Genomic DNA, 71,717 nt, shown 5'->3' on the forward strand with positions numbered 1-71,717 from the left:
GCCAAGTATGCAGACGAGCCCCTATAGTGACTCAGAAAGTTCCCATCACAATTTAAACCATGTGTTAATGTGCCGAATTTGAATATAAAAGCCAGCTCAGCTGCTTCTCTTTCCAGAACGGTGCGATAATTCTTCTTCGGTAACACGTATACCTTGAGGTCATTGACAGAATGCCCCATTCCATTAAAATGTTGACTAACTGGTTTGTGGATCTGGAGTGTCTTGATGTCTGTTTTGGCCCATTAACCCTTTGTCTAAGGGAGTTAGAAGTCTGTTCAATATACAAAGCATCTGGGCATTGTTGGCACTTGATGGCGTATATGATGTTAATAGAGGAGCATGAGAAAGTGCCCGTGATTCTGTGAGTAACCTGGTTAGGTCCAGTGATGGTATTTCCAGAGAAGGTATGTGGACAAAGCTGGCAGCGGGCTTTGTTGCAGGGAAAGGTTCCAGGACTGGTTTTCCTGGGATATAGACTGTGGCTGTTAGTGAGGATCCTCATGAGGTTCAGAGGTTGTCTGTAGGAGAGAACAGGCATGTCACCCAGGGCCTTCTGGAGTGTAGCATCCTGATTAAGGATAGGTTGTAGGTCTTTAATAATTTTTTGCAGTGGTCTGAGTTGGGGGCAGTAGGTGATGACCAATGGTGTTCTGTTCTTGGCTCTTTTGGGACGATTTTGGAGTAGCTGATCTCTGGGTATTCATCTGGCCCTGTCAATTTGTTTTTTTACTTCTCCTGGTGGGTAATTCAGGTTTATGAATACTTGGTAAAGTTCTTGTAGTTTTTGGTCTCTGTCAGTTGGATCAGAACAAATGTGATTGTACCTAAGAGCTTGACTGTGAACAATGGATCTAGTCACATGTGCAGGATGGAAACTAGAAGGGTGTAGATAAGTTTCGCGATCAGTAGGTTTTCGGTACAGTGTCGTACTGATCAGGCCATCCTTGATTAGTACTGTAGTGTCCAGGAAATGTATCTCTTGCATGTTGTAATTGAGGCATAAGTCGATGGTGGGGTGTAGATTGTTAAAATCTCTGTGGAATTCTTCTAGAGCCTCTGTACCATGGGTCCAAATCATAAAGATGTCATTAATGTATCTTAAGTAGAGGAGTGGTAATAGGGGACGAGAGCTGAGGAATCGTTGTTCCAGGTCAGCCATAAATATATTAGCATATTGCGGGGCTATGTGGGTGCCCATAGCAGTTCCACTAATCTGGAGGTATAAATTGTCCCCAAATCAGAAATGACTGTGTGTGAGAACAAAGTTACAGAGGTCAGATGCCAGATTGGCTGTGGTGGCATCAGGGATGGTATTCATGATTGCTTGTAATCCGTCTTTATGTGGAATATTAGTGTACAGAGCCTCTACATCCATTGTGGCAAGGATGGCATTACAGGAACTTTTCCGATGTTTTGTAATTTCCTCAGGAAGTCGGTGGTATCTCGGATATAGCTGGGAGCGTTGGTGGCATAGGATTTGAGGAGGGAGTCCACGTAACTGGATAGTCTGGTGGTAAGGGTGCCAATACCTGAAATGATAGGGTGTCCAGGGTTTCCAGGTTTGTGGATTTTGGGAAGTAAATAGAATAATCCAGGCTGCGGCTCAGATGGTGCGTCTGAGTGAATGAGGTCCCGAGTAGCAGCAGGGAGTTCCTTCAGTAGTTGTTGTAATTTTCTTTGGAGTTCCAAAGTGGGATCACCGGAGAGAGGTATTAAAGACCTACAACTTATTCTTAATCAGGATGCTACACTCCAGAAGGCCCAGGGTGACATGCCTGTTCTCTCCTACAGACAACCTCCCAACCTCATGAGGATCCTCACTGACAGCCACAGTCTATACCCCAGGAACACTAGTCCTGGAACCTTTCCCTGCAACAAAGCCCGCTGCCAGCTTTGTCCACATATCTTCTCTGGAAATACCATCACTGGACCTAACCAGGTTACTCACAGAATCACGGGCACTTTCTCATGCTCCTCTACTAACATCATATACACCATCATGTGCCAACAATGCCCAGATACTTTGTATATTGGTCAAACTTCTAACTCCCTTAGACAAAGGGTCAGCACAAAACAGACATCAAAACACTCCAGATCCACAAACCAATTAGTCAACATTTTAATGGAATGGGGCATTCTGTCAATGACCTCAAGGTATACGTGTTACTGAAGAAGAATTATCGCACCGTTCTGGAAAGAGAAGCAGCTGAGCTGGCTTTTATATTCAAATTCGGCACATTAACACATGGTTTAAATCGTGTTGAGAACTTTCTGAGTCACTATAGGGGCTCGTCTGCATTCTTGGCTCAATCTAATTCTTGACCCTCCCCCCCACCCCTCCACAGTCTGATTTGCTCACCTTGATTATCTTTTTCTGATTTGTCCTCCTTGCTTACTGTTTTTGGTTTTCTGTGTCTTAAATATTGAGTCTGTTCTGGTCTGGCTATGGTCTGAAGAAGTGGGTCTGTCCCACGAAAGGTCACCTAATAAACTATTTTGCTAGTCCTTCATGTTTACTGTGACCACATCTCCCTGTCCCAAATACGGGCCCATCCTGTCAAAAACGGGACAGATGGTCACCCCATTTCAAGTTACTAGCGTGTCGTAGCTGGGAAGCATGGTTTGAGTTTCAGGTTAAGGCAAAGAACCGAGACATCATCGTGATCCAGGCTTGGTTCTGTACGAAGGGCAGGAGGAACTCACTACTACTTATGTATTGCTGGCATTCGAGTCCAAGTTGTAGGACCTGCTCCCATAGTGGTTGCATGGAGGTGTTGTAAAACCCGAGAGAGGGTATTCAGACTTGTGGAACTCCACCAGGGAGGGGTCTTGAGATGGAGGTGCAGTTTCACATCACTGCTAATTGTGTGTGACCTTCTAAGAAGGATTCAAACCACTTTAATGAATCCCACCACATTCTCACTGCCTTTATTGTGAGACAGCAGTATCTCATTGCCAAAAGGGTTAAGAAGTGCAATGACGTCTAGAAGGCTGAGGGTGGCTGTCTGCGCTCTGTCCTTTGACAGGAGAATACCATCAATACTTGCCTACAAAGCAGGTAAACTGGGTAGCAGTTGATAGAAAGGAGAGGTTATGAAGTACAGAAAAAGGATAAGGGAAGCAAAGCACCAAGAAACAAATCCACGGTTAGCAGGGATTAGGAAAATAAGAAGATTTTTCAGTATATTAGAAAGAAAGGAAATACACAGAGTGGTACAAATATTTAATAGGTGGAGATGGTAACATTATTATTAGGGATGCAAAAAAGACAAACATATCTAATAAGCCTCTCTGTGCTGTATTTGGAAAGAAGCAGGATGATGCATTCATATCTCATGAACTTTTCAGGCCACTGGTAACTATAAAGGATGGTAAACAGCACTTGTAGGGAATCCATATTTTAAAATCTTCATTCCCAGATATCTCATAGTGAAGGAGTCCTCAAAGGGTTGTCTGAGGAGACCTGTGCTGCCTAGATCTCAGCATGGACATGTCCATGGAGAGCCTTCCAACAGCAGGCAGGAATGGGGATTTGAATGATTCAGGAAGTTTCTTAAGCATCTAACTCCCACTGATTTTGGCCTCTGGTGGTCTGGCTGATTGCCTGGAGACAGAAGACTATTTGCACATGAGATTCTCAGCTGTGATCCCTCCTGCTGGGATCAGGAGTTGGGCAGTGCTTTATTTTCAGAGACCCAAGGGAGATGTGCCAGACCCAAACCCCAGATCTCTGTTCTATCTGATTCAGAGCTGGAGCTGTTCCACTTCATAGAAATTCCCTGGAACAGGGATTTGAATCTAGGTCTCCCACATTCCAGGTCAATATATGCCATGGTGTTGTTACTCATTTCCCTTTAAGGGGTGAGGGTGGGGGGCATTACATCCCCAGGACTGCATCCCCGGGGCGGTCTCCAGGCTTGGGGCTGCATTGCCCTGTTGCCATGGTCAGTGATACAACCCTTGACATCAGAGCAGTGTAGCCTAGTGGCCACAGACAATGAGACAGCAGCGTGCTCTAAGGTCCAGAGTCAAATAAATGGCCCCTGATGCCCAGAGTCAAACTAGTAGTCAGCTGGGCCATGAACATCAGGCGTCTGGTAGGTTGGATATTGGGAACTGCATCTTCCCGCAACATAATGTCCCAACCAAGGGTCCTGTCAGTAGCACTTTCCACCAAGAAGGCACCACTCTGTACAGAGTCCTACCTCTGTACTCCATTTGGAGGATGAAACATTTTGCAAAGTCCAACTGGTGTAAGCCTATCTACCACATCAATCACTCTTACAGGGCTTGGAAAGCTGCCTGGAAGTCTTCTGATGAGTGGACTTTTTATGGGTCAATGTTTCTTTTCATGTTTGTCAGTGCTGAGGTGAGTGTGGCAAAGTTAGGTACAAAATACAGGTAGCATCTAACCGGCCCTAAGAATTGCTTCATCCGCCTTTTCATCATAGAAATGGAGTTGTTCATACGAATCATAGTATTGGAAGAGCCTCCAAGAGGTCATCTAATCAATCCCCTGCACTCACGGCAGGATCAAGTCCATCTGGACAATCCCTAATGAGTGCTTTTCTATTCTGTTGTTAAAAATCTCAAGTGATGGAGATTCCACAACCTCCCTAGGCAATTTATTCCAGTGCTTAACCACCCTAACAGGTAGGAATTTTACTACTATCCCACCTACAACTCTTGTTCTGCAATGTAAACCCACAACTTCTTTTATCCTCTGTGGTTCAAGGAGAATATTTTTTCTCCCTCCTTCTTCTAATAAGCTTTTAGGTACTTGATAAGTCATGTCCTCTCTCAGTCTTCTCTTTTCCAGAATAAACAAAACTTTCTTTTGTCTTGCATCATCAGTCATGTTTTCTAAGCAGATATTCTTTTGTACTGATCTTCGCTCAACTTTTTCCAGTTTGTTCACATCTTTCCTGAAATGGGGCACCCAGAATTGGACCCAGTACTCCCTGTTCACAGTAGCTACTTGTTAATTGGTGGGAACCTACCCTGCCCACTATGGTGGATTCCAGCCCAGGGACCCCATAAATAGCTGTTGTCTGCTCCTTGGGCTACTTTCCCATGGCCCCACACTGTCCTTGCCTTTACAAGTGGGCTTTGTTTCAATAAAGTCCTTCCAGCACCCAGTGCAGGCTTCTACAACTGTTCCCATCAGTCAAGCCTGGGTCTTCAGCAGCCAACCCTTTGCCTCATTCCTGCCTGCGATAAGCTCCCAACAGTGAGCTGTCCATGGTAGTGGTGCTTTCTCAGCCAGGCGTCTGACAAAGTGGGTCTTTGCCCAGAAAAGCTTATGCTCCAAAATATCTGGTAATCTGTAAGGTGCCACAGGATTTTTTTTTTTTCTGTTTCATCTGGACAGGCACCCGGACTTCACTCCTCAAGATCCAAAGAGAAATTGGCTGGCTCTGGTCCAGCAATTTTGGCTCTGGGTTTCCAGGTTCTTTCTCAGGATATTTTTTGTTCTACTACCTGACTCTGGGAGGAGAGGTTTGCTTGCTCAAGCCCTGGGAGCAGTTTTCACTCAGGTCCCTCATCCTTTACAATAATTTCCCCTTTGTGTGAATTCTGTTTCCAGTTTCTGTCTGATTCTGTAGCTCCCAGCGAGAGCCTTTCGCTCAGCCTCGCTGGACCTTGCTTTTAACTGTGGATGTCCCCAGTTCAAAGGCTTGCTGCACTTGCAGTTCCAATCCTGGCTGAACCATGGGTCTGAGAAAACATGTGAAAAAAAAACCAGGTGAAGCGGAAAAGGAAACACAGGGTTGGGGAGCTAAGACCACAGCCCAGAAAACTTTGGTTTGGCTTTAGAAATGGGCAGATGTTTATGTGGGAGATTAGTTTTTCCAATGGAGGAGATTGCAAGAGTGGAGACTGGAGAAGAACATGGGGAAATAGGCACACCAGAAGGACTCAGGAACCTCTCAAGGACCCTCCCATTTCTATGATTTGATTCAAGCCCATTTTAACATATTTTATGCTTTCGGAAAATCCCTGCTTGTCAGTGGCTTTTTATAGTAGGGGTTGTGAGTTTGATCCTTATTCGAGCCTCAAATGTATTTCATGATTACAGCTTTCAAGTACCTAGGATCAGGTTAGGTAAACATCTTTCAGGGATGATTTGGACAGTTCTTGGTCATGCCGTGAGGGTAGGGGACTGGACTTGATCACCCCGTGAGGTTCTTTCCAGTTCTGTGATTGGATGTGTGCATAGCAGCGCAAACAGATGTGGCTTCCCTGGTTATGGTTTAATAGTTTTGGGTCAGATCCTTATCTGGCAGTGCAAATGGACCAGAGCCTTAGCTGGTGTAAGTCAGTTTTGCACCACTGATGTCAATGGGCCAGATCTTCAACTCGGGTAAATCTGGGCAGTTCCAATGAGGTCCATGAAGCCGTGCTGATCACAACTAGCTATGGACCTGGTGCTTGGTTTGCAGCACATATAGGGTTAATGAACACACACAATGCTTTGTTCCCCGAAGATCAGCAACACCTGGGGAGTTTTGAGAGTACGAATATAAGCAGTGCCACCGGAAGAGCTGTCAGGCACGGCATGCTATGTGTGAAAGCCCTGCAGCATATCACACCTGTCTGGTAAAGAGCTGCCTTGTTTCCACCTCTCTGCTCAGGCCTGAATTTGGTGAGTGTGTTGATTCCTTCAGAGCAATACATGGCGTCGGACCTTGATCTGGGTTACATGGGCATACGTCTGGCATTGTTTTCCCGGGTTGACTCCAGATTAGTACTAGCGTGACGGGGGGGAGTGGCTTCTCCAGAGTAATCCAGTCTTGCAGAATTCTGAGAGAGAGGCCAATGCTATTGATTCATCAGCCTCCAGGTGTAGCCTGAGGATTCATTAATGCAGTAATATATCAAAGGGGAGTTCACACACTCAGAGGCTGGAAAGGAAATGTTCCCTATATCGGTAGCATGATAATACTCTACACAAGCCTTCTCCTCAGAGTTTTACCCTGAGTGGATTCCCCCATTAGTGTCCCATTCCTCTGCAAGCACACACAGAGTCCACAACATGCCATGTGTACACATCTGCCAGGTCAGGAGTATATTCTGCTTTCATCGAAAAATGAAAGTATGCCATGATCACTCACACCTAGTCTCATATGCACTTAGAATGGTCTAATATCCAACAGGGTGAGATCTGTGTTTATTACTGAGGATAAGCTGGTCTGACTTCCTGCCAATGCCAACCATAGAATTTCACACCGTTACTCCTACAAGGTTCGGACAGGGGAGTTTATAGCTGTGGATGCCAACACACTGGACTGAATGTACAACAGAGTATGATTTAATTCTTAGGGTAAAGGCTAAAAAGGCCTTTTAAGTCCTCCCCTCTGTCCTCCTCTCTAGCACAAATCATTCCTGTTCTGCAAATGCCTATTTATGGATCCCAATAGCTCATAATACGTACTTGGCTAAAAACACCTTCCAGAAGGTGTGCCGGTTTGGTCTAGAAAATTTGCCACTTCACTTTGCCGTTTGTTCCAATGATGAATCTCCATTTCATTTCAAAAATTGGGAATCGTTCCTGATTTCAGCTTGTCTGACTTCAGCTTCCAGCTTTGGGTTCTTGTTCTGTATTTCTCTGCCAGGTTAAAAGTCCTGTAGCACCCGTCTTTTTCTCCCCATAAAGGTCATTACACATTGTAATCTTGTCACCTGTCCTTCTCCTTTTCCTTAAGCTGAACAGACTTAGCTCTTTAAGTTGCCCACAAAGCATCTTCTCTCTCCCTCAAACCATTTGTTTTCAGCACCCTCTCTAATTTCCCAACATCCTTTTTAAAATGAGGACCCCAGAGCTGGATGCAGCCCCAGAGGGTCAGTCCCACTGACCCTACATAGGGGTTAAATTCCCTCCCTGACCCTGTTGGTGCATGTGATCATCACATCAGCACTTTGCCTCATAGCTTCCCTCCGGTAGCTTGTGTTGAGATGCTTGTCCACTATGTCCCCGTAATCCCTTTCAGAGTCACAGCTTCCCAGGGTACAGCCCTGCACCCTGCCCTTACTCAGCAGGGCTGCCACACCCTGGTACGAGTTGCACCTCTCTAGTCCCACACCCTTGGGAGCCGACTAGAGCCAAATGAGAGAATTTGGCAGACCACAGGAGGTCACCAAAATCTGGCAGCATTACCAGCACTTCCACTGCTTACTGGGCTCTAACGACACATTTAGGGTTAAATTAGAGCTAAATAACAGCACAGAACACTGAGAGTCAGGAGTGGTGGCTGTGAACAATTTTTGTAGGACCACCGGATACTTGGCCACATCTCTGACAAGCGGTCACCTGGTTAAGGAAAGTCATGCTGGACTATGGATGTTGCTGGATGAGGGAGTGCCAGATGAGAGAGGTTCAACCTGTACTAAATGTCTATTTTTGCTTGTGGCTAATGACAGGAGCAGGAGACAGGAGATTTGTTAATTGACACTCATAGCTGTCACATATTAGTACTCCTGGATGATGTCTTGTTCCTGACAAGCCACGAAGGAGACTGCTCGCCTGTGACTGGGCTGGTTTTAGCTGCATCAGAAGAAGTAGCAAGTGATGCGCAGAATGCAAAACCTCATACGACTAATCCCCGTCACAGATTGTGAGGGTCTCAGAGCTAGTCTGAGCTTGACAAGACACTGTTCCAAGAGGGAAGTTCAGGGGAAGGAAAAGTTACTCTACTGTCATGCCATGGACTGGACTAGATGTCCCCTCCTCATCCATATTACTCTCTGTAGGTAGATTTTTGTTTGTTACAAGATTTTTTTTTTTGCACTCCTGTAATAGAGAACCCCAAATTCATACCCTGCAGCAACTGCTTTGGAATCAGTGGAATTAAACCTGGGAAGATTTATCCTGTGTTGTGAACAGGTTCTGTAGCTCAGAGTTATGGCTTTACTACCAGCTTTGCTTCTCGTTTTAGGAAACGACATCTACATCCCGAACCCGTCACCATGGCCACCTTCAATCACACCTCAGCCAGTCCTGATGTCTTCCTCCTGACGGGCATCCCAGGACTGGAAGAAGCACACAGCTGGCTCTCCATCCCTTTGTGCGCCATTTATATTGCAGCAATCCTAGGGAACTGCACCATCCTGTTCATTATACGGACAGAGCCGAGTCTCCACCAGCCCATGTACTATTTCCTGAGCATGCTGGCTCTCACTGACTTGGGCCTGTCAGCTTCCACGCTGCCCACAATGCTCAGTATCTTCCTCTTCAGTTCCAGAGAGGTGAATGTGGATGCTTGCTTCGCCCAGCTGTACTTCATCCACACATTCTCCGTCATGGAGTCAGCTGTGCTGCTGGTCATGGCCTTTGACCGACTTATGGCCATCCACCAGCCACTGCGCTATGCCTCTATCTTAACCAATGCCACTGTTGCCAGGATAGGGCTGTCATTGGTAGGGAGGAGCGTGTTCATGGTGATGCCGACATCCGTTCTCCTCCGGCGGCTGCGGTACTGTCTTCCCAACATCCTCTCCCACTCCTTCTGCCTGCACCAGGATGTCATGAAGCTGGCCTGCTCTGACAGGAGAATCAACAGCATCTATGGTTTGTTTGTGGTCATCACCACAATGGGCCTAGATGCTCTGCTCATCGTCCTGTCCTACATCATGATCATAGTGACTGTGTTGAGCATCGCCTCTAAAGAGGAGCGCCTCAAAGCTCTGAACACCTGTGTCTCCCACATCTGTGCTGTCCTGACCTTCTACATCCCGATGATTGGCATCTCTATGCTCCACCGTTTTCAGGAACATGCCTCTCCCCTCATCCCAGTCCTCATGGCTGATGTCTATGTGCTGGTCCCACCAGTGATGAACCCCATCGTGTACAGCGTGAAGACGCAGCAGATCCGCAGGAGGATCGTCCGGAGATTCCAGGGGAAGATGATCCCACATAAAAGCAGGTTGAGGGGTCTTGTTCCCATGGGCCCTGCACCTGTCTCATCATTCATACCTGCCTAAAATACAATGCATCCCTTTGGCTTTGGTAGTGTTTGCACCCACTTTGAGCAGACTTAAAAGATGACATGAGGAGCAAAGTGTGGCAGAGTCAGGCCCATCATCCAGTGAGATTATCTATCTTATCCAAATAAGGAAACAAAGTGAGACTTTCTCATATGCTCACCACTGGGTGGTTGCTGCTGGTGGTAGGTGGAACGCAGCTGCTATGCTTTTCACACCATCCAGCACTGTCGACTACTGTTATCTCTGGAGTACTTGCTATGATGCTGGCCTGCCACTTCCTCTTACCTCAAACACTTGTGCAGAATTTCTGAGTGTGGGTAACCAGCTGAAAAAGGCATCTCACCAAGGATGCCTGCATGTGACCCATTAGCTTGAGCACTGGACAAGACCTGAATTCTAAGCCCTACTCTGTCACTGGCCTGTTGCATGACCTTGGCTGAGTCTTCACACCCCTGTGCCTCAGTTTATCCCTCAGTAAAATGGAGGGACTGATGTCATTTGTAAATTATTTTGAGACACACTGATTATACACTCAGAATCATAGAACACTAGAACTGGAAGGGACCTCAAGAAGTCATCAAGTCCAGTTAACGGCCCTCTTGCTAGGACCAAACACCATCTAGATCATCCTCGATAGGTGTCTATCTAACCCGCTCTCAAATATCTCCAGAAATGAAGATTCCACAGCCTCCTTACGTAACTTATTCCAGTGTTTAACCACCCTGACAGTTAGGAAGCTTTTCCTAATGTCTAATCTCAACCTCCCTTGCTACAGTTTAACCCCACTGCTCCTTCTCCTATCCTCAGAGGCCAAGGAGAACAAATTTTCTCTCTCCTCTTGAAAACCACTAATGCCCCCTCTCTGTCTTCTGTTTTCTAAACTAAACAAGCCCAAGTCTTTCAGTCTGCCCTCAGAGCTCATGTTCTCTAGAACTTTAATCATTCTTGTTGCTTTTCCCTGTACCTTCTACAATTTCTCTACATCCTTCTTAAAATGTGATGCACAGAACTGGACACAATACTCCAACGGAGGCCTAATGAGTGCTGAGTAGAGTGGAAGAATGACTTCTCGTGTCTTGCTTACAATACTCCTGTTAACACATCCCAGAAACATGTTTTTTTTTTTTTGTAACAACATCACATGAGCTAAACATGTTGACTCATGTTTAGCTTGTCCACTATGACCCCAAAATCCCTTTCCACAGTACTCCTTCCTAGAGTGTCGCTTCCCATTCTATATGTATGAAGCTGATTGTTTCTCCTTCTGTGGATTATTTCGCATTTTTCCTAGTTAAACTTCATCCTGTTTACCTCAGACCATTTCTCCAGTTTGTCCAGATCATTCTGAATTCTGAGCCTATCCTTCCAAGCAGTTGCAACCCCTCCCAGCTTGGCATCATCTGCAAACTTAATAAGCGTACTTTCTATGCCAATATCTAAATCATTGATAAACACATTGAACAGAACTAGTCCCCAAACAGATCCTTGTGGAACCCCATGTTTATGCCCTTCTAGCATGAATACAAACCATTAATAACTACTCCCCTAGAAAGGTTACCCAGCCAGTTATTCACCCACCTTATCGTGGCCCCATCTAAGTTGTATTTGCTTAGTTCTTGACAATGAGTACTATACAAGTGTTATTACTAAACTCTGGGTGAGTGATGTCTGTATTGCCAGCTGCGGGGTGCCACTCAATTCCTTTAGGCCTGCCTACTGCACCAGATACCTATACCTCTGAGTGCCTATTTTAAGCTGTGAGCACTCAGGGATCATGTTCTGCTCTTTTTCCTACAAACGTCCAGGTGAAGGCCAGAGACTGATCAATAACACGGGTCTGGCCTTGACTCATCAAAGCCCTCCTGCCTCAGCACAGGTTCTTCTCCTTGGTCTCACTCATGGAGCCAGTGCAAAACACCCCTCAGGTATTAACCAAGAACTACCTCCGTCTCCTGGGCTATATGGTGACAGGCACGGCTGTAATAGCTCATGAGAGGCTTCACAAGCAGTGCTTCCATACGTGCTTCACCTCAGTCTGTACAGGAAACAGAGACAGACTATACACACCTCTGTCACTGTCCACCAAGGTCAAAAACTCCCTGGGCTAATGGGAAAACCCAGCACATGGTTGCCAAAATGTCCCCTTTTCACAGACTTCCCATTGTTACGTCTCACCACCAACACATAGCTCATCGAATGGGGAGCACATCTAAACAGCCCTCCAACACAGGGTAAATGTTCATCCATGGAGATGTCCTCCACTTCAGCTGCCTCAAACCACTTCAACGGCCTCAAACTCAAAGAAGTGAAGGATGCCTGTGCCCATTTCTTCTGGCTGCTCAGGGGAACTCACAAGAGATTCTTACCTGACAACAGAGCACACCTGTATTACATGAATGGACAGAGTGGGGCCGGGGCACCCTCCCTCTGCAGAAACCAGTACATGTCCCACAGCATCACACTGCCAGTGGCCTCCCTTTTGGGACACAAAACTCAATAACAGACTGTCTCAGCTGCAACTTCTTTTGGGTCCAGAACTCACTGCATTTCTCCGTGCCCATCCAGCGGTGAAATGACACCAGAGCCTTTCAGGTAGCAGCTGGATTGGGAGGGCCTGTGCCGGGGGAAAGTCATAGAATCGTAGAATTCTAAGGCTGGAAGGGACCTCAGGAGGTCATCTAGTCCAGCCCCCTGCCTAAAGCAGTATCAACCCCACCTAAATTATCCCAGCCAGGACCATGTCAAGCCGGCACTTAAAAGACTCTAAGGGATGGAGATTCCACCACCTCTCTTGGTAATGCATTCAAAAGTTTCACCATACTTAACCACACTACCTTGTAACCAACATGGGCACAATGGGATCTGGATTCTGTCAAGGTAGAGTTCACCTTTAAGGAAGCTGGGCGCAGCCTCACCCCAGGTGGTGGAAAGGACAGGCCAGGTCTCTGGTGCCAGCAATAGTCAGTGCAGGGCTGCACTGTGTAAGCCCATGGCTCAGTGATAGGGAAGAGATGAAGCATGGCTGGGGGGCTGGGCGAGCTGCTCTGGTGAGCACTCTGGGGAGTCTAAGAACAGAACGGCCACACTGTGTCAGATCAAATGTTCATCTAGCTCATCATCCTGTCTGCCAGCAGAGGCCAATGCACACCTGGAGAGAGTGAATGGAACAGGTAGTCCATTAAAGTGATACCTCTGCTGTTATCTATTTCCAGCCTATGACAGACAGACGCTAGGGACACCATCCTACCCACACTGACTAATAGCCATTGATGGACCTAAACTTCATGAATTTATCTAGGGGGGTTTTTTTAATTTTTTTTTTGTTCTTTATTTTTTTTTAACCAGTTAAAGTCTTGGTCTTCACAGCATCCTCTGGCAAAAAGTTCCACAGGCCAACTGTGAGCTGAGTGAAGAAAAACTTCCCTTTGTTAGTTTTAAACCTGCTACCCCTCAATTTCATTTGGTGACCCCTAGTTGTTTTGTAGGAGTACAAGTAAATAACTTGCCCTTAAAAGCAATGAGAAGTTCTGTGGCACCTGAGAGGCTAACAGATTTTTTGGAGCATAATCTTTTGTGGGCAAAGACCCATGATACACCTGATGAAGTGGGTCTGTGCCCACGAAAGCTTATGCTCCAAAAATCTGTTAGTCTGTAAGGTGCCACAGGACTTCTCACTGTTTCTGAGGCTACAGACTAACACAGCTACCCCTCTGAAAATTGTCCTTATTCACTTTTTCCACACTTGCCATGATTTTATGGACCTCTATCCCATCCCCACTTAGTCTTCTTTTTTCTAAGCTGAAATTCACCAGTCTTTTTAATCATTCTGCGTATGGCTCCTGTTCCAAAACCTTCATTATTTCTGTTGCCTCTTTCTGAACCTTTTCCAGTGCTGAGATATCTTTTTTGAGATGAGGTGACCACGTGTGAATGCAACAGTCAAGACGTGGGCATACCAGAGATATATACAGAGGAAATACGTTGTTCTCCGTCTTATTCTTTATCCCTTTTCTTAATGATTCCTGGCACTCTGTTTGCACTTTTGATGGCTGCACTACATTGAGTGGATGTTTTCAGTGAACTTTCCACAATGGATCCAAGAGCTCTTCCTTCAGTGGTTATAGCTAAATTAGTCCCCATCATTTTGGGGACTAGACCACTCTCGCAGTGAGGAGCGGGGGAGAGGGGCTAGGCGGGAGCCCAGTCTAGGTGAGCAGAACAGACCATGGGGAGGGGTTGTCCATGGAAAGGTTTCATAGGAGACCATTAAGGAAATAGGGATGGTAAGAGCTGGGGAGCTAAGGGTAGGAACCCCAACTGTGCACAATGGGAGCAGGGAGACCTGCAGTAGCGGGGGGCATTTGCTGTCTGCGCTGCGACCATACAAGGTGGAAAAGGTTTATCTGAAGACAGGGAGGATGGGAAGCCATGATCCAGGGTGATGGAGCAGCAACAGCAAGTGGAGGATGTGATAGGGACTCTCCAGAGATGGGAGTAGAACCCCAGTCAGGATGAGGTGGTGATGGCAAAAGGTACCCCATCTGCTGTGTACCTCAAGCCCACATTGCTAGGGCTAGGCCCCACACAGCTCCTGGGGCTTGAGTGTCCTGAACCAGCTGGCCTCAGAGGCTGGTTCCTAGATAACAGCCCCTGGATGAAGGCCACATGTGCCCCTTAGTCAGTAAATCAGGGAAGAGCCTGAGCCCACTGAGGAGACACAAGAGTTTCTATGGGCTCAACAGAGTCCCACCTAACCCCCAAGCTGGGCAAGGACCCAGGGCAGGGGGCTTCCTCAAAGGCACCTTCCTCACTTCAGTGATACAGGGGAACTCCTGGGGTGGCCACTCACACAACCCCTGAGAACAATCTGCTTTATGCCCCAGCTCAGAGCTCCTGACACCACCATCTTATGCCTCATGGCACAGTGGAACACTCATTGGCTGTGCATTTGAGTGCCAGCTTTCACTTTAAGTCTTGATCACTGGCCCAGAAATAAGGCCATACATCTGGCTGCCCTGACTAAGGCACATGTGGGCACCATGGATGTAGAGAAAAGGAGCTGAACTGTAACCACTGGCCTGGGGTACTTCGGCAAATATTCCTCTCCATTGCTATAGATACTTCAGCCAACTGAGCAGCCTGGCTGTAGTAGGAAGGCAGCCTTAGGCCTATCGCTCCTTGTTTAGCCTCACTTGGTACTGGCATCTTCCCTGCCCCCCCAACAGTGCCAGAGGCTTTCCCTTTGCACTGTAGTCGGGCCCAAAGGAGGAACTGTAGAGGAGTAACAAGAATGATTAAAGGTGTAGAGAACATCAACTCTGAGGGAAGAATGAAAGAACTGGGCTTAGTTTTTTTTAGAAAACAGAAGACTGAGAGGGGACAGGATAGTGGTTTACAAATACCTAAAAGAGGGTTACAAGGAGGAAGAAAAGTTTAATAAAAGACTTCATAATATGCAAATTCTATTAAAGAAGGGCATATTATAGAAGATTTCAATAAACAGGTAACTATTAATAAGCATAATTTACAATTAAGAACAAGGTACCAATGCTGGAAATGACATTTTATTATGGAGTCTTCATTTTCAAAACCATGATTAAAGGTGAATCAAGTTTCCTCTTAGAGCAAGGATTCATCTTCTGTATGCATTGAAAACATAAGGTTTCCTCTGCCTAAATAATATCACTTAATCTCTGACTACAGACCAAGTGTCCAGAGGATATACAAGTCAATCTGCTGTTTTGTTTAAATGTTTTATAGGTATTTTGTTGTAAACTTCTAAGAGAAAAAAAGAATCATTAAAGTGTTAATATCTCCTTTTGGTATCTGAACCAACAGACTATGGTAAGGGAATATTGGAGACAGGATCTAAATTTTAGCAGATACCACCTAATTTGATCATATTGCTGAACCTCTAATAAAAAATAGATAAACACTGAAAAATACAATTACTGTCCACTTCTGATTCTCTTACAATATAGATGCACAACTCAAAATGTATTTACTTACCAAATATTTCAATACTTACTAATATGGTTGTAGCCAACCAGGCTCGGGTTCCCCAGAGACGAGGCTGCACCCAGAAGGTGAGTGCTATATTTGGTTTAATGAAAGCGCGTGACACCCGCGGCGGGAGCCCCGGAGACGCCTCAGTCACCCGTGGGGGAAAACCCGACGCTCCGGAGCTTTGCTCGGGGAGAGGCTCTGTAACAGGCCTCCTAACACTAACTGATAAAGCTGAGCTCATTAACATAAAATTGCCTAAAATTGCCTATGCATTTCTTATCACTATCTCTTCTGGCCTACTGCCAGCGTAGCCTTGAAATCTTGGCAAGCCCGGCTTGTTCTGCAGCTGTTCCCATGGCAGTTTGCAGCTTTCACCTTGCACAGACTGGTCTGTTTAGATTCTCCTGAGGGTTCACAGAGGGGTTGATCTGCTCTCATGAGACCATTACAAACTCTTCTCGCACCCTACAATGGTCTTACATGTTTCTAGTTTTATCAGCCTGATGGATTCTTAACCATTGCTGGCTCAGGGTCACCGAAGCTTTAGGATATGATGAAAAATCCAACTCAGTGCCCCATTCAGAGCCTGTTAGTCGAACAGTTTTGAAAGATCTTCATGACCTGTTTACGAATCTTTTTGGTTTTTATGCAGTACACAATGGGGTTTAACACAGGGGGAAGAAGGAGGTGGAGGTAAGTACCAAGAATCTGACTTAAAGGAAGCGCATTTTTCATGAACCTGTGTATCATAGACAAACTGATCAGTGGGATGTAGAACAGGAGGGTGACACAGATGTGGGAGACACAGGTGTTCAGAGCCTTGAGACGCTCATGCCAGGATGCGATACCCATCACAGTACTAAGGATCAGGATGTAAGATAATACAATGAGCACTGAGTCTAATACAAGTGTAGAAAGAACAGTAAACAAACCAAGTATGTTATGGGGCGTAGTGTCTGCACAGGCCACCTTCATCACATCTGGATGCAAACAATAGGAATAAGAGAGAGTTTGAACTCTGCTGTACGGCAACCTTTTGAGAAGAATGACAGCTGGGATATGCAGACCACTGCCCCTGATTACTGAAGCCAGACCTATTTTTCCTATTCTTGAACTGGTTAAAATTGAGGCATATCTCAGTGGATGTCGAATTGCAACAAAGCGATCAAATGCCATGGCCAGTAGAACAGACGATTCCATGACGGAGAATGTGTGAATAAAGTAAAGTTGGGCCAGACAGACATCCATGCCAATTTCTCTGTTGTTAAACAGGAAGACGCTGATCACTGTCGGCATGGTGGAAGCAGATAAACCAAGATCGGTGACAGACAACATAGAAAGGAACAAGTACATGGGCTGATGGAGGTTCTTCTGGGTCTTTACCACAAATAGAATCAGACCATTTCCTAAAATTGCAGTGAGGTAAAGGAAACAGAAAGGGATGGAGATCCAGGAGCTATCAGAAGTGAGCCCGGGGATGCCAGCCAGGAGGAATGTTGCAGGACTCATGTCAGTTTCATTGCAGGTTGGCATGATGCCCTGGTGAGGTTTTAAACCACATTCCCTGCAAGAAAAACAATGTGAAGAAAAAAGTGACCTCCTGACAGAAAATATGTCCCTTTCTTCCATTGCTCTGCAGACCCGTTGGTACTGTGGCAGTGTGCTGTAAGAGAGTTACCCATGAAATGTTACATGGTGAACAGATGATGTTACTAACACCCACCTTCCGTCTCTTTGGAGCTCGCCTTCCACTCTTTCTTACTGAACTAGATTTTGTGGTCTCCCCCAACGAAAGCACAGATAACAGATGCAATTAAAGGGTACATCATCTAGGGAATAAACACTTTAGAAGGGAACAAAAAGTTGAGGAAGTATGGATTGGATACATGGACTGTAAGATGGATAGAATGTTGGATAGATGGTCAGGCCCAAAGGGTAGTGAGTAATGGCTCTATCCACTTGGCAGTTGGTTTCAGGTGGAGTTTCCCAAGGATCTGTTCTAGGGACGGTATTGTTCAACATCTTTATTAATGACCCCTATGAGGGGATGAATTGCACCCTCAGCAAATTTGCAGATGACACGAAGCTAGGGAGACAGGTAGATATGTTGGAGGGAAGGGATAGGGGCCAGAGGCTGTGTCTACACGTGCCCCAAACTTCGAAATGGCCATGCAAATGGCCATTTCGAAGTTTACTAATGAAGCGCTGAAATGCATATTCAGCGCTTCATTAGAATGCGGGCGGCAGCCGCGCTTCGAATTTGACGCTCCTTGCCGCCGCGCGGCGCGTCCAGACGGGGCTCCTTTTCGAAAGGACGCCGCCTACTTCGAAGTCCCCTTATTCCCATGAGCTCATATGCATTTCAGCGCTTCATTAGTAAACTTCATTAGTAAACATTAGTAAACATTTGCATGGCCATTTCGAAGTTTGGGGCACGTGTAGACACAGCCAGAGTGACCTAGATAAATTGGAGGATTTTGCCAAAACAAATCTGATGAAGTTCAACAAGGAGAAGTGCAGGTTCCTGCACCTGGGACAGAAGAATCTCAAACATTGTTACAGGCTGGGGACTGACTGGCCATGTAGCAGTGCCACAGAAAGGAACCTAGGCTGTGTCTACACTGAGCCATAGTGCCAGCAGATTAACATAAAAGAGCAGTTTCAAAAATGTAAATAGCTGATTGTTTGCATATTTGTGCAGCTAATTTGCATAGTCACACAAGAGCTCCCTGACGGCAGAAAACAAGCAGTGTAGGTGTGGTTCTGCTGGCAAAATCCCCCTAGCTGGCAGCCCCTTATGCCCGGAAAAAAATCAGGGCTAAGTGGCTGCCAACAAAGGGGTGTTTTGCCAGCAGAACCACACCTACACTGCTTGTTTTCTGCCAGCTCCAGCCTCTGCCACGGGGCAGACTTGCACAAATATGGAAATGAACAGCCATTTGTATTTTCAAGAACACTCATTTTCATCAAGCTGCCGGTAGTAGGGCTCAGTGTGTACGCAACCCTGGGGATTAAAGTGGATGAGAGGCCAAATATAAGTCAACCGTGTTTCCTTGTAGCCAAGAAGTATAATAGCATATCAGGGTGCATTAGGAGAAGAATTTCCAGCAGATCTAGAGAAGTTACTATTCCCTTCTATTTGGCACTGGTGAATCCTAGTGCTCAAGGGACCTCAGAAGGTCATTGACTCCAGCTCGCTGTCAAATGTAGGATCAGTCCTAGCTAAATCATCCCTGCCAGGACTTTGTGAAGCTGAGACTTAGAAAGCTCTATGGATGGAGATTTCATCACCTCCCTTGGTAACACATTCCAGTGCTTCACCACACTCCTAATAAAATATTATCTAATATCCATCCTTCATCTCACACTCTTTAACTTGAGAACATTCCTCCTCGTTCTGTTATCCGACACAGCTGAGCAAAGTCTCTCTCCATCCTCTCTGACGTCCCCCTTCAGGAAGTTGAAGGCTTCTATAAAAACATCCCTTATTCTTCTCTTCTACAAACTAATTAAACCCAAATCCCTCAGCTTCTCCTCCTGGGTCATGTGCTCCAGCCCCCTAATCTTTGTTTGTTTGTTTGTTTGTTTGTTTTTGCCCTCCGCTGGACCCTCTCCAGTGCATACACATCCTTTCTATAGTTGGGGGCCCAGAACTGGACGCAATACTCTGGATGTGTCCTCCGCAGTGCCAAATAGAGGGGAATAATAATTTCTCTAGATCTGCTCAAAATGCTTCTCCTAATGCACCCCAATATTCCATTAGCCTTCTTGGCTACAAGGGCACACTGTTGGCTCCTATCCAGCCTCTCATCCCTTTGTAAGCGCCCAGTCCTTTTCTGCTGCACTGCTACATAGCCAGTCAGTCCACATCCTATAAAAATGCTGGGAATTCTTTCATCCTAAGTGCAGGACTCTGCACTTGTCTTTTTTAAAACTCATCAGATTTCTTTTAGCTCAATCCTCCAATTTATCTAGGCCTCCCTGAACTCTGTCCATACATTCCAACATATCTACCTGTCCCCCCCAGCTTAATGTCACCTGCAGATTTGCTGAGGGTGCAATCCATCCCCTCATTGGGGTAATTAATAAAGATGTTGAACAATACTGGCTCTAGAAGTGATCCTTGGGGCACGCCACTTGAAAATGAATGCCAACCAGACATCAAAGCATTGATCACTACCCATTGGGCCCGACTATCACGCCAGATTTCTATGTACCTTGCAGCCCATTTATCCAGTCCATACTTCCTTAATTTATGGGCAAAAATATGGTGGGAGCCTGTATCAGTAAGTTAGATAAAGTCACTAGATATCACATACATTGTTCTCTTTGTTTAAGAGCATACTCCAAGATGGAGATGGTCACTTGAGGAGGTCACCTCTCCAAGTCAGCTATAGCTGCACGCTGGACTGCAAGTTTACAGACAAGATGCCCAGATGTGGGTTGCCACCCATTAGAGGCCTTTTGTCTGCTAGGTACTGCTATTCCCTGGCAAGCCGTACTCTCACAATAGGGTAGCCATGCCTCCTGCTGAGATCTTCGGAGAGGCAAACATTTAACACACAAATATGTAGGCAATACTTTGAAGTCCAACTACAGACATGACAAAAAAGGCATCGTGGAGCACTTTAAAGATTAACAAAATAATTGATTAGGTGATGTTAGTCTTCTGTTAGTCTCTAAAGTGCTCCACGACTGCTGTTTTGTCTTGATAGAATACAGACTAACACGGCTATCTCTCTGTCACTACAGACATGCCACTGTACACAAACAGAATGTGCAGCATATTACAGCACTGAAAACAGCAGGTTACAAAAATGATTTTCTTCAAAGCATCTCCAAGTTATGCATATTTATATTATTAACCTACTTTCCATAAAGCATCAGGTGGGGAGAGGGTGTCACAGGTTCCTTGATTAAAAACCTTTGTGCAACTCACAGATCCCAGCTAAGTTGTAAAACTCCATTGCTTATAATTTCCTGTTCCCATATAGACCGTTGTGTTCATGTTTCTCAGAGTGCTTTCCTAAAAAGCCCAAGTGCCAATGAGTGATTCAAAGTGATTGACGCTCAGAAGGAGAATGACATAGATCCTAATTTCACCAAGGGTCAACTAAAGCAAAGAACTGGTAAGCAGCTTGTACAAGAGCATGCAAGAGATCAATGACAGAACTCAGGGCTTCTGAGTCTCTGCTGAGTGGCCCTTCACTAGACCTCACCCTCTCCTTGAGATGGAACTTGGAATCTGAAGACTTGTATGAAGCCAAATTGTTAAAATGGATCTGAATGAAGACACTGGATCAGCCAAAAAAAAATTGGCCAGTAGAACAAAGATTCTGTCTGCATCCAGATCTGAGACTTTTAGCTTGGGGTACCGTAAAAAAAATAATGGCTCAGCAATATTAAAATCCTGCAAGTGGAGAACAATTATGCTTATTGTGAGTGGTCATATGGCTGAGAAGTGTCCATGAAAATGGCTCAGTGATGACTTCCAGTGACTTCCCCGAAAGCACACAAGGTGGCTGTCAAAGAACAGGAAACAAAATCCAGCTCGGCTCTGTTGGAGCAATAAACACCAGCTTTTACCTTCTGTTCTACGTGATGTTATGTTTGGAGGGGGGGCCATAAAGAGAAAAGGAACCACAGAAGCCTAAGGGACAACAGTTGTGTGCCATCTTCACTCCATATGCATCCTTTGTGCACACTGGGAGAAATCCATCACAGTGGCACATGGAGTATGCACCAACCACATGCTGCCTGCAACCTGGACTTCTGCCATGTCCAGTTTACTGTGACAAGCCCTGTCCTCCTTTCTGTGCATGACTCTAGGGACATCAACTAGCCAAAGTGACCATTACCAAGACAAAACCCTCACTGGCACTCAGTTTTGTTGGAGCAAAGTCAAAAAGCTCAAATGTCACACTTGGGGGACACTGACAGCTAGACACCTTGGGAGGTCATATACACTAAGCAAGCACCATGCCTTGGAAGCTGCAGGAGGCTCAGGAGGTTCATGTCATTATTTCAGTGGTTAAAGTGCACTCTCCCATTGGCTACAAACTATAGTCTGCTTGTTCAGTACCTGCCTCTCCAGGGTTCCTTGCACCCTTCCTGTTCAGTGTTTGGTGCTGGGGACTGTCTGTCAGATTACTGGTTTCGACAGACCACGGTTTGGATGAATTATGTCCATTCCAAGTTCCTTATTTCCATACACGGCCCCCAACACATCAATGGCACTCACAGAAAAGTACCACAAAGGCCATGTCCACACTTAGGAAAAACTTTGAAATGGCCATGCTAATGGCAGAATCGAAGAATACTAGTGAGGTGCTGAAATGAATATTCAGTGCCTCATTAGCATGCCACCAGCTGTGGCACTTTGAGAGTGTCACATTTCTCTTGCACGTGGCTTGTCCACATGGGGGTCCCTTTCAAAAGGACCCTGCAAATGTCAAAATCCCCATATTCCTATCAGCTATTCCTATATCCATTTCAGCACCTGATTCGTATTCTTTGATTTGGCCATTAGCATGGCCATTTCGAAGTATTTCCTAAGTGCAGACACAGTCAAAGAGTTAAAAACACAAACTGGCTTTCATTGGGGATTGTGTTCCCCACTGCTGGCAAATCCCACCCTCTACAGATAATGTTTGCATCACAGAGTCACTAGACTGCAAAAACGACAAGGCAGAGACACGTCCTCCCAGGGCATTGGCACCAATATTAAATAACTGACGATGATGCTGTAAAAGAAAAATGTGGTTATAATTGTTTACAGATGAAACATTTCAAGCAGTTGAGATGCCCTCTTAATAAAAGTGAAATTGATACAATAGGAACTGTGCACTTACCAAAGCTACTAAAACAGAAGCTGGAGGGTGATCATCATCCATCCCTGAGAAAGCTGAGCTTGAATGCTCTGGGTGGTAATAGTCTCACTTTGTGTAAGACACATGCTGGGGAAGTGTTTATAGCGCAGCTGGTAAAAGCTCTAGAGGATCACTTAATCAAGTGGGATTCACTGTTGATTGGACTGTCACATGTTTTAGCTCTACCAGCACCAGTGGAAAACACCTGAAAGTTAAATGATCTGTAGCATTTCTGCACTGACTCACTTCACACTGGTGCAGCTTCTGGGATTAAGGGATCACCCAACTCACAAGGTGATTGGCAATATGCAGCAATCATCCATGTGAGTGCTGTCGTGTGTGGTGTAACTGCACGGGGCCAGGGGCTCAGCACTCGCTGGAGGTCAGGAGAATTTAGTTCTTCTGAAAGATGCCAGACTGACAGACTAATGAGCCAAATTTCCACAGGTGTTGTTATGGATTGACACTGTTGTGTGTGCGGTGTACCGCACATGGGGGAGTGAACTTGTAACCTTTCCATTAGCAGGATCTGAAAGGGTTTATTGTACTGTGGAACTTAGATAAAGCAGACAGATCTCCTGTGGGAACAAGAAATCCCCTGCACCCCCCATGTGTATTCTGCAGCCTCCCAGAGATCCTCAGTGGTAACCCAGCACCCATCCATTCTTCTCTTTTAGCTAAGGCTGTAGATTCAGGGGTCACCAACTTTTCCAAGGCGGAGTGCTGAAATTTGACACGTGCTGCATAAGGATGGTTCCGATGGTGGACTTCCCTAACCCCAACTGTTTCCCAATGGAGCAGTAGCTGTTGAAGGTGGTGAGCTTCCAGAGGGTGATGGTGACCTGCTTCTTCAGAGGGCTGGTGGGCCGCAGGCATGTGTCGTGTCTGCAGAGGGTGGGGGCAAGCCAGTCTCAGAGCTTCAGGAAAGTGTCTTTCTGCATGCAGCATTTCTGGAGCCACAGCTGGTCATCCAACAGCCCCATAACCAGACGGTCCCACCTATTGGCACTGGTGCTGTGCCTCTAGACCCACCTAATCACCCTGAGGGGTGAGCACAGGTGGGGCCCTGGAGCTCTGAGGGCATGCTCATCAGTCCTGGTATTGGGAGTGTCCCCCCCAGAGGAAGTGGAGGACAACTGCAATCAGGGTGAGAGGGTCCAACGCAAGCCCAGGGTTTGCTCTGGCACCATGGCGATCTGGAAAGGTCAAAGTTTCACAGGAAGGATTTGAGGCTTGCACGATCTATAATGTCTTTCAGTGAGGTAGGCGACCCTCAGGATGGGCAAGGAAGGTGGGTAGGGGGAGTCCCTTTAAGGGTGTGCTTGACCGGGGCTCCAGGAAGGGCTTGCCGTCCATGTGACACTGTCTGACAGGGCTCCGGGCCCCATTCTGTTCAGAAAGCTTCAGGGCAGTCTGGCCACTCTCTGTTGACAGAGCAATCTGCATTTGTGTGAGGATGAGATCTGTTGACAGAAATTTTTCTGGAACATCTCTTTCAACAGTAACTTCTAGTGACAGATCATCCAGTTAGCACAAGAGTGAGACCAAAATCTTGAAAGACAGTGAAGCGATTGCTTCTCTGTGGAGGGAGCACTATAATGAGCTCTTGAACTGACCCTCCACCATGGTCCTAGAATCCCTTCACCAAATCCCTCAGCAACCACCTAGAGATGATCTTGCAGCACTTCTTACCCTGAGTGAGGTCCAAGCTGCCATCAAAGTGATGAAGTGCAACAAGTCAACTGGACTAGATGGAATCCTCACCCAAGTCTTCAAATAAGGTGAGCCAGATGTCCACAAACAGTTCCACCTCCTGAGTCTCAAGATCTGGGATAAGAAGCAGATGCCACAAGATTTCAGAGACACACTGATCATTGGTCTTTTCAAGTTGGACTGTGGAAACTACTGTGGCATCTCCCTCCTGGCAACAGAAGGGAAAATCTCAGCTTGAATTCTTGAAAACCAACTCCTGCCACTCAGAAGAAATGTTCCCAACATCCCAGTGTGGCTTCCGACCATTCTGAAGAACAGCAGACATGCTGTTCACTGACCAGCAACTGAAAGAAAAATATCCTGAACACAACCAAGTCTTATCTATGAGTTTCATCAACTTGACCAAAGCATTCAACTCAGTCAGTCGTAGTGCCCTGCGGACCATCTTCTCAAAGATCGGCTGCCCCAATATATTCATTAGCATTTTAAGGCTGCTTCACGACAACATGACTGCCACAGTATTGAGCATTAATGGATCCCAAAGTGACCCCTTTGAAGTCAAAGTGGGAGTCAAACAAGGCTGAGTCATTGCCCCCTCACTGTTCTGCATCTTCTTCACCATGACCCTTCACTGCACTGATGGCAAGCTTCCAGATGGGGTGAAGATTGTCTATAGAATGAAGGGGAAGATTTTCAGTCTCAGGAGATTGAAGGCTACAGGCAAAACCTCCACAACATTGATCATGGACCTCCAGTTAGCGGATGACAATACAATTGTTGCTTTTTCTCCCACAGCCCTTCAGACCAGCTTAAGTGCATTTGCTGAAGCATATGAGAGCACACTGAATACCAGCTCCACCAACCTTCACTAATGGGACAATCTCCTATACCTTCTATTGAAGTCAATGGAGAACTTCTGGAAAATGTGGAGCACTTCCCATACCTTGGAACACATCTTTCCACTAAAGTCAACATTGATGCAGAAATCAAACATTGTCTGAGCTGTGCAAGGTTTGCTTTCATGCACCTGAGACAAAGGGTCTTCTAGAACTGGGACATCAATCCCAAGAGAAAGATCTTTGTATGCCATGCAGTGGTTGCTCCAATGCTACTATATTCATGTGAAACCTAGACAACATTCAAGCATCATTTAAAGGCACTTGAACAATATCATGGACACTGCCTCAGAAGAATCCAAAATATCTCTTGGGAGGAGAGGCATGCAAATACTAGCATCCTGTAAGAGTCTAACATGACCAGCACTGAAGCCATTATAATTCATCAACAACTTCATTGGACTGGTCACGTGGCTCAGATGTCTGATCAGCACCTCCCAAAACAGATTCTGTTTTCTGAACTGGAGGGAGGACAGAGAGGTGTTGGAGTCCAGTGGAAGTGATATAAGAATTTGCAGAAATCATGCATGAAAAAGTGCAGCATCGGTGCTAACACTTCAGAGAACCTTGCCCAAGACTGTCCCCACTGGAGAATGGTAATCAGTGAGGAGGTGGTGTAATTTGAGGGGTACTGTCGCAATGCAGATGAGGACAGGTGGAGAGGTAGAAGAATATCAAAAACTGCCACACCCCCTGCAACCGCTACTAACACCTGCCCCTTCTGTGATAAGCTCTCCAGCTCCAGAATTTGGCTGATCAGCCATCAACAGGATCACGAATAAGAGGGTGACATGAAGACGTCCTACTCATTATCGAGTGATGGACAAGAAGAAGAAAAAGAAGAAAAATGCATAAAAACATAGGATATCTTCTGCTTATCACTTATTCTCTGAATGCAGAATGAGTATTCAGAGAATTTAGAAGTCAGCCTGCTAATTAGTTTAGAAAGGAATGCACAAGCTGTTCCCCCTTAAAATGCTTTCTTCCTTAGAAGAATGACATTCAACATCTCCAAGCCATATAGCTGATAATGTTAAGTTAACACATGCAAGGAAATGCTGTTTCCCTGCTTCCCTGCCCAATAAATCTACATAGCAAGGGTTATTTATAATCTTACTCCCTAGATAAAAAATTCTGCCGGTCCCAAGAGATCAGACACATTGCCTGATAGGTCTATGAATATTTCTTTCCTAAACATCTGCTCACAGCCAATTCTTATTAATTAATCATAGCTTTATTTAAAAGGAAAAGAAAGAGTGTTACCCTGGTAAAAAGATCAATATATTTAAAGATCTAAATCGAGTTCGTAGGTAACTTTCATATGAGAGATTGTGACACCACTGATTTGTAGAAATCCTTCTGCAATTCATGTAACAATCATAGCCCGTTAGGAAATTTCTGTTTAGAATTTATTCACATTCTTTCCTGAGACTAGACCTGGAGACCTCTGCGTTGTGACTTGACTGCCACTCTGTTAAACAGATTTGAACGGGTAAGAATTAGACCCCCAAATCCCTTAGTAACTGAAAATTCGTCTGAATATGGTAATGAAATATTAGAGACTGGAGGTAAAATTTAACATATACAAGCTAATTCAATCACCTAGTTGAACATTTGATGAGATATAAGTAAACACGAATACAATTACTATTTCTGATTTTTCTCACAATACAGACATACATTTCAAAATTCATCTATTTACTTCTTTCAATGCTTATCCAATATGTTCTTAAATGTTTTTAGTTCCATCAGCATGATTGTTTATTCACCTTTGCTGGCTCAGGCTCACAGAAGCTCTTGGAGATCAGGAAAAATCCACCTCAGTGCCCCATTCAGAGCCTGTTAGTAGAACAGTTCTGAAAGATCTTCATGATCTGTTTACGAATCTTTTTGGTTTTTATGCAGTACACAATGGGGTTTAGCACAGGGGGAAGAAGGAGGTGGAGGTAAGTACCAAGAATTTGACTTTGCGGAACAGCATTCTTCATGAACCTCTGAATTATAGATAAACTGATTGGCGGGATGTAGAAAAGGAGGGTGACACAGATGTGGGAGATGCAGGTATTCAGAGCCTTGAGACGCTTGCGCCAAGAGGCAATACCCATCACAGTACTAAGGATCAGGATGTAAGACAACACAATGAGCACTGCGTCTAATATAAGAGTAGAAAGAACAATAAACAACCCATACAAGCTATTGGGAATAGTATCTGCACAGGCAACCTTCATCACATCTGCATGCAAACAATATGAATAAGAGAGAGGTTGGACCCTGCTGTATGGCAATCGCTTGAGAAGAATGACAGCTGGGATATGTAGTCCACTGGCCCTGATTATTGAAGCCACCCATATGTTTCCTATCCTTGAACTGTTTAAAGTTGAGGCATATCTCAGTGGGTGTCGAATTGCAACAAAGCGATCAAACGCCATGGCCAGTAGAACAGACGATTCCACGACAGAGACAGAGTGAATAAAGAAAAGTTGGGTCAGACAGACATCAAGGCCAATTTCCCTGTTGTTAAACAGGAGGACACTGATCACTGTTGGCATGGTGGAAGCAGATAAGCCAAGGTCAGTGACAGACAACATAGAAAGGAACAAGTACATAGGCTGATGGAGATTCTTCTGGGTTTGTATCACAAAGAGAATCAGACCATTTCCTAAAATTGCAATGAGGTACAGCAAACAGAAAGGGATGGAGATCCAGGAGCTTTCAGCTCCTAGCCCGGGGATGCCAGCCAGGAGGAATGTTGCAGAACTGATGTTGGTGTCATTACAGTTTAGCATGATGTCCTGTGGAGGTTCTGCTCAGTTTACTCAACCACATTTCCTGCAATGAAAAATAACAATGTCAAGAAAGAAGTGATACCCTAACAGGAAATATGCCCCTTCCTACCACTGCTCTGCAGGAAAGTTTGAATTGATACTGTGATTGGGTGATTTTACAGCGGAATCCTTAGGATGTTCCTTGGTGAGTTGATCATACTAATGACACCCATCTTCTTGTTGTCTAGGGCTCCCCCGCTACCAGATCTTACTGAGCCATATTTTCTTGAGGTCAGTCCACTTGTGGCAATATGAAGTGTGGTTGCCACCCTCAGGTAATAACAATTTACAATAGGCCTCCATGGGGAGGGATAGCTCAGTGGTTTTAGATGTGGCTTGGAAAGCCCAGGGTTATCAGCTCTACCACTGAGGAGTCCATTTAGGGGTTTGGGGCAAATTGATTTAAAAAACAAAACCTCTGTAAGGAAGGGTGTGCGGTCATGCTGAAAGGGCAGGTGTCTGGATTCTATGTCCTTTTGAGATCCCTTCCAGCTCTACAAGGTATGTGTAAACAAAAGATTTTCTTTATTAGGAAAAAAAATATGATTCAAGTGCGTATAGATAAGAACAAGTCAGGTACCAAACCAAAGAAAAGAGAAAATACAAAGCTAATTCTGTGCTCCTGAAGATCTAGTTACTGCGAGTTCTTTCCCTTAGTAGTTGCCTTTATATCAGGTGAAATCTTCAGGTCAGAAATGATCGTAACCTGACCTGGGTCTCCAGTAAAATTCTACCTCTTTCTTAGATTGTGTCAGACAATTTCCAAGGTTGGCTGAAGACAAAAGCCAGAGGAACTCCAGGGTCCTCTTTATACCTTTCACCTCTAGAGGGGGTTCCATTGTTCTCCTTGTGTAAGAGCACACTCCAAGATGGAGACTGTCACATGAGTATGTCACCTGTCCAAGTCCCTTTTGGGCGATCAGTTGAACTGCATGTTTACAGGCAAGATCTCCAGACGTGGATTGCCGCTCATTAAGAGCCTTTTGTCTGCTAGGTGCTGCTGTCCCCTGACAAAGCCATACTCTTACAAGAGGGTAGCCACACCTTCTCCTGAGGTCTTCAGAGAGGCAAACATTTGGAGCACAAATAAATGGACAATACTTACAACTTTAATTACAAAAACAACACAGGCACACAAATAGGATTGAAAGATCCATCAGATGGTATCATAAGAATGATAGCTTACAGCACACATTTTGTTTAAAGTATCTCTGAGTTATGTATATTTATATTCATAGCACACTTTCCATAAAACTGAGGGTTGAGGGGAGAGCTACCTTGATTAAAAAACCTTGTGCAACACAAGGCCCCAGCTAAGCTCATTACTTATAATCTCCTGGTCTCATATAGAGCTTTGTGTTCATGTATCTCGGTACTTTTATAGAGAGCTGAAACACCAAAGAGTAATTCAAATCCTGTTGACACAGAGGACACATGACACAGATCCTCATTTCAGTCAGGGGCAGCTAAAGCGGAGATCAGATAATTAATTTGTGCAAGATCATACAAGAGATTAGATTCAGAACTCAGGTGTCCAGGCTCTCAGGTAAGTGCCTTTGTCAAAACAACACAAGGCAGCTGTTGCAGAACAGGGAAGAAAATCCAACTCTGCTGTGTCATCGGAATAAACACCAGCTTGCCCCTTCTGTTCCATGATGTTATGTTGGAGGAGGAGGGTTAAAAAGGAAAGGAGCTGCTGGAGACTAGGAACATCAGTGGTGTGCTATCTTCTCACTAGATACGTCCTTTGCTCACACGAGATGAAATCCAACCCTGTGCAGAGAGCTGGCACATGACTATGCACCACTTATATTCCGCAACCTGGACTTTTGCTAAGTGCAGCTTACTGTGAAAAGTCCTTTTCTCACTTCTGTGCATGACTCTAGGGACATCAGCTGGCCAAACCCAGCAAAACCCTTACTGGAATTCAGATTTGTGGAGCAAAGCCAAGGCGCACAAATGTCCCACTGTGGGTACTCTGACAGGCAGATCCTGTGGGACGTCCTATCTGCCAAGAAAGTACCATGCCTTGGAAGTTGCAGGAGGCACAGGTGGTACCCCTCATTCTTTCAAGGGTTACAGACCACTCTCCCACTGGTTACAAACAACAGACCAGTCACTAAGTTCCTGCTTCTCCAGAAGTCCTGTGGCACTAGAACTCTATAGGGTGCCACAGGACTTCTTGTTGTTCTCGAAGACACAGACTAACACGACTACCTCTCCGATACTGCTTCTCCAGTGTTCCTTGCACCCTTCCTGTTCAGTGACAGGTGCAGGGGACTCTCAGTCAGGTTACAGGTTTTGATACATCACCTCTGGATGTGATATGAGTGTTCCTAGGTCCTTTATTCCCATACACAGTCCCAGCATGTCATAAAATTATAGAACCAAAGAATCCTAGGACTGGAAGACACCTCCGGAGGTCTTTGAGTCCAGAATGCTGCCTAAAACAGGATTAACCCTAACTAAATCATTCCAGCCATGACTATGTCAAGCAGGGACTTAAAAACCTCTAGGGATGGAGATGCCACTGATTCTCTTGGGAACCCATTCCACAGCTTCACCATACTCTTGATGAAATACATCCTATACCTCCCACACTGTTACTTGAGACCATTGCTCCTGGTTCTACCATCCCTCACTACTGCAAAGGGACTCTCTCCATCCTGTTTAGAAACCCCCTTCAGGAAGTTGAAGGCTGCTATCAAATTGCTCCTCACTCTTTTCTTTTGCAAACTCAATAAACCCAAATCGCTCAGCCTATCCTTGTAAGTCCGTGGTACTCACAGAAAAGTGCCACAAGGAGTTAAATTAGAAGCAATCTTTCACTGGGATTTGTGTTCCCACTCCTGGAAAATCCCAACAGCTATGGGTAAAGTTTTCACCAGTGAGCCCTGAGTGTGCAAACACCACAAGGCAGAGACCTGAACTCCTAGAGGGCTGAAGCCAATATTAAATAACTGACAATGATGATGAAAAAACAAACAAACGAACAAAAAAAAAGTTCAACTATCATTGATTACAGATGGCAAATTTCAAGCAATTAAGATGGCCTATTAATATATGTGAAATTGATACAATAGGAGCTGTGCTCTTACCAGCGCTACTAAAACAGAACCGGAGAGTGATCATTGTCTATCCCCGAGAAAGCTGAGCTTGACTGCTCTGGGCGGTAATATTCTCACTTTCTGTCAGACACACGCTGGGGAACTGTTTATAGCACTGCTGGTAAAAGCTCTAGAGGATCAGTTAATCAGTTGGGAATCACTGCAGATCAGACTGTCACATGTTTTAGCTCTCCCAGCAACAATGGAAAACACCTGAAAGTTAAATGATCTGAGGCATTTCTGCACTGACTCACTTTGTACTGGTGCAGTTTCTGGAATTAAGGGAACCCCCAATTCACAAGATGATCTGCAATAGGCAGCAACCATCCATGGGCAGTGCTGTCGTGTGTGAGGTAACTGCAGGGAGCCAGGGGCTCTGCACACGCTGGAGGTTAGGAGAATGTAATCCTTGTGAAAGGTGCCAGACTGACAGACTAATGAGCCAAACTTCCATGAGTACTCTTACAGATCAGCACGATGGGTGTGCAGAGTACTGCCCATGGAGTGAATTTGTAAAATTTCCATTAGCAGGATCTGAAATGGTTTATTGTGTTGTGGAACTGAGACAAAGCAGCCAGATCTTCCATGGGCACAAGAAATCCCCTGCATTCCCCTTCTGTATTCTGCAGCATCCCAGAGATCCTCAGTAGAAACGCTTCACCCATCCAATCTTCTCTTTCAGCTAAGGCTGTAGATCAGGCGACAGCCACCTTTCCGAGGTGGAGTGCTGAAATTTGACCTTTGAACTTTATGTAACATCCAAGGGCCTCTGATATTTTTTAAAGTCAATAATAGTCCTACTTACAACAGCTTGAATAACAAATAATTCAAGAACAGAGCTTTACCCTTCAGCAAGTCTGCCCGTCATTACTGCAGCATGCAGACGTCTTTGTTCTGGTTCGCCACAGGCAAATGTCACCAGTGTCAGAGTGGAGACCAGATTTGTGCATGAAACCCACAGTAAAAGCTGTACCAATAGTCACAGACACAATAGGCACAACTCTAGGAGTGAGTTGTCGAGCTGTGTTAGGAGGTGGCTAGTACCTGAACAGCTGTGTGCAGACATGCTTGCTTAGTTAGCACAAATAGCCCTGGTAAATACTTGTGGATTTAATGGATTTTATATGCATGGGTCTCCCTCTTCCCCAAAGGTGAAGGGAAGCCAGCGTATCCTCGTGCAGCACACTGATAATAGACTGGCCGGCTTGGGGCAGGGCTCTGGATGTTGCTGGAACCCTGTGCTGGGAGGCCACAGCACATCCAGGTTCCGGTGGCGGTGCTAAAAGAGTTGGACAGCTGCCGTCCCCACCCAGCTCCAGTGATTGGGCAGTGAGCAGTGTGGTTCCCAGCAAGACCTTGTCCTCAGGCACGTGGGCAGCATGGTACCTCCGCACTCCAAGCCCCAGTGCCCTGACTCCTGCACCATCCAATCCCCTGCCTGGGACTCCCCATGTGTACTCTGCACCCCCCATTATTGGTGACTGTCCACTGGAAGGACTCCGGTCCTGGCCGATGCTCCAGCAGGGGCCTCACAGTAAGGGCTCTGGCTCCGGCCCTAGCCCCATGATCTGGAAGGGGCCCTGAATGGGGTTTGGGCTCTGGTTGGGACCCAGAAGAAGAGGCTCGGGCTACAGCCCCACACTGCTGTGTGGGCTCCAGCCCCCACCCCCATGCATTCTGTATTGCAGAGAGGAGAGAACCTGAGATCCCTTTGTTTGCTGCAGTAAATGGGCCCTTGTTCCAAATCTGGCACATGTGCTGGGGGCTGCTGATCCCTGCTGTAGAGTGGTCTACCCAATCTCTCTGTATGTAGTCATAGTGTCATGAGATAAGACAGCACAACATGCTGGAATGGGGCTGCAGTACATAACTCCACTGACAAGTAAGTGCACACAACAGCTTCAATGAGTTCCCAGTTCAAATCCCACACAAAACCACACCTTGTAATGCCAACGGGCAGAACTGAACCTGTGCCCTATACAGGATAGTTAATACATAAGTGAAGAGCCAGATGGCTATTGGCTAAGGCCATAGACAACATTATTGTCTGTTAGTTGTTTTGGTTCCAATTGATGGGACAGTACACCACACCCTGAAGGTGTGTAGGTTACGCCTACAGTTTTATCGCATAGCCAAACTGAGCCACGGATGTTTGCTAATTGGGTTACATGCAGCCTCCAGACCATGGTGTGAGAGCTACTGACCTAAGATATATCTTTCTGAAAGTCACCCAGGCTTTCATTCTGGGATGTATAACCTGGTAAACCTCCTGTAGACACAAAGAAGGTCTCTCAGATCTGCATTTGACGAGATCATGGCAGATTATGTAACCCTGGGAAGGAAGATCAAGGACTATGGCGCACAAGTGGTGTTCTCATCTATCCTCCCTGTGGAAGGAAGGGGTCTGGGTAGGGATAGTTGAATCACAGAGGTAAATGCGTGGTTGCGTAGGTGGTGTAGCAGGGAAGGATGTGGTTTCTTTGACCATGGGACTCTCTTTCGTGAACAGGGATTGCTGGGAAGAGATTGAATCCACCTAACAAAGAGAAGAAAGAGCATCTTTGCTGGCAGTCTTGCAAACCTGGTGAGGACGGCTTTAAACTAGTTTCGTCAGGGGAGGACACAAGCCCTGAGGCAAGTGGAGAATGAAAAGGGAATAATCAAGCAGGTTTCCTGGATGAAGAGGAGAAAGTGGGCCAATCAGCCACTTCTCTGAGATGCTTGGACACAAATGCCAGAAGCGTAGGGAACAAACAGGAAGAATTAGAGGCCCTGGCACAGTCAAAGAAGTACGAGGTGGTTGGAATAACAGAGACTTGGTTGGACGATTTGCATAACTGGAGCACGGTCATGGAAGGATATAAACTGTTTAGGAAGTACAGACAGGGGAGAAAAGGAGGAGGAGTTGCGCTCTATGTGAGGGAGCATTACGATTGCTCAGATCTCCAGTATAAGAGATTTTAATCATCCAGACATTTGTTGAGAGACCATTAGTGATGCACACAGACAGTCCAGGAAGTTTTTGGAGAATGTTGGGGATAACTTCTTGGTACAAGTGCTGAAGGAACCGACCAGGGGCCGTGCTCAACTTGACCTGCTGCTCACGAACAGGGAAGAACTAGTAGGAGAAATAGAAGTGGATGGAAACCTGGGCTGAAGCGACCATGAGATCAAAGATTTCAGGATCTGGACAAAAGGAAGAAGAGTGAGCAGTAACATACAGACCCTTGATTTCAAAAGAGCAGACTTTGACTCCCTGAGAGAACTGATGAACAGGATCCCTTGGGGAATGAAGATGAAGGGGAAAAGAGTTCTAGAGAACTGGCAGTATTTTAAAGAAGTTTTACTGAAGTCACAGGAACAAACCATCCCACTACATAGTAAGAAAAGCAAATGCTGTAGGCAACAAGCTTGGCTTAACAGGGAAATCCGTAGTTAGCTTAAAGTCAAAAACGATGCATACAAGAAATGGAAATGTGGACAGTTGACTAGGAAAGAGTATAAACCTATGGCTGGAGAATGCCGGGGGGTAATCAGGAAAGTGAAAGCATGATTGGAACTGCACCTGGCAAGGGATATGAAGAGTAACAAGAAGGGTTTCCGCAGGCATGTTAACAATAAACAGGTTATCGCAGAAGGTGTGGGGCAGTTATTGGGTGACAGAGGTAACCTAGTGACAGATGATGTAGGAAAGCTGAAGTACTCAATTTTTTGCCTCAGTCTTCATGGACAAAGTCAACTTCCACACAACAGTCTGATACAATGCAGTATGGGAAGGTGGAGAGCAGCCATCTGTGGGGAAGGAACATGTTCTGAGCTATCTATAAAAACTAGATGTGCACAAATCCATGACTCTGGATTTAACACACCCAAATCCAGTGCTGAGGGAATTGGCAGATGTCATTGCCCAACTTTTGGCCATTATCTTTGAAGACTCTTGGAGATTGGGAGAGATCATGGATGACTGGAAAAAGGCAAACTGAGTGCCCATCTGTAAAAAAGAAAAGGACAATCCAGGGAAATACAGGCCGGTCAGCCTTACCTGAATCCCTTGGAAAATAATGGAGGGGATCCTCAAGGAATCGATTTTGGAGCACTTGGAAGAGGGAGAAGTGAATAAAAGTAGCCAACATGGATTCACCGGGGCAAGTTCTATCTGACCAATCTGATTAGCTTCTATGATGATGTAACAGGCTCTGTAGACATGGGGAAGTCAGTGGATGTGATATACCTTGACTTCAGCAAAGCTTTTGATACAGTTTCCCACAACATTCTTGCCCATAAGTTAAGGAAATATGGATTGGATCCTTAAACTGTAAGATGGATAGAAAGCTGGCTTGACAGTTGCACCCAACACAGAGTGGTCAGTGACTCAATATCTGGTTGACAATCGGTTTCAAGCAGAGTGCCTCAAGGCTCGGTTCTGGGGCAAGAATGTTGTGGGAAATTGTATCAAAAGCTTTCCTGAAGTCAAGAACTTGCCCAGGGAATCCCTACACTGTAACCCAAGCCTCCCCAACGCATGTTCTCGTGGCCCCCACCCTCTGTGGGGTCCCCCAGGTGGTGGGATCAGGCTGTGTCCTCCACAACACAGTGGAGGGGGAGGGTACAGCCTTCCTCCCGGGGTGGGAGGCGCATACCAGCCATGCCTACGAACAACTGGGTGCAGATCCCATTCTCCAAGCCCACCAAACCTGAGAGGCCCTGAGGTAGAGCTTCCCTTTGGTCCCTAATGACCCTCTCCAGGTCACCCTGAGTGGGGGCCTTAGGCCCGCAGCCCTACCCCATCCCTACCACGTCTGCTCCGTTCGAATTCTCATGCATCTCTGACTCTTTCCCAATAAAGAGAGACATTGGAATGGTGAACATATAACTTTTTACTGAACAACAGAAAAATGTGTAAAAGAAACATTGTTATTATAAGCTATTTACAAAGTGCAATAAAGATTAATTATATGCCCCCAGTAGTCAACAAGGTCCTGAGCACCATAGAGCGGTATCCTTTGTGGTTAATGTACTGTTCTGTGTTATGGTCTGGGGCATGGGGAGGGATGTGGATCCCATCAATCACTCCAAGACAATTGGGGAATCCCAGGGTAGTGAAGCTGCCTGTGTGAGTTTGGGACAAGCACAGTAACCTGGTGAAGTTGCTCCCCACCCCTCACACCCCTGACCTCACTCCCTGAGGGTCCCCTTTGGGTGGGACCCCTACCTATGCTCCTCACTGAAGGACCTGCACACTGAGGGCACCTTACCTGCATGAGGATGGCCACGACTGAAGGAACAGTGGCTGTCTAGAAACCTGCTTCTCCAGGGATGGGGTGGGCCATAGATGGGAGCCCTGTCTGCAGATGGCAGAGATGAGCAGGGTGCAGAGCTCCTGGAAGCTGTATTTCTGCATGTAGAAGTTCTGGAGTAACTCCTGCTCATTCCACTGCCTCAAGACTTCTGGTCCCACCATTGAAGACTGGTGCACTGCCTCCAGACCCTCATGGCCACTTTGAGGGGGGGAGTGCAGGTGGGTCCATGGGGCTCTGAAGTCCTGCTCCTCAGTCCCAGTGTCCATTGTGTCTCCCCAGAGGAGGTGGTGGATGGCTGTGATCAGGGTGATCAGCAGATCACGCGACTGGGAGTGGGTCCAGCGGAATCCTGGCGTCTTCTCTGGCACTTTGGCTATGTAGAAGGGTCAAACTCTCACAGGAAGGGTGTGAGCCCTGCACCAGCTATGCTGTCCTGCAGTGAGGTCGGACAGCCTCAGCATGGGCAGGGAAGATGGTGGAGGGCTTGCCGTCCATGCGCCCCTGCCTGATGGGATTCTGGGCACCCCTCTGTTGCGAAAGTGGCCAGGCAGTCTGGCTGCTCTTTGTCAACAGAGAAAGCCACAATTGTGTGTGGACGTGATCGGTCAACAGAGGTTTCTCTGCAAGAAGTCTTCTACCAATAACTTCTGTCGACAGATCAGTGCGGCATCGCTGTAGCCCTAGTCTTGAAGAAATGGGATCGGACTGGGAAGATGGAAAATACAGATCCAACATTCTCTGTGTGACTGAAGAAAACCATAAAAGACCAGTACAATGGACCTGTGCCAGTGGTGACTTCAGTGGGGGTTTCTCACCTGTATTATTTTTAAGCACATGGTCCTTGGCTTGGGGAAGGAATTACTAGTGAAATTCCATGACACTTTATAAAGGAAGTTAGTTTTGAGCTTTATGTCATTTCTAATCTTTGTAACAATACGAGTTGCAAACCCCAGAGAAAACCTTAACACGAGGCTTCATGATATGCAGATTTTAAGAAAGAAGAGCTTATTATAGAAGATTTCAAACAAATTGTTCACTACTTGTAACCATCATTTATGATTAAGAACTAGATACCAATGCTGGAAAATTTCATTTGATTATAGAATCATCATTTTTGAAGCCATGATTAAAGATCAGTGAAGATTCCTCTTAGAGCTGGAATTCAACTATTACACATAATAACAACATAGGGTCTCCTCTCCCTAAACAGCATCTCTTGCTCTCTGAGTACAGAATACCTTTTCAGAGAATTTAGACATCAATCTGCTAATTAGTTTAGAAAGGAATTCGTGTCTTGTTAGTCCCTGAAAACACTGTTTTCCACAGATGAATTCTGTTCAACACCTCTAAGTCTATAACTGATGCTATTGAGTTACAACAAGCAAGGAATAGGTCAGCTAATCCCTAAAATGCTGTTTCTCTGCTGCCCAGCCAGACAAGTCTACATAATGATCATTAATTAAAATTTTATTCCCTGGATACAAAGTTCTGCCAATCACAAGAGATCAAACACTTTGCCCATTCGGTCAATGAATATTTCTTTCCCAAATATATGCTTGCAACCAATTCTTATTAACTAATCAAAGATTTATTCAGAAGTAAAAGAAAGAGCATTAATGTGGTTAAATGATCAATATACCTAAAGATAGGAACAAAGTTCTTAGATCAGTATCATAGCTGAGATTGTGACACTGCTGATTTGAAGATATACTTCTGTAGTAGTAGTAGTAGTAGTAGTAGTAGCATCCTTCAGTATACATAGACTATGGATCGCGCCCTTCGTAGTTCCGTTTGTCATCCTCATTTGCAGCGTCGGCTGTGACTGTGAAGACTCACATGAGGGTGACAGTGCTTGCTGCATCTGTTGCATATGTAATGGGTGTCTGGCAGGTCCTCGCTGTTCTTTCTGTGGGCTCGCTTCTCCTTTGCTGGCTGTCTGATCCTCAACTCACCCTTCTGAAGGCCCTTGTATAGTTCCTGCCTCCATCTGCTGTGATCATCTGCCAGCTCCTCCCAGCTGTCTGACTTGATGTCTACTTCCTTGAGGTTTCTCTTGCAAACATCTTTGTAGTGCAGCTGGGGGCGTCCGGGAGGTCTTTTGCCAGAGGCTAGCTCACCATACAGGATGTCTTTTGGGATCCTTCCATCATTCATCCTGTGGATGTGGCCAAGCCAGTGGAGCTGACGCTGCCTGAGGAGGGTGTGCATAGTTGGGATTCCAGCTTGCTCAAGGACGGCCGTGTTGGTCACTCTGTCCTTCCATGATATTCCAAGGATGCGCCTGAGGCAGTGCAAGTGGAAGACGTTCAGCCTCTTTTCCTGGCAGGCGTACAGGGTCCAAGTCTCGCTGCCGTAAAGGAGGGTGCTGAGGATGCAGGCTCTGTAGACTTGCATTTTGGTGTGAGTGTACAGCTTGTTGTTATTCCACTCTCTCTCGCTGAGTCTAGACAGAGTTGTGGCTGCTTTACCAATCCTCCTATTTAGCTCAGTGTCCAATGACAGGGTGTCAGTGATGGTGGACCCGAGGTAAAGGAACTCATGGATGACCTCTAACGTATAGTTGTCAATGCTGATTGATGGAGAAACAGCAACGTCCTGAGCAAGTACATTTGTCTTCTTTAGGCTGATGGAGAGCCCAAAGTCCTTGCATGCTTTGGAGAACTGATCCAGCAGTTTCTGAAGCTGGTCTTCTGTGTGTGACATGACAACAGCGTCATCTGCGAACAGCATCTCTCTGATGAGGACTTCCCGCACCTTAGATTTAGCTTTCAGCCTTGCAAGATTAAACAGTTTCCCGTCAGATCTTGTGTGCAAAAAGATGCCCTCTGCTGATGATCTTAAGCATGTTTAAGGAGTATGAAGAAGATCCCGAACAGTGTCGGAGCAAGGACGCATCCTTGTTTGGCGCCCCTCCTGATGCTGAAAGCATCCGATAATGTAAAAAGTCATTGTCTGAGAGGCACTACATGTTTCCAGTTCATTCAAAATCTTCCATGGGACTAAAGCTGTAGACCTCTCTTTTCTGACTTGACTAGCCTTAACATAAACAGAGTTTCATGAGAAAGGATTAGACCACCTATTCCCTTTGTAACTGAACTTTGGCTGAATATGGAAATGAAATATTAGAGAGTGGAGATAAAATTTAACATTTTCAAGCTTATTTGGTCACATAGTTGAACTTCTAATAAGACATAGGTAAACACAGACAAATGCAATTACTATCTACTTCTGATTCTCACACAATACAGACATTGATTTCAAATGCATCTATTTAACACGTATTTCAATATTTTTCTAATATGTTCTTAAATGTTTTTAGTTTTATCAGCCTGATGGTTGCTTAACCTTTGCTAGCTCAGGATAACAGAAGCTCTTGGATATCATAACAAAAACCAAACAACTCAGTGCATCATTCAGAATTTGTTAGTGGAACACTTTTGAAAGATCTTCATGATCTGTTTACGAATCTTTTTGGTTTTTATGCAGTACACAATGGGGTTTAGCACAGGGGGAAGAAAGAGGTGGAGGTAAGTACCAAGAATTTGACTCTGAGGAAGAGCATTCTCCATGAACCTGTGAATCATAGTCAAACTGATCAGTGGGATGTAGAACAGGAGGGTGACACAGATGTGGGAGACACAGGTGTTCAGAGCCTTGAGACGCTTACGCCAGGATGTGATACCCATCACAGTAGTAAGGATCAGGATGTAAGACAACACAATGAGCACTGAGTCTAACACAAGAGAAGAAAAAACAATAAACAAACCATAGAAGTTATTGGGTGTAGTGTCTGCACAGGCCACCTTCATCACATCTGGATGCAAACAATAGGAATAAGAGAGAGGTCGGACTCTGCTGTACGGCAATCTCTTGAGAAGAATGACAGCTGGGATATGTAGCCCACTGGCCCTGGTTATTGAAGCCACCCAAATGTTTCCGATCCTTGAAGTGGTTAAAGTTGAGGCATATCTCAGTGGGTGTCGAATTGCAACGAAGCGATCAAACGCCATGGCCAGCAGAACAGAGGATTCCATGACAGAGAAAGTGTGAATGAAGAAAAGTTGGGCCAGACAGACATCTAGGCCAATTTCTCTGTTGTTAAACAGGAAAACATTGATCACTGTTGGCATGGTGGAAGCAGATAAGCCAAGGTCAGTGACAGACAACATAGAAAGGAACAAGTACATGGGCTGATGGAGATTCTTCTGGGTCTTTATCACAAAGAGAATCAGACCGTTTCCTAAAATTGCAATGAGGTACAGGAAACAGAAAGGGATGGAGATCCAGGAGCTTTCAGCTCCCAGCCCGGGGATGCCAGCCAGGAGGAATGTTGCAGAACTGATGTTGGTGTGATTACAGTTTGGCATGATGTCCTGTGGAGGTTCTGCTCAGTTTACTCAACCACATTCCCTGGAATGAAAAACAATGTCAAGAAACAAGTGACACCCTAACAGGAAATGTGGCCTTTCCTGGCACTTCTCTGCAGACAAGTTGAAATTGGTACCGTGATCGGGCGATGTCACCAAAAACCCCTTGGGATGTTTCCTGGTGAGCTGATCATGCTACGGACAACCACTTTCTTGTTGTCTAGGTCTCCCCCGCTACCATGTCTTACCGAACCAGATTTTCTGGTGTCCCCCTAGCCAACGCTTGGATTTGGAAGAACTACCCCCTGCAGAGCAATGTAGACACATTTGAACCATAGCTCTGGATGGATGGAGTTCTAGGGCACAGCATCAGGGAATCAGCACCCCAGAAGGGAACAAAACCCTATGTAAATCTGATTCTCTCTTTGCAAAAGATTTGTACGGAGCGTGCTCAAGAGGTCAGCCCACTTTCTAAATGAAAAGGCAAAATGAAGTGTGGTAGCCAACCCTAGATAATGACAATTTACTCTTGGCTTGGTTAAAAACAAAGCTTTTTTTTTTTATTAAGCGAAAAGGTATAATTTAAAAGGGTATAGTTAAATAGAAGGGGATCAAACTCAGTTACCAAATTAAAAAAAAAAAAGAGAGAGAGAGAGAAAATGCAAAGCTAATTGTGTTCCCCTGACAATCTAGTTACTGTGAGCTCAGAAATAATTTTACCCTGACCTGGGTTGCAAATAAAACTCTGTGTTTTTCTTAGGGTGTATCATACAATTTCCAAGGCCGTCTGACGACAAAAGTCAGAGGAACTCCAGGGTCCTGCTTATACCTCTCTCCTCTGCAGGGAATTCCATTGGTCTCCTTGCGTCAGAGTGTGCTCTGACCTGGAGACTGTTACATGATCAGGTCACCTGTCCAAGTCCCTTTTCAGCAATCAGCTGGACTGCATGTTACAGACAAGATCCTCAGATGTGAATTAACATCCATTAAAGGCTCTTTGTCTGCTCTCCCCTGAAAAGCCGTACTCTCACTTTCGGGTCACCATGCCTCCTGCTGAGATCTTCAGAGAGGCAAACATTTGGAGCATAACTATGTTGCCAGTATTTATAATGTAAGCTACAAAAATGATACATGCACAAAAATAGAATTTAAAGATCCGTCAGATTATTGCATTGATAAGGATAGGTTAGAAAACACATTTTGTTCAAAGCATCTCTGAGTTATGCACATTTCTATTCATGGTCCATTTCAGATAAAACATCGGGGGTGTGTCACAGGTACCTTGATGAAAAACCCTTGTAGAGTTCAAAGATCCCTAGCCAAGTTACTAAAAGGCCATTACTCATATGCTCCTGTTCTCATATAGAGATTTGTGTTGCCGTATCTCAGATTGCTTTAATAAAGAGCTGAAGTACCAGTGAGTGATTCAAAGCCCATTGACATTCAGGGGGAATATGACATAGATCCTTGTTTCAATGAGGGGCAATTAAAGCAGAAATCAGCTGAGTAACTTGTGCAAGATCATGCAGGAGACCAGAGACAGAACTCACGTCTCCTGGCTTTCAGGTGATTGCCTGACCCAAAGCTACACAAGGCCACTGCCACAGAACTGGGAACAAAATCCTGCTCTGCTGAATTGGTGCACTAAACACCTCCTTGCCCCTCCTGTTTTACATGATGTTATGTTTGGAGAAGGAGGGGTAAAAAGGAAAGGAACCATAGAGGACTAGGAACATCTGTTTTGCGCTGTCTTCTCTATAGAGGCATCACCTGCTCTTAACGGTGAAATGCAGAGAGCTGGTACATCACCTACACACCACTTACATTCTGCAATGCAGAATTGGGCCGTGCATGACTCCAGGGGAGTCAGCTGGACAGAGTGGCTCTCACTCAGGCATAACCCTCTCCAGCACTTAGTTTGATTGGAGCAAAGACAAAGTGCACAAATGTCCCACGTAGGGTGCCCTGGCAGGTAGATATTTGGGAGGTCCTATCTGCTAAGTAAAGAGCATGTCTTGGAAGCTGCAGGAGACACTGGTGGTACATGTCATTTTTTGCAGTGGTCACAGCACACCCTTTCATTGTCTACAAACTTTAAACCAGTTTTTCAGTACCTGCCTCTTCCAGCTTCCTTGCACCCTTCCTGTTCAGTGGCTGGTGATAGTGACTGTCAGGTTACTGATTTCGTGAAAACACAGTCTGGATGTGAAATAGCCCTTCCTAGGTTCTTCATTCCCTTACACAGCCCCAGCAAGTAACAGAATCCTATGGCTGAAAGAGATCTCAGGAAGTCCAACCCCCTAACCAGAGCAGTATCAACCCAAACTAAATCATCCCCACCAGGCCTTAAAAACCTCTAGGGATGGAGATTCCACCACGTCTCTAGGTAACACATTCCAGTGCTTCACCACCCTCCTGGTGAAATAGTTTTCCCTCGTATCCAACCTACACCTCCCCCTCTGTAACTTGAGACCATTATTTCTTATTCTCTCATGAGTCACTATTGAGACCAGCCTAACTCCATGCTCTTTAGGACCTCCTTTCAGAAAGATGAACTCTGCTATAAAATTACCCCTAACTGTCCTCCTTTGCCAATTAAATAAGCCCAAATCCCTCACCCTCTCCTCCTGAGAGTCAATGGCAGTTACAGAACATGGCCAAAAGAAGTTAAGAACACAGGTTGGATTTCATTAGGGTTTATGTTCCTCACTTCTGGAAAATCCCACCCTACATGGGTAATGTTTGCAACATTGAGCCCATAGTGTGCAAGCAACACAAGACAGGGACCTGTCCTCCTAGACATTGGAACCTACATTAAATAACTGGTAATGAGGCTGAAAATATAAATATGCAGCTCTTATTGTTTACAGATGAAACATTTCAAGCAATTGAGAGGGCTGTTAACAGAAGTGAAATTAATACAATCAGAGCTGTGCACTTACCAACGTCGCTAAAACAGAAAAAGGAGAGTGGTCATCGTCAATCTCTGAGAATGCCGAGTTTGACTGCTCTGGGTGGTAATATTCTCACTTTGTGTAAGACACACGATGGGGAAGTGTTTATAGCGCACCTGGTAAAAGCTCTAGAGGATCAGTTAATTTCTTCACTGACTCGCTTAACGCTGGTGCAGCTTTGGGGTTAGGGGATCACCCAATTCACAAGATGACCAGCAGTGTGTAGCAATTGTCTGTGTCAGTGCTGTCGTGTGTGGTGTAACTGCAGGGTTGCCGGGTCTCAGCACTCGCTGGAGGTCAGGAGAATTTAGTTCTTTGTGAACGATGACAGACTGACAGACTAAGGAGCCAAATTTCCATGAGTACTCTGGTAGATCGACACTACGGGTGTGCAGTGTATGGCACATGGGGGAGTGAATCTGTAACATTTCCATTAGCAGGATCTGAAAGGGTTTATTTTACTGTGGAACTGAGACAAACCTCCAGATCTCCTGTGGGCACAATAAATCCCCTGCACCCCCCTTGTGTATTCTGCAGCCTCCCACAGATCCTCAGTGGAAACCCAGCACCCGTCCAATCTTATCTTTTAGCTAAGGCTGTAGATCAGGGGTCACCAAGCATTCCGAGGTGGAGTGCTCAAATTTGACATTTTGACCTCTATGTACAGTTCGAGGACCGCTGATACTTTTTAAAGTCAATAACAGTCCTACTTTCATCAGCTGCAATAACAAATAATTCAAATGCAGAGCTTTACCCTTCAGCGTGTCAGCGCGCCATTACTGCAGACCTCTTGTCTCTTTGTTCTGGTTCACCACAGGCAAATGCCAGCATTGTCAGAGTGGAGACCAGATTTGGGTATGAAGCCCACAGTAAAAGTTGCACCAAAAGTCACAGACACATTAGTCACAACTCTAGGAGTGAATTGTCAAGCTCTGTTAGGAGGCGGCTAATACCTGAAGAGCTGTATGCAGTCATGTTTGCTTAGGTTGCACAAGAAGCCCTGGTAAATGCTTGTGCATTTAATGAGTTTTATATTCATGAGTCTCACCAGTGTGTCCTCCTGAAGAGCATTGATAATAGACTGGCCAGCTGGGGTTACAGAATATCCCAGCTCCACTCCTGGTGCTAAAAGAGTTGGGCAGCTGTGGTCCCCACCCAGGTCCAGTGCTTGGGCAATGGGCAGTGTAGCTCCCAGACAGCCCTTGTCCTCAGGCAGATGGACATAATGGTCCCTGCACACTCGAAAACCCAATGCTCTGACTTCTGCACCCTCCAATCCCCTGCCTGGGTCTCCCCTTTCTGTACTCTGCACCCCCGATTACCACTGCGGATGCACTGTAAGGACTCTGGATCTGGCTGGTGCTCCAGCAGCAGGCTCACAGAAAGGGCTCAGACTCCAGGTCTAGCCCCATGTTCCGGAAGGGGCACTAAAATGGTTGCTTGGGCTTTGGTGGGACCCCAGCAGAAGGGGCTCAGGTTCCAGCCCCATCCCATACTGTCTGAATGGGGGAGAGGGGAGGAGCTGCGATCCCTTTGTTCACTGGAGTAAATGGGCTCTCATGCCGGTGCTGGCATGCGTCCTCAGGGTGGCTGACTCCTGCTCTAGAGTATTCTACCTAATCTCTCCATATGTAGTCATAGCACCACTAGATAAGACAACACAACATGGTGAAATAGGGCTGCAATATATAACTCCCTCAGACATGTAAGTGCACCTAAAATCTTCAATGAGTTCCCAGTTGAAATCCCACACAAAACCCTACCTTGTAATGCCAACAGGCACTACTGAACCTGTGCCCTGTACAGGATAATTAATACGTGAGTGAAAAGCCAACTGGCTATTGGCTAAGGCCATAGATGACATAATTTCCTGTTAGTTGTTTTGTTGCCAATAGATGGTACAGTACACCACACCCTGAAGGTGTGTAGGTTACACCTTCAGCTTTATCACATAGCCACACTGAGACATGGAGGTTTGCTAATTGGGTTACATGCAGCCTCCAGACCATGGTGTGAGAGCTACTGATCTAAGCCATATCTTTCTGAAAGCCATCCAATCCTTCATTCTGGGATGCATAACCAAGTAAACCTCCAGTACACACACAGAAAGTATCTTACACCTGCATTTGGCATTGGTATGACCTCTGTTGGAGTATTGTGCTCAGTTCTGGTGTCTACAATTGAAGAGGGGCTTTGATAAATTGGAGAGGGTACAGAGAAGAGCCATGGAAATGATGAAAGGATTAGTAAACCTACCGCGGAATGATAGATTCCAGAAGTTCATTGGTAGGCAAAGTGGGGGAGGACAAGCGCAGATCTGAGAGCACCAGTGTGGACAGGGAATAACACCTTAGCTCATGGAGACTCTGCTCAGCCTTGACAATTAAAAGGATGTTGCATTTTCTAACAATCCCTGTGAGGTACATGAAAGACCATGACACACTGGAGACGGCTCTATTTCCTAGACGTGTGCCCAAACAGTAAAATACATAGGCACGAATGAGCACTGTCATGATTGCAAGAGAGTAGTCATTTGATAGTCAACCAATCAGTGATCAGATGCTATGCCTTGCGGGCTTATAAGCCTAATCATGCGTTCAGTGCCATTGGCTAACTAAGAGACTTGTGGGCTGTTTTGCAAACATAGGAAAGGGTTCATTCTGACAGGGAAATGTTTGGAATTAGCTATTCGTCGAGGCTACAGCTACACTACAGGGTTTTTCAACAAAATCCACAGCACATCCCCACTAAAAATGAGTTCTGTTGACGGTAAATAAACAGAAAGTGTCAGTATTGTCAACAACCTCGTGCCTCTTCACCAAGGGGCAGACATGTTTGTGGACAGATTCCAATAAGAAAAAAAAAAACAGTGCTGATGTTCCGCAGGGGCGTTTGTTGACTGAAGAGTCCTGCATGGCACTGGCCAGCTGTCCGAGGGGATGTCCTGTTCACAGCAGTCACAGCTCTGTGCTCTCTGCCTTTGGACATTCTTAAACCTGTAGGGAGTCCCAGAAATCCCAGGGCAGGAACGTGAGACTGTGCAAGCAGCAGAACCACAAGCTCCTCTTCCTGTCTTTCCTCTCAGCCACTCCACAGCATCACCATGGCCGTAGCTGTCAGCCAGCATCCCTGTGACATCCCAGGGCCATGAGAAGAGACCCAGGAGGGGGGTCCCAGGGACACCCCCACTTCCATGGCAGCAAGCAATGATCCCCCTCACGGACTGGGTTGACACCCAGGCCCTCATCAGACTGTGGGCCGATGATAACATTCTCTTGGACCTCACTGCCAATAGGCAAAATGCCCCAACCTACAGCTGGCTTGCCACCACCCTGGCAGTCCACATGTGCCTGTGGAACAAGTCTGAGCGAAAGTCAAGCAGCTGATTCTTGGTTACATCTGGGTCTGGGACAGCCAGGAGGTCAGGGATAAGACCTGCAACCTGCCCTACTATAATGAACTCCAGAGCCTCCTGAGGAGCCAGACTCCTCCCCACCCCATTACTACCATGGACATAGCCGAGGAGACCCCCATCTCCTCTGGGAAGTGGAAACAGAGGAGATACAGCTGAAGCTGTTGTGTGACACCACCTTGGAAGCCTGTGAAGCACCTCTGGTCATCACTGTGGTCTCTGGCCCCTCCTCCAGCCAGGGAATGTCCAGAGCCGACTGGACCTGTTTTAGGGACCCTCTGGTAGGTGATCCACACATCATGATCCTGAGGGTTTATATGGGGCAGCCATTGCCACATCTGGAAGTGGGCCAGCCATGTAAGCACCCTCAGGAAGCAGAATGACCTCCTGTAGTGGTAGGACAGGGAGTGGTGGACAAAGGCCTGGGACCAACTGATGTCCCATCTGCTCACCATCGCTGGCTTCTGACGGCACCAGTTGTCCCAACCACCTGAACCTGCTGCTACCGCTCCCTCTGCTGCTCCCCACACCCCTGTCACCCACCCCTCCTGCTCCTGCTCCCACTGCCAGCCACCCCCAAGGGATGTTGGACTTGGTGTGGTGGTGGCTGATGGCCATGGCGGCCCCTCCGCCCCACAAACCGCCCCTGCTATGCCACCACTCCCTGGTCCCCTTGCCTCTCTGCCCCCCCAGGCCCCTCCTGTTACCCCTGCTGCAGCTCCACCCCACAAATACCTCCGCGTGCTTCCAGCACCAACCCAACCTGATGGAATCCTGAACCTTCAGGTGGAAGGGATCCTGAGCATGGTGCCACTCAGGGTCCTGCTCCCCTGTGGGGCCACAGCCCCTCACCCCCTCCTTGGATTGATGTTTCCTATCCCTGTCCCAAGCCTTCTAAACCCATGTTGCAACCCTCTGTATATAACTAACCTTTATTGCACTTTGTTAATAGTTTATTATGAATACATTTCTTTTACACATTTTTCTGTTGTTCAGAAAAAAGTTACATGTTCACCACCCCCACTTCTCTCTTTACTGGGGAGGAGTCATGGATGGATGAGAGGGAAAAGGGATAAACATGGTAGGGATGGGGTTGGGCTTCAGTTCTAAGTCCCCACTCAGGGTGCCCTGGGGAGGGTCATTAGGGGCTAAGGGGAAGCTCTACCTCAGATCCTCGTGGGTTTGCTGAGCTTGGCAGATTGGAGCTACACCAAGCTGTTCGTAGCCACGGTTGGCATGCACCCCGCACCCCAAGAGGTAGGACACACCCTCTCCCTCCACTGTGCTGTGGAGGACACAGCATGCTCTCACAAACTGGGGGACATTGTGTTCTCCCATGCCCAGATAAACCAAGCCTTCAGATGGTCAAAGACACACTCTGTCTAATTCTGTGCCAGGTTAAGACAGACATTAAAGAGTTCCTGGCTCAGACCCTGGTGACTGGTTTAGGGCCTCATGAGGTAGGGCGTGATGAGGTAAGTGCCATCCCCCACCATGCACAATGACATGTCTTCATCTTTGACCACCAGCTCCTGGCAGGAGACATAAGGGCCTGCTTCCTTTCTCTGGCACAGCTCAGAGTTGTGGAACATGAGGGTATCATGTACCAAGCCTGACCACACCATGTACACATCAAGGAACTGCCCCCAGTAGCCACCAAGGGCCTGAGCACAATGGAATGGTACCCTTTGGAGTTGATGTAGTGTGCTGCACTGTGGTCTGGGACGTGAAGAGGGATATGGATCCCATCCATCCCTCCAAAGCAGTTGGGCAAACCCAGAGTAGTGAAGCCACCTATGTGAGTCTGGGACGAGCAAGGTCCCTGGATGAACATGCACCCCAGCCATCACACCTCTGACCTCACTCCCTGAGAGTCCCCCTTGGGCTGGACCCCCAAGAATCCTTCCCCCTGGAGGACCTACTGCCTGAGAGTACCATACCTGCATGAGGATGGTCATGACTGAAGGAACAGTAGCTGTCTGGAGTGGTGAGCTTCCAGAGGTCAATGGCAACCTGCTTCTCCAGGGAGAGTTGGGCCATGGCCGGGAGCCCTGTCTGCAGATGGCGGGGTGAGCTGGGTGCAGAGCTCCAGGAAGGTCTCTTTCTGCATATAGAAGTTCTGGAGTACCACTTGCTCATTCCACTGCCCCATGACTGCTGGTCCCACCAGTCAACACTGCTGCAGAGCCTCCAGACCATCATGGACACTTCAAAGGGGGAGAGCAGATGGGGCCATGGGCTGTGAAGTCCTGCTCCTCAGTCCCAGTGCCACTTGTGTTCCCCCAGAGAAGGTGGCTGTGATCAGGGTGATCAACAGATTGGGCAACTGGGAGTGGGTCCAGCAGAATCCTGGGGTCTTCTCTGGCATGGTGGCTAACCGGAAAGGTCAAACTCTCACAGGAAGGGTGTGAGCCCTGCACTAGCTATGATGTCCCTCAGTGAGGTAGGCCAGTGTCAGCATAGGCAGGGAAGATGGTGGGGGGAGGGCCCATTTAAGGGTGCACGAGGCCGGGGCTCCAGAAAGGGCTTGCCACTAATGCCACCCTGTATGATGGGATTCTGGGCCCCACTCTGTTGCGAAAATGGCCAGGCAGTCTGGCTGCTCTTTGTCAACAGAGAGAGCCACAATTGTGTGTGGATGTGATTGGTCAACAGAGGTTTCTCTGGAAGACGTCTTCTCCCAGTAACTTCTGTCGACAGATCAGTGCGGCGTCGCTGTAGTCCTAGTCTTGAAGAAATGGGATCAGACTGGGAAGATGGAAAACATAGATCCAACATTCTCTGGGCGACTGAAGAAAACCATAAAAGACCAGTGCAATGAACCTGTGCCAGTGGTGACTTCAGTGGGGGTTTCTCACCTGTATAATTTTTTAAGCACACGGTCCTGGGCTTGGGGAAGGAATTGCTCATGAAATTCCGTGACATATTGTAAAGGAAGTTAGTTTTGGGCTTTATGTCATTTCTAGTCTTTAAGTCTATAAAGATAAGAGTGGCAAACCCCAGAGAAAATCTGAACAAAAGGCTTCATGACATGAAGGTTTTATTAAAGAAGAATATGATCAAGAAGATTTCAAACACATTGTTAACTACTAACAACCATCATTTACAATTAAGAACAAGGTCCCAGTGCCGGAGACTTGCATTTGATTATGAAGTTATCATGTCTGAAGCTGTGATTAAAGGAACGTCAAATTTCCTCTTAGAGCTGGGATTTTACTTCTGTACATAGTAAAAACATAGGGTCTTCTCTCCCTAAACAGCATCTCTTGCTCTCTGAGTGCAGAATGCATTTTCAGAGAATTTACACAAATATCTGGGAATTCATCTCTTGTTCTCCCCTGAAAATGCTGTCCTCCTTAGATGAATTCCTTTCAACACTTCTGTGTCCTATGACCGAGGCTACTGAGTTAGCACAACCAAGGAATAGATCAGCTAATCCCCAAAATGCTGTTTCCCTGCCAACCAGCTGGACAAGTCTTTTTAAAGAGAGTTATTTAAAATCTTATTCCCTGGATACAAAGTTCTGCCAATCCCAAAAGATCAGACACTTTGCTCATTCGGTCAATCAATATTTCTTTCCCATATATATGCTTGCAACTAATTCTTATAAATTAATCATAGATTAATTTAGAAGGAAAAGAAAGAATGTTAGTGTGGTTAAATGATCAATATACCTAAAGATAGGAATCAAGTTCTTAGACCGGTATCATTGCAGAGATTGTGACACTACTGACATGTAGAAATACTGCTGTAATTTATGTAAAAAGTCATATTCTGATAGGCAATCCATGTTTCCAGTTCCTTCAAATTCTTCCATAAGACTAGACCTGGAGACCTCTCTCTTCTGACTTGACTGTTCCTCACATAAACAGATTTGCGTGAGTAATGATTAGACCCCCAAATCCCTTTGTAACTGAAGTTCAGCTGAATATGGCAATGAAATCGATCACACAGTTGAACTTCCAATAGGACATAGGTAAATGCAGACAAACGCAAGCATCAGAGAGAAAGCCGTGGTCATCTGTATCTGCAAGAACAACAAGAAGTCCTGTGGAACCTTATAGACAAACAGATATTTTAGAGCATAAGCTTTCATGGGCAAGCTCTTTGCCCACAGAAGCTTATGCTCCAAAATACCTGTTCATCTCGAAGGTGCCACAGGACTTCTTGCTGTTCTCAAAGATACAGACAAACGCAGTTACTGTGTACTTCAGATTTTCACACAATATAGACATCTATGTCAAAATACATCTACTTAACACGTATTTCAATACTTATCTAATATGTTCTTAAACGTACTTAGTTTTATCAGCCTGATCGCTGCTTTATATTTGCTAGCTCAGAATCACAGAAGCTCTTGGATATCATAAAAAATCAAACAAACATACAACTCAGTGCACCATTCAGAACTTATTAGTGGAACAGTTTTGAAAGATCTTCATGATCTGTTTACGAATCTTTTTGGTTTTTATGCAGTACACAATGGGGTTTAACACAGGGGGAAGAAAGAGGTGGAGGTAAGTGCCAAGAATTTGACTTTGAGGAAGAGCATTCTTCATGAATCTGGAAATCATAGTCAAACTGATCAGTGGGATGTAGAACAGGAGGGTGACACAGATGTGGGAGACACAGGTGTTCAGAGCCTTGAGACGCTTACGCCAGAATGTGATACTCATCACAGTACTAAGAATCAGGATGTAAGACAACACAATGAGCACTGAGTCTAATACAAGTGTAGAAAGAACAGTAACCAAACCATAGATGTTATTGAGCATAGTGTCTGCACAGGCCACCTTCATCACATCTGGATGCAAACAATAGGAATAAGAAAGAGGTTGGACTCTGCTGTATGGCAACCGCTTGAGAAGAATGACTGTTGGGATATGTAGCCCACTGGCCCTGATTATTGAAGCCAGCCATATGTTTCCTATCCTTGAAGTGGTTAAAGTTGAGGCATATCTCAGTGGGTGTTGAATTGCAACAAAGCGATCAAACGCCATGGCCAGTAGAACAGAGGATTCCATGACGGAGAAAGTGTGAATAAAGAAAAGTTGGGCCAGACAGACATCTAGGCCAATTTCTCTGTTGTTAAACAGGAATACGCTGATCACTGTTGGCATGGTGGAAGCAGATAAGCCAAGGTCGGTGACAGACAACATAGAAAGGAACAAGAACATGGGCTGATGGAGATTCTTCTGGGTCTTTATCACAAAGAGAATCAGACCGTTTCCTAAAATTGCAGTGAGGTAAAGGATACAGAAAGGGATGGAGATCCAGGAGTTTTCAGCTCCCAGCCCTGGGATGCCAGCCAGGAGGAATGTTGCAGAACTGATGTTGGTGTGATTACAGTTTGGCATGATGTCCTGTGGAGTTTCTTTTCCATTTACTCAACCACATTTCCTGCAATGAAAAATAACGATGTCAAGAAACAAGTGATACTGTAACAGAAAATGGGCCTTTTCCTGACAATGCTCTGTAGACAAGTTGGAATTGGTACTGTGATGGGGTGATATCAGAGAAGACGCCTTGGGATGTTTCCTGGTGAGCTGATCATGCTACTGACACCCACTTTCTTGTTGTCTGGGGCTCCCCCGCTTCCATGTCTTACTGAGTCAGATTTTCTGGTCTCCTTCTGGACAAGACATGGAGTTGGAGAAACTACCCCCTGCAGAGCAATGTAGACAAGTTTGAACCATGGCTCTGGATCAGTGCAGTTCTATGGCACAGTACACAGGGAATCAGCACCCCAGAAGGGAACAAAACCCCACGTAAATGTGTTTTTCTGTTTGCAAAAGATTTGCACAGGGAGGGCTCATGAGGTCAGCCCTCTTTATAAATGAAAAGGCAATATGAAGTGTGGTAGCCAACCTAGGTAATGACAGTTTACTCTTGGTTTGATTATTAAATAAAGCATTTGTAGAATTTAAATGGGTTTAGACAAAGACAAGGAGATCAAAGTCAGTTACCACATTAAAAAAAAAAAAGCTCTTTTCCCCTGAAATTCTACTTACTGTGAGTTCAGTAATGATTTTATCCTGACCTGGGTTGCAAATAACTCTGTGTTTTTCTTAAGGTGTGTCATACAATCTCCAAGGCCATCTAACGACAAAAGTCAGAGGAACTCCAGGGTCCTCTTTACACCTTTCCCCTCTGTACGGAATTCCATTGTTCTCCATGTGAGAGTATATTCCAAGCTGGAGACTGTTATATTGAATCATAGAATCATAGAAGAGTAGGACTGGAAGGGACCTCGAGAGGCCATCAAGTCCAGCTCCATAACCCCAAAGGCAAGACCAAGTACTGTCTAAACCATCCCTGATAAGCATCTATCTAACCTGTTCTTAAATATCTCCAGCGATGGAGATTCCACAACCTCCCTTAGAAATTTATTCCACTGTTTGACCACCCTGACAGTTAGGAACTTTTTCCTAATGTCCAACCTAAACCTCCCTTGATGCAGTTTAAGCCCATTGCCTCTTGTTCTATCCTCAGAGGCCAAGAAGAACAAGTTTTCTCCCTCCTCCTTATGACACCCTTTGAGATACCTGAAAACCGCTATCATGTCTCCCCTTAATCTTCTCTTTTCCCAACTAAACAAGCCCGATTCTTTCAGCCTTTCTTCATAGTTCACATTCTCTGGACCTTTAATCATTCTTGTTGCTCTTTTCTGGACCCTCTCTAATTTCTGTGCATCTTTCTTGAAATGCGGTGCCCAGAACTGGACACAATATTCCAGCTGAGGCCTAACCAGCACAGAGTACAGCAGAAGAATGACTTCTCATGTCTTGTTCAAAACACACCTGTTAATGCGTCTCAGAATCATATTTGCTTTTTTTGCAACAGCATCACACTGGTGACTCATATGTAGCTTGTGGTCCACTAGAACCCCTAGATCCCTTTCTGCTGTAGTCATTCCTGGACAGTCTCTCCCCATTCTGTATGTGTGAAACTGATTGTTCCTTCCTAAGTGGAGCACTTTGCATTTGTCGTTATTAAACTTCATCCTGTTTACCTCAGACCATTTCTCCAACTTATCCAGATCATTTTGAATTATGACCCTATCCTCCAAAGCAGTTGCAACCCCTGCCAGTTTGGTATCACCTGCATACTTAATAAGCATACTTTCTTCGCCAAGATCTAAATCATTGTGAAGATATTGAACAGAACCGTTCCTAACACAGACCCCTGCGGAACCCCACTTATACTTTTCTAGCAGGATTGAGAACCATTAAGAACTACTCTGTGGGTACAGTTATCCAACCAGTTATTTACCCACCTTATAGTAGCCTCATCTAAATTGTATTTGCCTAGTTTTTTTTTTATAAGAATATCATGCAAGACTGTATCAAATGCTTTACTAAAGTCTAGATATACCACATCTACCACTTCTCCCCTATCCACAAGGCTCGTTATCCTATCAAAGAAAGATATCAGATTAGTTTGACAAGATTTGCCCTTTACAAATCTGTGCTGGCTGCTCCCTATCACCTTACCACCTTGCAAGTGCTTGCAGATGATTTATTTAATTACCTGCTCCTTTATCTTTCCTGGCACTGAAGTTAAGCTGACTGGCCTGCAGTTTCCTGGGTTATTCTTATTCCCCTTTTTATAGATGGGCACTGTATTTGACCTTTTCCAGTCTTCTGGAATATCTCCTGTCTTCCATGATTTTCCAAAGATGATAGATAAAATCTCAGATACCCTCTTTACATGATCAGGTCACCTGTCCAAGTTCCTTTTAAGCAATCAGCTGGACTGCATGTTTACAGACAAGATCCTCAGATATGAGCTGACACCCACTAAAGGCTCTTTGTGTGTTAGGTACTGCTCTTCTCTGAAAAGCCGTACTCTCACTATAGGGTTGCCATGCCTCCTGCTGAGATCTTCAGAGAAGCAAAGCTTTTGAGTACAAGTATGTAGACAGTATTTATAACGTCAACTACAAAAATGATACATGCACCAAAATAGGATTTTAATATTTGTCAGATTATAACATTGATACGGATAGGTTAGAAAACACATTTTGTTCAAAGCATCTCTGAGTTGTGCATTTTTCTATTCATAGCCTACTTGAGATAAAATATCGGGGGTCTGTCACTGGTATTTTGATGAAAAACCTTTGTGCAATTCACAGATCCCCAGCTAGGTTATAAAAGCTCATTACTTATAAGCTCCTGTTCTCATATAGAGCTTTGTGTTGCTGTATCTCAGATTGTTTTAATAAACAGCTGAAGCACCAATGAGTGATTCAAAGCCCATTGACATTCAGGGGGAATATGACATAGATCCTTGTTTCAATGAGGGGCAATTAAAGCAGATATCAGCTGAGTAACTTGTGCAAGATCATGCGGGAGACCAGAGACAGAACTCACATCTCCTGGCTTTCAGGTGATTGCCTGACCCAAAGCCACACAAGGCCATTGCCAGAGAATGGTGAACAGAATCCTGCTCTACTGAGTTGGTGCACTAACCACCTCCTTACCCCTCCTGTTTTACATGATGTTATGTTTGGAGAAGGAGGGGTAAAAAGGAAAGGAGCCATAGAGGACTAGAAACATCTGTTTTGCACTGTCCTATCTACAAAGGCATCATCAAAGGTCTAGAGAACATGACCTATGAAGAAAGGCTGAAAGAATTGGGCTTGTTTAGTTTGGAAAAGAGAAGATTGAGGGGGGACATGATAGCAGTTTTCAGGTATCTAAAAGGGTGTCATAAGGCAGAGGGAGGGAACTTGTTCTTCCTTGCCTCTGAGGATAGAACAAGAGGCAATGGACTGAAATTGCAGCAGGGGAGGTTCAGGTTGGACATTAGGAAAAAGTTCCTAACTGTCAGGGTGATCGAACACTGGAACGAACTGCCAAGGGAGGTGGTAGAATCTCCATCACTGGAGATATTTAATAAGAGATTAGATAGATGGCTTTCAGGGATGGTCTAGAAAGTGCTTGGTCCTGCCATGAGGGCAGGGGGCTGGACTCGATGGCCTCTCGAGGTCCCTTTCAGTCCTAGTGTTCTATGATTCTATGATCACTTGCTCACACTGGTGAAATGCAGAGAGCTGGCACATCACCTACACACCACTTACATTCTGCAATGCAGAAGCTGACCATGTGCAGTTTACTGTAACAAGCCGTATCCTCACTCCTGTGCATGACTCAAGGGACATCAGCTGGCCAGAGCGGCTCTTACCAACACAAAACCCTCACTGGCACTTAGTTTGGTTGGAGCAAAGACAAAGTGCACAAATGTCCCACTTAGGGCACCCTGGCAGGCAGATTTCTGGGAGGTCTTATCTGCCAAGCAAGGATCATGCCTTGGAAGCTGCAGGAGGCACAGGTGGTATGTGCCATTTTTTTAGTTATTACGGCGCATTCTTCCATTGTCTACAAACTACAGACCAGTTTTTCAGTACTTGCCTCTTAAGGCTCACTTGAACCCTTCCTCTTCAGTGGCTAGTGAACAGTTACTGTGTGGTTACTGATTTCTTGAGACCACAGTTTGGATATGCAATAGCCCTTCCTAGGTTCTTTAATCCCATACAGAGGCCGAGCAGGTCATAGAATCTTAGAGAACAACAAGAAGTCTTGTGACACCTTATAGATGAACATATATTTTGGAGCATAAGCTTCCATGGGCAAAGACCTGCTGCATCAGATACATGCTTGGAGGTTTTTAAACATTGGGATCCCAGTAAAAGGGAGGAACTGACCTGAGAAGGTCTATTCAGTCAAGGTGGAAATGGCCCATTATCAGTAGTATATACCAAAGGAGGAAAAAACAAGTCAGATCAAACAGAGGGATGTGGCCCATTTTCAGAGTCTGATGTGGAGATGTTGACATCTATGGTACAGAAGCTGCTTTTGAAAGGGGCCATCCACTCCCAGTCTCTGTTTAATCCTTGGTTGATAGAGTCAAATTTGCAAATACATTGCAGCTCAGAGATTTCTCTCTCCATTTGATTTTTGAAATTTCTTTTTTTCAGGACTGCTTCTCTTAAATCTATTACTGAGTGTCCAGGGAGATTGTAATGCTCGCCCACCCGTTTCTGTACATTACCATTCCTGAGGTCTGATATATGTCCATTTATTCTTTTACCCAGAGGCTGTCCAGTTTGGTCAATGTAGATCTCAGAATCCTAGAGATTTCAGAAAGTCTTTGAGCCGAAAGCCCTATCCAAAGCAAGTTCAACCCAAACTAAATCATCCCAGCCAGGACATGAAAACTTTTAGGGATGGAGATTCCACCACCTCTCTAGGTAACACATTCCAGTGCTTCATTACTCTCCTGGTGAAATAGTTTTTCCTCATATCCAACCTGCACCTCTCCCTCTGTAACTTGAGACTATTACTTCTTATTCTCCGATCAGTCACTACTGAGAACAGCCTCTCTCCATCCCCTTAAGAACCCCCTTCAGGAAGTTGAAGTCTGTTGTAAAATCGCCCCTCACTCTTCTCCTCTGCAAACTAAATAAGGCCAAATCTCTCAGAAAAGGGCCACAAGAAGTTAAGAACACAGGCTGGATCTCACTGGGGCTTGTGTCCCCACTTCTGGAAAATCCCACCCTACAAGGGTCGTTTGCAACTCCGAGTCCTTAATGTGCAAACAACACAAGGCAGGGACCTGTCCTCCTAGGGGTTTGGAACCTACGTTAAATAACTTATAAGAATGCCAAAAATAAAAACGTACAGCTCTCATTGTTTACAGACGAAACGTTTCAAGCAAATGAGAGGGACTATTAATAAAAGTGAAATTGATATAGCAGGAGCTGTGCACTTACCAAAGCCACTAAAACAGAAAATGGAGAGTAGTCACCATCTCTCTTTGAGAATGCCAAGTTTGAGTGCTCTGGGTGGTAATATTCTCATTGTGTGTGAGACACACGCTGGGGAAGTGTTTATAATGCAGTGGGTAAAAGCTCTACAGGATCAGTGAATCAGTTGGGAATCACTGTGGATCTGACTGTCACATGTTTTAGCTGTACCAGCACCAGTGGAAAACACCTGAAAGTTAAATGTTCTGTAGCATTTCTGCACTGGATCACTTTGCACGGGTGCAGCTTCTGGGATTAAGGGATCACCCAGTTCACAAGATGATCTGAAATATGCAACAATCATCCATTTCAGCACCGTGGTATGTGGCGTAACTGCAGGGAGCCAGGGGCTTGGCCCTCTCTGGAGTTCTGGAGAATGTTGTTCTTGTGAAAGGTGCCAGACTGACAGACTAATGAGCCAAACTTCCATGAGTACTCTTACAGCTCAGCACCAAGGGTGTGTGGTGCATGGCCCACATGGGAGCAAATTTGTAACCTTTCCATTAGCAGCATCTGAATGTTTGTTGTATTGTGGAACTGAGACTAAGCAGCCAGATCTCCCGTGGGCATAAGAAATCACCTGCAGCCCCCAGCGTATTCTGCACCCAACACATATGGCCTCCAGGGGATGCTCAGTGGAAACTCTGGACCCATCCATTCTCCTCCACCCTCATGAACTCATTATGCAGTCCCTTCCTGGCCCAATCATCTTCTCTCCCTGTCAATGCCATTCCTCTCCACAGGTTCCTGTCCTTGGTCTGTCTCCCATTCCCCACTGTAGGCCCTAGGGCTTTCATCCACCCACCCCTTATCTTCTGCCCCACAGCTCCCCACATCCCTTTACCTCCAAGGCACCATCCTACTGCATGGTTCACTGGGGCCTCCAGTTCTCCTGCTCCTGCCCTCTACCCCCTTCTGACCTCCCATCTCCAGTTCCTCCCCCATCATGTCTTTCCCTGAGAACCCCCCGCCCAGATCCCCTCAACTTCTCTTCAGCCTCATCCTTCAGCTCCTCAAACTCCATCAGCCCCTTCACAGCACCCAGCCTGAGGGGACACAGGGGCCTGCCACCTGCCCTTCCTGAAACACACCATCAGCCCCTATATCAGCTAGCCTAAGGGAAGAAGCAGGCCTACCCTTCCCAGGGCATCAGCCTCTGAGGTTTGGGACCTCCAAACTACCAGGGTCCGAGAACTCAGACTCCAGCCCAAGCCTGAATGTCCACACCACAGTTAAATGCCCCCTTATCCCAAGCCTTGCAATGTTGAGTCTGTTGACAGGGGTCAGTTTGAGGGTGTCTAATCACAGTGCAGACGTATGCTTAGAGAAGGGCCATGTAGGAAGGCAGAAATTCAGAGTCTCAATGTGTGGATGAGGCAATGGTGTAGGGAGGAGGGGTTTAGATTTTCTGGGTACTGGAGAAACTATTGGGATGGGGGAGAGGGGGCTTTACAAGAAGGGTGGACTCCAACTAATCCAAAGTAGAACCAGACTGTTGGCAGGGACTGGACTGAAACCTCAGCAAGTTTGTTGAGGACGCAAAGCTGGGTTACAGGTAGATACATTGGAGGGTAGAGAGAGCATCCACAGTGCCTTGGATAAATTGGAGGATTGGGCTAAAAGAAATCTGATGTGGTTCAAGAAGGAGAAGAGTAGAGTCCTGCACCTGGGACAGAAGAATCCCAAGCATTGTTATAGGCTGGGGACCAACTGGTTAAGCAGCAGTACAGCAGAAAGGGACCGAGGGGTTATGGTGGATGAAAGGCTGGATATGAATAAACAGTGTGCCCTTGTAGCCAAGAAGGCTAATGGCATATTAGGGTACATTAGGAGGAGCATTGCAAGCAGATCTGGAGAAATGATTGTTCTCTTCTATTTGGCACTGTTGAGGCCATATCTGGAATATTGTGTCCAGTTTTGGCCCCCGACCCCCAGTATAAAAAGGACGTGGATGGGCTGGAGCAGGTTCAGCGGAAGGCAACAAAATGATTAAGAGATAGGAGCACATGACCTGTGAGGAAAGGCTGTAGGATTTGGGCTTGTTTAGTTTACAGAAGAGAAGACCGAGGGGTGATTTAATAGTAGCCTTCAACTTCCAGAAAGGCAGCTCTAATGAGGGTGGTGAGAAACTGCTCTGCATGGTGTCAGACAGCAGAACAAGGAGCAATGTTCTGAAGTTACAGAAGGAGAGGAGTAGGTTGGATCTTAGGAAAAATTACTTCACCAGGAGAGCATTGAAGCACTGGAATACTTTGCCTAAAGAGGTGGTGGATTCTCCATCCCTAGAGGTTTTTAAGTCCCAGCTTGACAAGGTCCTGGCTGGGATGACTTAGTGGGGGTTGATCCAGTTTGAAACAGGAGTCTGGACTAGATGACCTCCTGAGGTCTCTTCCAGCCCTATGATTCTATGATTAAAAAGGTCATAGAGCAGTTTTTAAATTAAGAGATGTGGGAAAGCCAATTGGTGCAAAGGAGCACGTGGATTGGACAGAGATATCTCCTAATGGGGAGTCTACTGATAGAGATTTTCTAGGTTTCAGTCAGGAGGAGAGGATGGAAGAGGATAAAGTATGGGCCAGATCAGAAAAGAAACAATCATATGAAAAATAATCTAACCCATCAGGAAAGGGTTCTATTTGGGACACGTGTTCTCCTAGCCCTGGCCTCTACCCACTTCTGCCTGTCCCATCTGACAAATCTTTAAAGTGCTTATGCACAAATGCTAGAAGTCTTAATAATAAGATGGGTGAACTAGATTGCCTTGTGTTAAAGGAGGATATTGATATAATAGGCATCACAGAAACCTGGTAGTATGAAGATAGTCAACAAGGCCCAATCATACCGGGGTACAAAATATATTGGAAGGAGAGAACAGGTTGTATAGGTGCGGGAATAGAAATATATGTGAAAGAAAATGTAGAATCAAATGAAGTAAAAATCTCAAATGAACCAAAATGTTCTATAGAATCTTTATGGATAGAAATTCCATGCTCAAATAAAAAATATAGCAGTTGGGATATATTATCAACCACCTGACTAGAGGACTATGAATTGGTAAGAATGATTACAGAAACAATCAAGATAAAATGAACTCAGTAATAGTGTAGGATTTCAATTATCCTCATATTGACAGGGGACATGTCACCTCAGGATGAGATGTAGAGATAAAATTTATCAATACCTTCAGTGACTGCATCTTGGAGCAGCTGGTACAGGAACCCACTAGGGTAGAGGCAATTCTTGATTTAGTTCTGAGTTTCTCACAGGATCTGGTCAAAGAGGTAACTGTAAGAGGACCTCTTGAAAATAGTGACCATACAATAATAACATTTAACATTCCTGTGGTGGGAAGAACATCTCAGCAGTCCAACATTGTGGCATTTAATTTCAGAACAGGGAACAATAAAAAAAAGAGGAGGTTAGTTAAACAGAAATTAAAAGGTACAGTGCCTACAGTAAAATCCCTGCAGACTGCATGGAAACTTTTCAAAGACACCATAAAAGAGGCCCAACTTAAATGTATTTCCCAAATTAAAAAAAAAAACAAAAAAAAACACATGGTAAAGCTACGTCTACACTGGGATGCTACATCGAAATAGCTTATTTTGATGTAGCGAAAATGAAATAAGCTATTTCGACGAATAGCGTCCACACATCCTCCAGGGCTGGTGCCTTCAACGTTGACGTTGGACAGCACTACATCGAAATAGGCGCTGCAGGGGAGCATCCACACACCAAAGCACCCCAAAACGAAATAAGGGTGCCAGGAACAGCAGCAGACAGGGTCACAGGGTAGACTAGCACTTCCGGGGCAACAGCAAGCCGCTCCCTTAAAGGGCCCCTCCCAGACACACTCACCCTGCACAGCATGCAGTCTGCAGAGCCACAAGCACACACACCCCGTGAAGCACCATGGACCCCCAGCAGCAGCAGCAGCAGCAGCAGCAGCAGCAGCCAGAGGCCCACACACCCACCCCTGCAGAACCAAATCTTTTATTTGAGGAAGATGAGCTGCCCCCAGGGGATGAGGAAGCAGCCCCAGACCTTGCTGCCCTCCCAGTCCCGCCCCCCGCTGCACACGCCACCGGCTGTGGAGATACCCCATTAGCACGGATTGGTGGGAGCGGCTGGTGCTCGGCGAGTGGGACAATGACCGCTGGCTCTAGAACTTTCGCATGAGCCGGCAGACATTCCTGGAGCTGTGCCAGTGGCCCGGGGGGAGGGGGGGAGCCTGTGGGGGAGCCCTGGTGGGAGGGCCAGACACACCCTGCACACCCCTCACCGGTGCTCTCTCATGTCCTTCCCCTGCAGGTCATCTGCTCAATCAATGCCCTGCTCCTCCACAGGCTCGTGCGGCTTGGGGACCCGGATGCTGCCATAGCGGGGTTTGCCAGCCTGGGCTTCCCAAATTGCGCTGGGGCTCTGGATGGGACCCATATCCCCATCCATGCCCCGAAGCACAGCAGAGGACGCTTCCTGAATAGGAAGGGATACCATTCCGTGGTCCTCCAGGCCTTGGTGGACAGCCGGGGCCGCCTCTTGGACATTTATGTTGGCTGGCCTGGCAGCACCCATGACGCCCGGGTGTTCAGATATTCGGGCCTGTGTCACTGGCTGGAGGCGGGGACCTACATCCCCCAGTGGGAGATCCCTGTGGGGGACACCACCATGCCCCTCTGCATCGTCGCAGACGCGGCATACCCCCTCCGGCCCTGGCTCATGCACCCTTACACGGGCCATGTCACAGCCAGCCAGGAGCGGTTCAACACGTGCTTGAACCATGCGCGCCAGGTGGTCGAGCGCACTTTCGGCCTCCTCAAAGGGCGCTGGAGGCGTCTCCTCACCAGGCTCGTTGCAGGCCTCCCCAACATCCTCCAGGTTGTGGGCACATGCAGCGCACTCTACAACCTGGTGGAGAGCAAGGGAGAGGCCTTCTTCCAGGGCTGGGCTGTGGAGGCTGGCAGGGCCGACGTCCAGCCACCCGCTGCCCCCAGTCGCCAGGTCGACCCTGAGGGGAACCGGGTCCGGGAGGCCCTGCGGGCCCAATTTGACCAGAATGCGGGGTGAACGCTGGCAGGGCCAGCTGCGGGTGTGCCACCCACTGCACCCCCCCATCCTCCACAACACTCCCTGCCCCTACGCCCACACCACAGAGAACCTGAGAGCACACCCCCAACACACTTCTGTGCAATAAATAGAATTTTTTTTAAACAAAACCAAGCAACCTGTATTAATTATTAACAGAAGAAGGGGGGAACTATATACATGGGGGGGCAGGTACAAAACGGGTAGAACAAAAACTATTTACAAAGACGGGGGGAATATGTCCAAAGGAGGGGGCTGGAGGGTGCCTTAAGGGGCAACGTACTCGGCCACGCACCCCTTATTGTCCTGCGCCTGGTGTTGGGGGGGCACGACCTATGTCTCGGCCGAAGGCCCGGTCGAGGCTGCGTGGGGGCCAGGAGAACCGGCGGATAGGGCCAGGCAGAGTCCGGAGGCCCATGGTCCCCCTCGGTGGCAGGCCCCAGGATGGCTGATGGTGGAAGGACATCAGGTGGAACGGCGGGTGGAGCTGTAAGGGGGGGCCAAGTGTCACTCAATGTCCTCGAAGGTGTGCATGAAGGCCCCCCCAAGCCTCCTGGCACCAGGCCAGCGCTCGCTCCTGGAGACGGAGCCGCTGCTCCTGCACCTGCAGGTGCTGCTCGGACACCTCCAGCTGACGCCGGAGAGTAGCGAGCAGCTGGGGGTCTGTGGATGCCCGCAGATGGCTCCGCCACTGTCAGGCTCGTCCTGAGCCTGGTCCATGCTCCGCCGAGGGGCTGGACTGGTGGGATGGCCCTGGTGGGCTGTCCAGGACCACTGATGCCTCACCGGTGCTCTCTGGGCCCTCCGATGGTGCAGCTGCGGAACAGAGGGGGGAAGAAGAGTGGAGACAGCCGTTAGTCTGGGCCCTGACCCGTGGCTCTTGTACCCCAACCGCTCTGCTGCTGGTTCCCCATCCCTGTCCCCCGGAGAGGCTGCTGCTGCTGATGATGATGATGGGTGTCCAACTCCCCTCCAGGGGACCCTAGGTTCCGCTCCCCCCATCCCCAGGGTTGGGGCATGGCGCTGTCCTGCTGGGGGGCAGGGGCTGATGGACTCTTCTGAGGGACATGCCACTGCTGTCCTCAGGGCCATGGTCATCTGGGTGTGTGGAGGGCCCTGGTCATGTCTCTTGTCCCCGCCCCTTAACCCCGGGAGTGTGCACCAGGGGGGTACATACCTGACGGTCCGCTCCCACGGTCGGGGGACACCCACCAGGCGGACGCCCTGCTGGAGCTGTGGGAGGGGAAGTCTATCAGCAGCCCCCCGTCGCTGGAGGCTTCCTCCTCCCTTCTCTGGTGTCCCAGGGGTGGGCTTCTGGAGGGGCCCCTGGGGTGCAGGGCTGTCCTCTGTAGTGGACTCCATCTGCAGGGCCTGCTGGGGCTCATTGCCTGATGTGTCAAGGGTGGCCGGAGGGGAGGAGGTGTACTGGGAGCCCAGGATGGCCCTGAGCTCCCTGTGAAAGGGCAAGCAGCAGGGGAGGCCCCAGATCAGCTGGCTGCATCCCGGGCCCAGGCAAAACCATGCCGCAGCTCCTTTACCTTACTTCTGACGTGGTCAGGAGTGCGGGCAGGGTGACCCCGGGCAGCCAGGCCCTCAGCCAGCCGAGCGAACACATCCGCATTCCACCTCTTGCTCCCTATTACCTGGAGCACCTCCTCCTCACCCCAGAGCCCCAGCAGGTCCCGGATCTCGGCCTCCGTCCAGGAGGGGCCCCTCTGCCTCTTCCCCTGCTGGCTGCCAGCCTGGGAGCCCTGGGTCCCCTGGAGGGGGTGCCCTGTGGGCGCTTGGGGGGCTGGCTGGATGCCATGGGGTGCAGGGTGGTGGGTTGGGGCTGCTGAGGATGTGCAGGCTGTGCATGTGGCTGTGCTGCTGCCTGCATGAGCTCTCAGCTTCCTGCACAGGAAATAAGTGGGTGGGGAGCTTTAAGGGGTTGCTGCATGTGGCGACCATAGAGCTCAGGGGCTGGAGAGAGCATCTCTCAACCCCTCAGCTGATGGACACCATGGAGGACCCCATTATTTCGATGTTGCGGGATGCGGATCGTCTACACATGCACTGCTTTGACGTTCAACGTTGAAGTAGGGCGCTATTCCATCTGCGTCTACAAGTGCACGCTACTTCGAAGTAGCGGCACCAACTTCGAAATAGCGCCCGTCACGTCTACACGTGTTGGGCGCTATTTCGAAGTTGAAATCGACGTTAGGCAGCGAGACGTCGAAGTCGCTAACCCCATGAGCGGATGGGAATAGCGCCCTACTTCGACGTTCAACATCGACGTAGGGACGTGTAGACGATCCGCGTCCCGCAACATCGAAATAGCGGGGTCCTCCATGGCGGCCATCAGCTGGGGGGTTGAGAGATACTCTCTCTCCAGCCCTTGCGGGGCTCTGTGGTCACCGTGGGCAGCAGCCCTTAGCCCAGGGCTTCTGGCTGCTGCTGCTGCAGCTGGGGGGTCCGTGCTGCATATACAGGGTCTGCAACTAGTTGTTGGCTCTGTGTATCTTGCACTGTTTAATGAAAGTGTGTCTGGGAGGGGCCCTTTAAGGGAGCGACTTGCTGTTGAGTCCGCCCCGTGACCCTGTCTGCAGCTGTGCCTGGCTCCCTTATTTCGATGTGTGCTACTTTGCCGTGTAGACGTTCCCTCGCTGTGCCTATTTCGATGTTGGGCTGAGCAACGTCGAAGTTGAACATCGACGTTGCCAGCCCTGGAGGACGTGTAGACGTTATTCATCGAAATAGCCTATTTCGATATCGCAACATCGAAATAAGCTATTTCGAAGTTGGGTGCACGTGTAGACGTAGCCCTGATGAGGATAGTGACTTCGACGTCTCGCTGCCTTACATCGATTTCAACTTCAAAATAGCGCTTGGCACGTGTAGATGCGGCGGGCGCTATTTCGAAGTTGGCACTGCTACTTCGAAATAGCCGGCTAGTGTAGACGCGGCTTAAGAGACCCCAAAAAGAGGTGCAGTGGCTTAACAACCAAGTAAAAGAAGCAGTGAGAGATTAAAAAGGCATTTTTTAAAAAATGGAAATCAAATCCCAGTGAGGAAAGTAGAAAGGAGAATAAACAATGCCAAATTAAGTGTAAACATGTAGTAAGAAAAGCAGAAAAGGAGTGTGAAAAACAGCTGGTACCTTGTCCTAGTCCTCAGTGGAGAAACTGCTGGAAAGAACCTGCATAGAAAATAATTGGAAGACTCGGAGAGCAGGGGGAAAAAAGGGAGAACTTCCTCATAGACCAAGAAGGGCAGAAGAACAATACTTTGGAATATTTATTTGGATCATCAGTTGAATTTTTCATGTAGTAGAAAGGGCTTGAGCTTGGAAACATGATCTGGCTTGAGGATGAGGTCATAAAAGACATTGTCATTGCGGGGATGATGGAAAGGTCCATGCTGAAGACAAATATCTTTGGAGTACCACACTTTAAAGCCACAGGATATTAATATATTTAATTAATCACTTGCAATTTTCCACAGTCTCATATTGATTTACACACTCGTGCCATTTGACCTTTCTAGATAAGGATCCAACACTCATTTTTTCAATGTCCTGGAACTTCCTCAAAATTCCAAGAGCTACTGAAAATCAACATTAATGTCCCAGAGAGGTCCTTGGACAGTGCTTTTCATACTCTTGAATGAAAATTATACATACCCACTTGTTTACAAAATTCTCTAATTTGGCAGCTGTTGTTTAGCATCCTCTTTAGTTACTGTTGGAATGGAAAGTGTTTCATCATCCTCTGATATGAGTATATCACTGCATTTTTAACCTAGTGTAGAATAGAAATATTTATCGAATACCCACAAATCTACTACATTGTAACTGACAATTTATTCATGTCCATTAATGGACCAGAATCATTGTTGCATTACATTTTCCCTGGTGTATTTAAAACACCCATTTTCCTTAACTTTTCTCTGTCTTCCCTGAGTAGTTTTCTATCTTTCTTAGTTTTTGATTTATGTTGGTGTATGAGTGAGACCCCACAGCCCTGTAAAAGAACAAATATAATATCTAGCTGTAAAAAAGAAGGATTAAACACAGCCTCGGGATTATAGAGCAGTTGCCTTTATTTTGATGTATTGAAAAATAATCAAGCAAATAATAAACACTCAATTTGTACGTACCTAGAAGATACTAAGGTGATCAGTTACAATCAACAAGGTTCAGATAAGAACAAATCATGTCAAACCAACCTAGTATCCTTCTTTTATGAGCTAATAAGACTTGTGCATAAGGAGACAGTGGCTAATTTCATGTGTCTCAACCTTAGCAAGCCCTTTGATACTTGCATGACCTTCTTACAAACTAGGAAAATATTGCCTTGATGAGGTGGGTGCACAGATGGCCAGCATACTGTAGTCAGGGGATACTTATCACAGTGCAGCTGGAATGATATATCCATAGGGGCTCCATAGTGATCCGTAGGGATCTGTTCTGGATACAGGACACTTCAGTATCTTTGTGTACAGTTTAGAGAATAGCAGAGTGCACTTGTAACTTCTGCGGCTGATACTAAGTGGAGGAGGAGGGGTTGCAAGCACTTTAGAGGGCAAGGCTGAAATTCAAAATGGTTTTGACTGACTGAAGAAATAGATTGAATGAAAGAAGAGCAAATTGTAAAGTATTCTATTACACAGGAGTATGTGGAGACATCCAGACCTTCCAAGTAGGTTAGTTGAACCTCAGAGGGGGCAGTCTGCACAAATTGGTGCATTATCGAAAAAGTGCAAGAGGTAAGAGTGGATAATTGTAGCTGTATTAGCTTGAAATTGATGTAGGGTGACCATACCTCCCCCAGTCAAATATGGGACATGGGGAGTGACCCCCATCCCAGACAAAATGCAATGGATGGTCACCGATCTGGGGCACCAGGAACAGGGCTGCCACCCCTCCAGAGACACTCTTGGCTTCCCTAAGTTGTGGATGGCAGCCCACAGAAAGGCAGAGGTCCAGCTCTTGGCTGCCCCAGCTGGGGGAAACCAGGTGTCTCCAGTTCCAAACCCACTGCAGCTATGGTTCATCCCCTCCTCCCCCCTCAGCTCAACACCCCCATGGCTCCAGCTCTAGTCCCACCAGCTCTGGCTACAGTGGCCCTGCTCTGAGTCCCCCATCCCCAGTTCCCTCTCCAACCTCCACAGCCCAGCTCAACCCCCACGCAGCTCCAGCTTCACTCCTGGCTCCTGCTCCAAGCCTGCTGGGGGAAACTGGGTGGCAGCTGAGCCACCAAGTCGTCCAGCTTCCAGCTCCTGGCTCCCCTAGGTGGGGGAAGGCAGTGAACCACTGCGAAATACAGGGCCATTAGCCCCTTTTGCAAAATAAATCAGGACTCCAGAATGGCACCCAAAATCCGGGGCTGTCCCACCAAAAACTGGATGGATGGTCATCCTAAATTGATGTGGACAAAATAAATAAAATGGCGATGATAGTATTCAGTTAAAGGCAAATGCTATAACTAAGGTAAGTCGACATGGGCTTTTTGATAACTGTAAGTGATTCACTAATGATAGTAGTGGTCCTTTTGCTATCATTATTTTTAGTAAATGGACTATGAACAGAGAGGTCAAGTGTGGAGTGTGTCTTGATAGCATATGGAGGGTATTCATAGAATGCCAGGACTGGAAAGGACCTGTAGAGGTCATTGAATTCAGCCCCCTGCTCTCGTGGCAGGACCGAGTACTGTCTAGGCCATCCCTGATAGACATTTATCTTACCTGTTCTTAAATATCTCCAGAGATGGAGATTCCACCACCTCCCTTGGCAATTTATTCCACTGTTTGACCACCCTGACAGTTAGGAACTTTTTCCTAATGTCCAACCTAAACCTCCCTTGCTGCAGTTTAAGCCCATTGCCTCTTGTTCTATCCTCAGAGGCTAAGAAGAACAAGTCTTCTCCCTCCTCTTTATGACACCCTTTGAGATACTTGAAAACTGCTATCACATCCCCCCATAATCTTCTTTTTTCCAAACTAAACAAGCACAATTGTTTCAGCCTTTCTTCACGGGTCATGTTCTCTAGATGTTTGATCATTCTTGTTGTTCTTTTCTGGACCCTTTCAAATTTCTTCACATCTTTCTTGAAATGCAACGCCCAGAACTGGACCCAGTACTCAAACTGAGGCCTAACCAGTGCAGAGTAGAGCGGAAGAATGACTTCTCGTGTCTTGTTCACAATGTTAATGCATTCCAGAACCATGTTTGCTTTTTTTGCAACAGCATCACACTGTTGACTCATATTTAACTTGTGGTCCACCAGAACCCCTAGATACCTTTCTGCCATACTACTTCCTAGAGCAGTTGCTTCCCATTCTGTTTGTGCAAAACTGATTGTTCCTTCCCAATTGGAGCACTTTGCATTTGTCTTTATTTAACTTCATCCTGTTTACCTCAAACCATTTCTCCAATTTATCCAGATCATTTTGAATTTTGACCCTATCCTCCAAAGCAGTTGCAACCCCTCCTAGCTTGGTATCATCTGCAAAATTAATAAGCATACTCTCTATAACAATATCTAAATCGTTGATGAAGATATTGAACAGAATCGGTCCCAATACAGACCCCTGCGGAACCCCGTTTGTCATACCTTTCCAGCAGGATTGAGCACCATTTATAACTACTCTCTGAGTAAGGTTATCCAGCCAGTTTTGCACCCACCTTATAGTAGCCCCATCTAAGCTGTATTTGACTTCTTTATTCACAAGAACATCATGTGAGACTGTGCCAAATGCCTTACTAAACTCTAGGTATACCACAACCACCACTTCTCCCTTACCCACAGGGCTTGTTGTCCTATCAAAGAAAGGGATCAGATTGGTTTGACATGATTTGTTCTCTGCAAATCCATACTGGCTGTTCCCTATCAGCTTACCACCTTCCAAGTGTTTGCAGATGATTTCCCTAATTACCTGTTCCACTATCTTTCCTGGCACAGGAGTTAAACTGACCAGTTGGTAGTTTCCTGCGGTGTTCTTATTCCCCTTTTTTCAGATTGGCAGTATATTTGCCTTTTTCCAGTCTTCTGGAATCTCTCCTCTCTCCCATGATTTTCCAAAGGAGAGTAATGGATGGCTTCGGGGTGTGCACTCGGGGTTCCTGGGAGGACACATGTTATTACTGCAGAATAAAACAAGGGGCTGCAGATGCTTCCTTGTGCCCATGGGCAAATCAGGTGACTTTAAGTTCCACAATACAATAAACTGTTTGAAATCCTGCTAATGGAAAGGTTACAAATTCACTCACCCATGTGCCATACAGCACATACTTGGTCTGTAGCAGTATAGGGGGAATTTTAGCTCTTTCAAGAACAGCACCTCGAGGTCTGTCCATCTGGCCCTTTCACAAGAGCTAAAGTCTCTGAGAAAAAAATGTCATCTCCTGATTTCGAGTCAGTACCAGTCCCCTGGCTCATGGCACTTACACCATTACATGAGTGCTGAGATGGAGAATTATTGCATATTGTAGATCATCTTATGAATTGGGTGATCCCTTAATCTCAGAAGCTGCACCCATGCAAAGTGAGCCAGTGCAGAAATGCTACAGAACATTTAACTTTCAGGTGTTTTCCACTGGTGCTGGTAGAGCCAAAACATGTGACAGTCTGATCCACAGTGATTCCCAACTGATTAACTGATCCTCTAGAGCTTTTACCAGCTGTGCTTATAAACACTTGCCCAGCATGTGTCTGACACGAAGTGAGATATTACCGCCCAGAGATTTCAAACTCGGTGTTCTCAGAGGTAGAGGATGATCACTCTCCGTCTTCTGTTTTAGTGGCTTTGGTAAGTGCACATTTCCTATTGTATCAACTTCACTTTTGTTCAGAGGGTATCTCAGCATCTTGATATGTTCCATCTGTAAACAATGAAAGCTGAACATTTTTGATTTCGGCTTTTTTATCAGTTATTTAATGTAAGGACCGACCCCCTAGGAGGACATATCATAGAACCATAGACTCATAGGGCTGGAAGGGACTTCAAGAGGTCATTGAGTCCAGCCCCCTGCCTCACGCAGGATTAACACAACTAAGTTATCCTAGCCATGACTATGTCAAGATGGGACTTAAAAACCTCTAGGAATGGAGATTCCACCACCTCTCTAGGCAACACATGCCAGTGCTTCACCACCATCCTGGTGAAATATTTTTTCCTAATATCCAACCCACTCCTCTCCTTCTGTAACTTCAGACCATTACCCTTAGTCTGCTGTCTGACACCAGCGAGAACAGTTTCTCTCCATCCCTTTTAGAGCACCCCTTCAGGAAGTTGAAGGCTGCTATTAAATCACTCATCAGCCGTCTCTTCTGTAAACTACCTAAGTCCAAATCCCTCAGCCTTGCCTCATAGCTTATGTGCTCGAGCCCCTTAATCATTTTAATTGCCTTCC

At 46.4% G+C, this 71,717-nt stretch overlaps 5 protein-coding genes across 5 annotated transcripts; 1 reads left to right on the plus strand and 4 right to left on the minus strand.

Moving 5' to 3' along the window:
• The first annotated feature begins 8,967 nt into the window (after positions 1-8,967).
• On the plus strand, positions 8,968-9,981 carry LOC142007672 (olfactory receptor 51A7-like). The gene has a single exon (XM_074984360.1). The coding sequence runs from the start codon at positions 8,968-8,970 to the stop codon at positions 9,979-9,981; it is 1,014 nt and encodes a 337-aa protein (XP_074840461.1).
• Positions 9,982-16,569: 6,588 nt separating this feature from the next.
• Positions 16,570-17,499, minus strand: LOC142007673 (olfactory receptor 51G2-like). Its single transcript, XM_074984361.1, has one exon. It carries the CDS (start codon positions 17,497-17,499, stop codon positions 16,570-16,572), a length of 930 nt encoding a protein of 309 aa, XP_074840462.1.
• Positions 17,500-27,300: 9,801 nt separating this feature from the next.
• LOC142007674 (olfactory receptor 51G2-like) lies at positions 27,301-28,254 on the minus strand. Its single transcript, XM_074984362.1, has one exon. The coding sequence runs from the start codon at positions 28,252-28,254 to the stop codon at positions 27,301-27,303; it is 954 nt and encodes a 317-aa protein (XP_074840463.1).
• An 11,859-nt stretch (positions 28,255-40,113) lies between these two features.
• On the minus strand, positions 40,114-41,067 carry LOC142007675 (olfactory receptor 51G2-like). Its single transcript, XM_074984363.1, has one exon. The coding sequence runs from the start codon at positions 41,065-41,067 to the stop codon at positions 40,114-40,116; it is 954 nt and encodes a 317-aa protein (XP_074840464.1).
• Positions 41,068-51,836: 10,769 nt separating this feature from the next.
• LOC142007676 (olfactory receptor 51G2-like) lies at positions 51,837-52,790 on the minus strand. The gene has a single exon (XM_074984364.1). It carries the CDS (start codon positions 52,788-52,790, stop codon positions 51,837-51,839), a length of 954 nt encoding a protein of 317 aa, XP_074840465.1.
• Positions 52,791-71,717: the final 18,927 nt, after the last annotated feature.

The sequence above is a fragment of the Carettochelys insculpta genome, chromosome 1 (genome assembly GCF_033958435.1).
Source record: "Carettochelys insculpta isolate YL-2023 chromosome 1, ASM3395843v1, whole genome shotgun sequence".
Taxonomy (NCBI): domain Eukaryota; kingdom Metazoa; phylum Chordata; order Testudines; family Carettochelyidae; genus Carettochelys; species Carettochelys insculpta.

Excerpts from the sequence above, each read along its gene's own strand:
- LOC142007672 (XM_074984360.1), top strand. The coding sequence starts at position 8,968 with ATGGCCACCTTCAATCACACCTCAGCCAGTCCTGATGTCTTCCTCCTG.
- LOC142007673 (XM_074984361.1), bottom strand. The coding sequence starts at position 17,499 with ATGAGTCCTGCAACATTCCTCCTGGCTGGCATCCCCGGGCTCACTTCT.
- LOC142007674 (XM_074984362.1), bottom strand. The coding sequence starts at position 28,254 with ATGCTAAACTGTAATGACACCAACATCAGTTCTGCAACATTCCTCCTG.
- LOC142007675 (XM_074984363.1), bottom strand. The coding sequence starts at position 41,067 with ATGCCAAACTGTAATCACACCAACATCAGTTCTGCAACATTCCTCCTG.
- LOC142007676 (XM_074984364.1), bottom strand. The coding sequence starts at position 52,790 with ATGCCAAACTGTAATCACACCAACATCAGTTCTGCAACATTCCTCCTG.